General features: G+C 43.0%; 2 protein-coding genes across 2 annotated transcripts; one reads left to right on the top strand and one right to left on the bottom strand.

Annotated features, from left to right (window-relative positions):
• Nucleotides 1-3,572: 3,572 nt before the first annotated feature.
• Nucleotides 3,573-34,194, top strand: LOC124005850 (short transient receptor potential channel 5-like). The gene is made up of 12 exons (XM_046315477.1): nt 3,573-4,072; nt 17,237-17,671; nt 17,894-18,211; nt 18,642-18,845; nt 24,582-24,918; nt 25,256-25,395; nt 25,535-25,857; nt 26,452-26,647; nt 27,293-27,502; nt 28,806-28,847; nt 31,517-31,606; nt 31,758-34,194. The coding sequence occupies exons 2-12, from the start codon at nt 17,282-17,284 to the stop codon at nt 32,616-32,618; spliced, it is 3,111 nt and encodes a 1,036-aa protein (XP_046171433.1). The 5' UTR covers nt 3,573-4,072; nt 17,237-17,281; the 3' UTR covers nt 32,619-34,194.
• A 1,544-nt stretch (nt 34,195-35,738) lies between these two features.
• Nucleotides 35,739-43,454, bottom strand: alg13 (ALG13 UDP-N-acetylglucosaminyltransferase subunit). The gene is given in 25 exon segments (XM_046295685.1): nt 35,739-36,225; nt 36,227-36,309; nt 36,513-36,666; nt 37,269-37,309; nt 37,406-37,525; nt 37,609-37,786; nt 38,018-38,089; nt 38,305-38,360; nt 38,619-38,654; nt 38,752-38,896; nt 38,999-39,155; nt 39,243-39,332; nt 39,566-39,797; nt 39,929-40,044; nt 40,278-40,378; nt 40,490-40,554; nt 40,780-40,888; nt 41,023-41,101; nt 41,286-41,454; nt 41,627-41,708; nt 42,073-42,145; nt 42,303-42,349; nt 42,455-42,505; nt 42,745-42,828; nt 43,174-43,454. Coding segments are annotated over 25 exon segments (2,643 nt in total). The 5' UTR covers nt 43,294-43,454; the 3' UTR covers nt 35,739-36,042.
• Nucleotides 43,455-60,948: the final 17,494 nt, after the last annotated feature.

The raw sequence follows: 60,948 nt of genomic DNA, 5'->3' as shown, positions 1-60,948 counted from the left end.
TCGGTGGTTTAGGTAGTGCGTGTGCAGAGGGACCGTCAGAGTGAGACTGCTGCTGCTGTCCGATGGCTGCTGTCCACAGCTGAGTGTGTAATGGCTTTATTGATCTCTGGGGCCTGTGTCGCTGCCTTACCTCTGTCATTCCAGGCCCACATTGCCTGGGTATCTTTCCGTACTCCCAGGGTCCTATCTGATCAGTGCACACTCACGCATCTACCGAGTCTCTCTGTCTCTGTCTCTGTCTCTGTCTCTCGCTCGCTCACTCACTCACTCACTCACTCACTCACTCACTCACTCACTCACTCACTCACTCACTCACTCACTCACTCACTCACTCACACACACACACACACACACACACACACACACACACACACACACACACACACACACACACACACACACACACACACACACACACACACACACACACACACACACACACACACACACACACACACACACACACACACACACACACACCATATGCATCTCTTGTTTTTATTTGCACGGAAGTTGCAGCCATTTGGGTTGTATTTGCGTTGGAATTGTGTGTGAAACCTGGTGTGATAACCGGTGCACGTCCCAGGTCAAATGCCATTTCAAGACACTTCCCACAAAGTCTATTGGACTTTGACCTGAAGTAGAACTAGAAGCAGCACTATGGTATTTCATGTTGTTGCCGGGTCATTTACGTGGAGATATAATAGAGAGTACTAGTGACATCATGTTGAATAAATGATAGGACGTACTGTATCATGGCACTAAAAGTGCTACGACGGAGAGTAAGGTGTTACTGAATAGCACCATCGTTGTCCATTTGCTCTACACGTTATCGTGGCCGTTAGGTGGTGCAGAGCACAATTACGTTTACATCATTGCCACCGTTCGGTTTAGATTTATTCTCTCCATTACACTCACACTCTCCCCCAACACCCAAATGCTCCATCACTCCTCAATTTCCTTTGTAATATCAGCAGGCTCTCAAAGAGGCATGTAATCTGTTGATTATAAATCAACAAGATGGAGGGTTTGGTGGAATTTTCTCACATATATTGAGCCAGGGGCGGCGTTATGACCTAACTAGCAGGTTTATATACAGTGCCGTGCAAAAGTATTCATCCCCCTTGGTGATTTTCCTATTTTGTTGCATTACAACCTGTAATTGAAATAGATTTTTATTTGGATTTCATGTAATGGACATACACAAAATAGTCAAAATTGGTGAAGCTTATAGAGACATACCAAGAGACTTGCATCTGTATTTGCTGCAAAAGGTGGCTCTACAAAGTATTGACTTTAGGGGGGTGAGTAGTTATTCACGCTCAAATTTTCTGTGTTTTTGTCTGATTTCTTGTTTGTTTCACAATATAAAATATTTTGCATCTTCAAAGTGGTAGGCATGATGTGAAAATCAAATGACACAACCCCCCCCCAAAAAAAAATCAATTTTAACTCCAGGTTGTAAGGCAACAAAATAGGAAAAATGGCAAGGGGGGTGAATACTTTCGCAAGCCACTGTAGTTGCATCACACTGCTGATGTCATATATATGCTATTCTCTCTTGTGGTATAGTTCATTGTACGACGGTTTGGAATGGTTATCTAGAAGTCTGTCATTGCATGCTCACGCGTGGATACAGCACACAAACCTAATACTCTCTAATCAGACTTAGCCATGATAGCTCACAATCACCACACACATTTGTCCGGCATAAGAAGATAATTGATCAATCAAAATAGTGTCTGGGGAGGGAGGTTGGGATAGAGCTCTCATCTCATCCTCCTCAAATCCGTGTGTGTGTGCTTTGCTCTCTGCCAGAAGCTGCTTAACATTTTCAGATACTCGTGTACAAACCACTCTAAACCAGCGTAGACTAGAGAGAATGCAGGAAAGCTTCTGTGTACCCATGACAGCATAGCCATTTGTCGCAGTATGCCACACTGTGTTAGCATCTTGTGTCTCCACCCTCTTACAATTGAGAAGAGCTCGGTCTCTATTCCTTTTTCTCTCTTCACTCTTTTTGTCCTCCTCCCTAGATCCCTGTCTTTAAAAAAAAAAATAAACAACAGTCAAACTAATAATCTAATAATAAGTCGGAGTTGACAGCATTGAAGAAGCAAAAGATACAAGGGTTATTGACGTTAATGCGCCTGTTGTTTAAATCTCTTTGTTTACCGAAACAAGTCTTTCCTTGCGTCAGACAAACAACGAGAGCCATGGAAAAGCCACATCATGCGGGATTTATTTCTACGGGAATAAATTAGAGAACAGACCCATACATTATGAATGTCCAGACCCACAAGCCGTCGAGGCGCAGAGATATTAATGAGGAAACGGCACCATGGGGAAGACAACTTAGCCACAGGCCTGGCTGAATCTTGTTTTGAGGACTAACCCACATCTCCCATTTCTAATTACAGGATTGTCTAATTCATCAAGCAATTCAATGAATCACTCTTGACTGGGTGTGGTTGGCTGGATTGCAGATGAACCAGATATATATATTTATGCTACTGAATAATCCCCAAGTGTGATGGATATTCGATGATCAGTGTTAATATGGGTAATCAATCAGGGGTTTAGGATGGAGTCCTTCAATCTTTTCATGTTGAAGAATCCCCGCTGGCAGCACATTTGCATTCTTATTAAAGACAGAAAATGTATTTAAACAGCAGAAACTGATAATGGTATGTCAGTGAGATACTGAATCTAAATTGGCCTGTTATTGTTTCTAGTGTGTGTGTGTGTGTGTGTGTGTGTGTGTGTGTGTGTGTGTGTGTGTGTGTGTGTGTGTGTGTGTGTGTGTGTGTGTGTGTGTGTGTGTGTGTGTGTGTGTGTGTGTGTGCGTGCGTGCGTGCGTGCGTGCGTGCGTGCGTGCGTGCGTGCGTACGTGCCAAAGCATTTCTAGAGCCCCTTGTCTCCTGTGTGCTTCATCTGCAGTGCCACAAGCCAGCCTTCCCTGTACAGGTAACGTCATCTGACTGGGGAAAATGAACACCACAGTGAATCAATGCTAACCCCCTCTCCCCACACGTCACTCTTGTTTCCCATGAGGCTGAGCACATCGCTGGCACATATCATCTCTCCTGTTGTCACTCCAAGGGTGCTCCATTCTCCCCCGCAATGGGACTGGATCCATGTGGAGAGTCACCAGAACACGTGGGGCCTCCTTTCAATTAACATGATTCGGGTAGCAAAATGTGGTTAGTTGCAGCGCAAGGTACACTACAACTCCAGACAGGTTTGTGTATTGATTATGCATGAGAACAGGAGACTGCAGCAGTGTAACTCTGCAGGGTTGGTGATAACGGGTGGGGAGGGGTAGGCCATGTCAAATCCCTTGATCCTTGATTAGCCTCGGATGACAAAATTGCACCTGCAATCTGGGGAGCAGGGGAGGAAGGGCTGACATCAACAGCGACGAAACAGGTAGATACTTGAGAAGAATGGGTGCATGGGGAGAGAAGGCTGGTGCTGGAGATAAATGAGGGGAGATTGGGAGGAGGGTGGGAGGGAGAGCAGGAGGGAGGGTGCAGAAAGGAGAGAGAGAGAGAATGCAAAGAGCCAAAGAAGAGAGTGTGATGTGAAGAGCAGAGGAGCTGGCAGTGTTGACAACGCAGCGAGAGACAGAGAGGGGTTGGAGAAGGGCACCCGCCGCCGCCACCGTGACTACACTCCGTTCGACACCATGACAACCGTAGCAAATGCACGGCGAGCCCCCGGCCCTGCTGCCCCACCAATCAGAGGGGAGAGAGTGGCGCGCGGCAAGCTGTGAGGGGAGAGACGCAGCACAGGATAGCAGAGCAGAGGTAGAACACCCCAGACCCTCCTACTTACACAGAGAGAAGATAGCCAGTCATTTCGCTGCCTCTTACCTGAACACTGGATGCCAGAGAGAACCTCTTGGATAATCAGCTTTGCTCTTGTTCTTTCCCCCAGAGTGGGGAGGAGTGTAAGGATGGATATACTGATTCTAACAGGACCACCCAATCACTATTACAAGCTAGGAGTTACCAGACTGGTGGGTGGGGGGAAACGCAAAGAAAAAGACCATGTCAAAAATCTGCATCAGGTAAGTTTGCCATTATCTTTTCAACGTAAACATTGCATCTCCATAAGTCAAAACTAAGTAGGAGCCAGACTTCAGGGTGGACGGTGGGATTTGTGTGTGCCGTTCTCTCTCCGACACACTGGAGACGATGGCACAGTTGTACATATTTAGTCTGCAGGAGATAAGTCAGCTGTGTTTGAACTAAATGCACAATTCATGCGGAAAACACTCATCTGCAATTCTAGTTGAAATGGAGTGTGTATCTCTGTGGAAATCATCAGCCCCTGTTTTATTGGTACATCGCATAATTTCAGAGATATACAGTAAAGGGGCGTCATCTATACTCATTTAACAGTAAGCCTTTCCTACCACAGACAAGAATCCCACTCACTGTAAAAACAGCACAATGTGTTGAGGGGTTTTGAAGCAAAGCGTTCAGCCAGGCTTCGGCACATTGTGCTTATTTCAACAGGGACACGGTCCCTCCCAAGAACTTTAACATGGCTTGTCCTCCACCTTTTAAATGGACAGAAACGCAATTCAACAGAGTGCTGGCCTGTGACACAGCGATTGGACCTGCTTGTTATGATTTGTTCAAGGCCACCGAGACACCGCGTAGATTTATGGACAGATGGAAGATATACACAGAGGGGCAGACAGAAGAGCTGTGTTCCTAATTTCTAATGCACATAACCAAACTAGGAGGTGTGGTAGTGTGCCCTAAGCAAGCCCTAATCTAATATCGCTGCGCAGCACTGAAAAAACTACCAATCCCACATCATGTATTTTTCTTCCCCCTAATCTCTTCCTTCAGTGCAGGATATTCAAAGTTCTCAGAACAAATGTAGAATTGTGAATGTATGAATCATCGCTGTTTATTTTAGGGCGGCTAGTAGCCTAGCAATTAGAGTGTTGGGACGGTCACCGAATGGTTGCTGGTTTGAATACCCGAGGAGGAAACAAAGGGACAAATCTGCCGAAGGTGCTCTTGAGCAAGGCACTTAACCCGCATTTTCTCCAGGGGTGCGGTACTACTATGGCTGACCAGGTAAAACAACACATTTGACAGTACCTAGCTGATGTGACAATAAAACATAATTCATCACTATGTGTAAAATATAATATATGTATATATATCTATATCTTCATATGGTTTATTTTCTCAGATTTTTGTGTACCCAATTCCTTCCTGTGTATTGTTAGGAAGATGATTTAATGATCGCTTTAATGATCGCAATGCACGTTTGCCATGGTATCTTCTGGATGATTCCACAGGAAATGCAGTCATGCACGCACGCCCTCACACACAGCATGGAGAACAGGTCAGAAAGAGGAGCAGACTAAAAGTAAAATATCCACGCCTGTTACCCGTCAAGAGACATAACAGCAATGTGCTTCAGGGTCATATCACGCAAATTGTACGATCCAATGCTGCAGTCTTCCCTCCATCCATCTGTGTGCCTTGTGTGCGCTTTGAAGTCACACCTGTGGTTCCGCACCTGAGACCCACTTTGAATCCTACCCTCAAAACAAGATGCGTGTTAAAAACCAATGATTATGCCGCGTACTGTAATTAGTTCCTCATTGTGAATACGGTGGGTGGTGCGGGAGGAATCAAATGTTCAGGCTTTAGTGTTTCAAAGAAACAATCCTCTGTCGTAATTCGCTGTCGGGGTTGGATGCACCACACAGAGTTCTGGGTTTGTGGATGGCAAATGAACCCAACGGTGGGTGACGATTAGAGAAAGGAGTGTTTAGAATAACTCATGTCTGTCTGAGGAGGTGAATTAGCATTGTGGTAATAATCATTTGAGTCATTGTTGACAGCACAGAGGATATAATCTGGCTAAATAGCAGCTTTGTGTCTCTCACACAGTTGATGGGCTGGGAGACACAACATCCCAGGTGTAGGGAGTGTGGACGAGTCACATGTAGTCAAGTGGGAGATTACAATTTCTCACAGTGCTGCTGGTGGATTCCATCTCTCTCTCTCTCTCTCTCTCTCTCTCTCTCTCTCTCTCTCTCTCTCTCTCTCTCTCTCTCTCTCTCTCTCTCTCATCACGTCTGGGCTGTAGTAAACAATCACCTTCCCTCCAATTAGCATTTCCTCTAAGTGGATGTGTTTTCTGTGTCTGCTTGAGTATTAACAGCACAGTCAGTGTTGGTGCACATCTGCCTGCGAGACACAAACACACACAGAGAGAACTGATTGCTAGACTTCTGCACTGGCTCCCTATTGTGGAGGTTTACATGCTGTTGCCTAGTGTTGTTGCCTCTCTCAGACTCCGAGTCAAAGTACAAACACGCCTGTCTTTTGCTCAGCTTTCCAACTAATGGCCATTGAAGCTGCACATTCTGATGTATATGATAGGTCCCTATACCACTAGTGTTTCTTCTCATATTATTACTGATTTGATCATTTTATGAATGACATTAGGCTAACATCATGAGGATATTTTCATCGTATTGACTTGCTGAATTTAAAAGGAATGTCGCTTGGACAGTAGTTGTCAACCTCACTGCCACTCGGGGCACAGACATCGACAACAGATCTCCTTCACTCCCAGATGTGTAGTTCTCACCATGGCGATAGAGCCACAAGTCTCACTCTCCAACTGTCCAGTTGACCATCGATTGACAAACTTGAACACAATCAAAGGCAGTACCTGGAAAACAGGTTCACATTTTTTTTAAACTGTTGTGATGTTCACGTCTTTGATTGGCTCGGCTCCTGTGACACATCCTGAATTGTATTTATAGTACTGAGGTTAGTGTTGCCGCACCAGACCTGTCCACACTCCACCTGTGGACTTTTCTCACCAGCCTCTCCTCTTCGGGCGTAGGTCACCGTTTAAAATGACAGCTTGTGAAGAAATCCTTACATGCAAATAGAGTTGCAGGTGCATTCTTTGAACAGAAAACCAAACCTCCCTAATTCTGTCACACTCTGCTGGATTTCCAATCAGCCTGAGCCTCCCTACAGCTCTACCGTACTGGTGCAGTGGAGGATGCTCCAGCCTTCAGCAGCTCCAAGGCCTTTGCTCTACGGCAACAGGTTGATGAAGCGCCAGGTATCCAGACCCCCCCCCCCCCCCACGGAACGAGCTGAACCGAAGTATCTCTGCATTATTCATCTTGTGTGTGTGCATGGCCAGCGGGCTCCCTCCCTCCCTGCTCCCCCTCACCTTGCCTCGCAGAGGAAGACCAAGAGGAGACAGAGAAATAAAGAACTACCGCGGGGTCCAAGTGTTCATCTTAAGTATGGATGTTCGTTTGAATGTCAGGAGAAGGCTCTTATGTAAGCTAATCAATGAGCTCGATGCTGCTTTTATCACCGGGCATAGCAATGAAGCATCGGCACAAAATATCCATGTCCTCTCCATGGGTTCCCTTCACCCCCCCCCCCCTCCCCCACTCATAGCAGTGGAAGTTTCATCGCTCCTCCATCTTCAAATGACTCCATGTTCAGTTCTTATATCACACAACACGAGTGCACTACCCACATACAGAGCCCCGAGCCCGAGCCCGAGCAGTGAGTGTACGGGCAGGCAGGGCCACTCTAGCAGCTCACAGGACTTCAGAAGCGCACTGAATCCGTGGTGTTAACCATTACATTACAGAGCACCCACAGGTTTGGACACCCACAGCTTGTTCCATTACACTCCATCATCTCTTTCATCTCCCCCTGCTTCACACATCCTGCACAGCTAATATAATATCCTTTTGTTTTTTTAAACAATCAAGTCATTTTCATATGGAACTGCGGTGTATAGGTATATAGAGCTCTTAGTGATTAAATATATAGTTGTTTGAAGCAGCATTCCCCTCAGTCTTGTTGTTGGTTGAAAAGCACGAGAGAGTGAAAAAAACCAATACAAAACCAATACATTGTAGGCTATTTGTCTTGCAGTGAATATCATTTCTTGTGGTGCAGATGTGTGCAACAGTCAGCAGAGCAATGAGAAGCTGTGCAAATCGGTGACATGAGGTGAGGTCGTTGACTGGATAAGCACCGGCTATTATCAAAGCTCACAAATAAACGTTCACCAAATGTAAACACCAATGTAGCCAAGATAAACAAGTGATAACCTCTGATAGCGGCATATCTCATATCATCTGACAAAATGACACACTGCTAAACTCAGCTCAGTCATAGAACCAATGTAGCATCCATAGTTACGACTGATGTGGCACTAATTTAATCAAAATAATTCGCAATGCAAACGCCATAGCCTTTCACAACGGATTTACAATTCTTCCAATGGGTGGAGCGCAAACACACACACACACACACACACACACATAATATTATTACGTGAAATATTATTACACACACATATATAATAAGGTTCTAACAGAATGTTCACGTTACAGAATTTAGTCTTTTTTTTCATCCAACTTTCAACCTAAATCCAATGTCACGGTGACGTCTTTTGTTGATTTTCACGTTGCATTCGTGTTAGTTGACAACTCAACCAAATGTAAATCAAAAATAGACTTGTGCCCCAAGTCTGAGTAGAGAGTGTTGATTGGTGGTGACATTTTGGACGGGCGGACAGTCCAGTGCTGGCTGTTTGCCTGCCTGACGGCTGGCAGTGAGGGAGATGGTGGTTGCCTTGCCTGTCATGAATAAAGTCACATCTTGTATGCTGTGTGATGCCGCTGTCTGGTCTTGACTTTCATTGTGGTTGACCTTCCATTCTTCGAGCCTGACAAACAGCTCCTTGCATGATAGTTCCAACTTGGTGAGTTGTTTGGGTTGGAGTATAGTGGTGTCCAATTGTCGGGTTGTTTTTGCTGGCTAGCTGGCTTTGTTCAGTCCAAGGGATGCGAGCCCCAATTTAGGAGGATACGCCTTAATCATGTGGACCTTCCCCCAGACGGTAGCCACACAACATGTTTAGTCAATACGCTTGCACAAAATATGAAATCGGCTCAGGCTACTTCAAGACAGGCAAAGCAGCGACGCCTATACCGACCCTGCCGTTGACAGTGACTGGAGTCAGGAAAGGCTGCATGCGTCAAGGATTTTAATGCATTCGAATGGATGGAAAGAAAGGACTGAATACCTTTTATTTCATTTTTTGGGGGGGTTACAGGTCCAATATCAATTTCAATTCAAATATGCAGTTATATAACATGTACACATGGGCTGCACTTCAAAAAGGAAAATAAATATAAGAGATACATACAGAGAACTGATCATACTGATCAAAAATGGTTTTGTAAGAGTAAACTTGGTATGTAAAGAAAAATAAATACTTGTGTACCTGTTTTCTTCCTTCACAAGGTCCTTTGCTTTTGTTCTGAGATTGACTTGCACTTTTCGCTCCAAAGTTCTGCCCCTTGTTCCTTGACTAGCACCATTCATTCTCGCTGTCGATAATTCTAATGTTACAACTTCTAATAGTAACTGTATCCCCTGTCGAATTGGGAGAGAGTTGGGCCACCTAAGAGCCAAAGATTTCATCATAACATTTTTACTTTGTGTTAAATACAGTCTGTGAACAAACTTAAAATGGATCAATTGATTGCTCAGATTACAGGATGCCAAAGTAATGGCTAGCTCAGGATATGAGCTTTCCAAACGTTGTGTATATATTATAGAGCTCAGTCCTTTCCGGAGATAAAGCAGGGTCCAAGATGGCGTAGCAGTGAAGACGTGTTTGTTTTGTCCTCTCGTGTACTTTTGTATTTTTTCGTATTTTTTGTATATATATTTCTATTTACTTTCAATCTCTTCTCGATTGTTTTTATGCGATTATACCTTCTGGTAACCTGCCTCACCCAATGTGATACGGAATCGCTATTATCTTCAATTTTAGAACCCATTCAAGAATCTCCAGAAGCTAACCAGCTAATAAGCTACAAGCTATTTAGTCATTTTCAGCCACTGCTAGCAGCTCTTACCTTCTGCACAGATACCAGCCATGTTTTTAGCCTGGATAATACTCACCTGTCTACCAATATCGCTTGTCTACCAATATCGGACTGTCTCTCCACAACAACGCCGGATTCCTGCCATAATCCCTGGACCACTACTTCTGATCTTCACAGCTAGCTTGCAGCTAGCTAGCTAGCTCACAGCTAGCTTTCACTCACCATGGAACCTAGTACCGAAGCTATTCCCTGAGGCCCACCTTCCGGCCTACTCAGCTGTTCACCCAAACCCCACTCCTACACGGCTAGAGCCCAAAACTCCACTGGATCCTTGCAGTAAACGCTGGACCTTGGCACCGGATCACTGCTGCTACCGATTGGATATAGTGGCTAACGCCACGAAGCTAGCACCAGTTAGCCGTGAGCCAGGCACATCTCCCGGCTAGCAAACTAAATTCCACAATACCTCTTTCGCCATCTGGCTTGGATTCTCTGTTGACACGGCTCCCCGCCGCAACACCACGACTGGTCTGCCAACGAATACCATCCGCTGTGCCTTTATCCGGCCTCCGTCGGAGCAGACACTACTAACTTTAAATGCTCGGTCGCTAGCGTAGTGGGGCTCCCCTGTTCCATCTACTGCTGCCCCCTGGACACTATGATCACTTGGCTACATAACGGATGCCTAATGGACTGTCCGTTAATTAATCACGGTACTCCATTCTGTTTATTTTATATCTGTCGGCCCCAGCCGCGAACTCAGGCTCTGTATGTAGTTAATCCGACACTCTCTGGCTAGTCATCGACATTTTACCTGCTGTTGTTGTGTTAGCTGATTAGCTGTTGTTGTCTCATCTGTTGTTTTAGCTAGCTCTCCCAATCAACACATGTGATTACTTTATGCCTCGCTGTATGTCTCTCTCAAATGTCAATATGCTTTGCATACTGTTGTTCAGGTTAGTTATCATTGTTTTAGTTTACAATGGACTCCCTAGTTCCACTCTTCCTCTGATACCTCCTTTGTCCCACCTCCCACACATGCGGTGAGCTCACCCATTACAACCAGCATGTCCAGAGATACAACCTCTCTTATCATCACCCAGTGCTTGGGCTTACCTCCGCTGTACCCGCACCCCACCATACCCCTGTCTGTGCATTATGCCCTGAATATATTCTACCACGCCCAGAAATCTTTGTCCCCAACGCTCTAGGCGACCAGTTTTGATAGCCTTTAGCCGCACCCTCATTCTACTCCTCCTCTGTTCCGGGGGTGATGTGGAGGTAAACCCAGGCCCTGCATGTCCCCAGGCACCCTCATTTGTTGACGTCTGTGATCGAAAAAGCTTTGGTTTCATGCATGTCAACATCAGAAGCCTCCTCCCTAAGTTTGTTTTACTCACTGCTTTAGCACACTCTGCCAACCCTGATGTCCTTGCTGTGTCTGAATCCTGGCTTGGGAAGGCCACCAAAAATTCAGAGATTTCCATACCCAACTATAACATTTTCCGTCAAGATAGAACTGCGAAAGGGGGAGAAGTTGCAGTCTACTGCAGAGATAGCCTGCAAAGTAATGTCATACTTTCCAGGTCCATACACAAACAGTTCGAACTTCTAATTTTAAAAATTAATCTCTCCAGAAATAAGTCTCTCACTGTTGCCCCCTCAGCTCCCAGCTGTGCCCTGGACACCATTTGTGAATTGATCGCCCCCCATCTAGCTTCAGAGTTTGTTCTGTTAGGTGACCTAAATTGGGATATGCTTAACACCCCGGCAGTCCTACAATCTAAGCTAGATGCCCTCAATCTCACATAAATCATCAAGGAACCCAACAGGTACAACCCTAAATCTGTAAACAAGGGCACCCTCATAGACATTATCCTGACCAACTGGCCCTCCAAATACACCTCCGCTGTCTTCAATCAGGATCTCAGCGATCACTGCCTCATTGCCTGTATCCGCTACGGGTTAGCAGTCAAATGACCACCCCTAATCACTGTCAAACGCTCCCTAAAAAACTTCTGCGAGCAGGCCTTTCTAATCGACCTGGCCTGGGTATCCTGGAAGGATATTGACCTCATCCCGTCAGTTGAGGATGCCTGGTCATTCTTTAAAAGTAACTTCCTCACCATCTTAGATAGGCATGCTCCGTTCAAAAAAATGCAGAACTAAGAACAGATATAGCCCTTGGTTCACTCTAGACCTGACTGCCCTCGACCAGCACAAAAACATTCTGTGGCGTACTGCAATAGCATTGAATAGTCCCCGCTATATGTAACTGTTCAGGGAAGTCAGGAACCAATACTCTCAGTCAGTCAGGAAAGCAAAGGCCAGCTTTTTCAAGCAGAAATTTGCATCCTGTAGCTCTAACTCCAAAAAGTTCTGGGACACTGTAAAGTCCATGGAGAACAAGAGCATCTCCTCCCAGCTGCCCACTGCACTGAGGCTAGGTAACACGGTCACCACTGATAAATCCATGATAATCGAAAACTTCAACTAGCATTTCTCAACGGCTGGCCATGCCTTCCTCCTGGCTACTCCAACCCCGGCGGCCAACAGCTCCACCCCCCCCCCCCCGCAGCTACTCACCCAATTCTCCCCATCTTCTCCTTTACCCAAATCCAGATAGCAGATGTTCTGAAAGAGCTGCAAAACCTGGACCCGTACAAATCAGCTGGGCTTGACAATCCGGACCCTCTATTTCTGAAACTATCCGCCGCCATTGTCGCAACCCCTATTACCAGCCTGTTCAACCTCTCTTTCTGAGATCCCCAAGGACTGGAAAGCTGCCGCGGTCATCCCCCTCTTCAAAGGGGGGAGACACCCTGGACCCAAACTGTTACAGACCTATATCCATCCTGCCCTGCCTATCTAAGGTCTTCAAAAGCCAAGTCAACCAACAGATCACTGACCATCTCGAATCCCACCGTACCTTCTACGCTGTGCAATCTGATTTCAGAGCCGGTCACGGGTGCACCTCAGCCACGCTAAAGGTACTAAACGATATCATAACCGCCATCGATAAAAGACAGTACTGTGCAGCCATCTTCATCGACCTGGCCAAGGCTATCGACTCTGTCAATCACCATATTCTTATCGGCAGACTCAGTAGCCACGGTTTTTCTAATGACTGCCTTGCCTGGTTCTCCAACTACTTTGCAGACAGAGTTCAGTGTGTCAAATCGGAGGGCATGTTGTCTGGTCCTCTGGCAGTTTCTATGGGGATGCCACAGGGTTCACTTCTCGGGCCGCCTCTTTTCTCTGTATATATCAATGATGTTGCTCTTGCTGCGGGCGATTCTCTGATCCACCTCTACGCAGACGACACCATTCTGTATACTTCTGGCCCTTCCTTGGACATTGTGCTATCTAACCTCCAAACGAGCTTCAATGCCATACAACACTCCTTCTGTGGCCTCCAACTGCTCTTAAACGCTAGTAAAACCAAATGCATGCTTTTCAACAGTTCGCTGCCTGCACCCGGACGACCGACTAGCATCGCCACCCTGGATGGTTCCGAACTAGAATATGTGGACATCTATAAGTACCTAGGTGTCTGGCTCGACTGTAAACTCTCCTTCCAGACTCATATCAAAAATCTCCAATCCAAAATCAAATCTATTTTCTATTTCGCAACAAAGCCTCCTTCACTCACGCCGGCAAACTTATCCTAGTAAAACTGACTATAATACCGATCCTCGACTTCGGCGATGTCATCTACAAAATGGCTTCCAATACTCTACTCAGCAAACTGGATGCAGTTTATCACAGTGCCATCCGCTTATACCACCCACCACTGCGACCAGTATGCTCTAGTCGGCTGGCCCTCGCTACATATTCGTCGCCAGACCCACTGGCTCCAGGTCATCTGCGCTCCAGCAGGTGTATCTCACTGATCATCCCTAAAGCCAACACCTAATTTGGCCGCCTTTCCTTCCAGTTCTCTGCTGCCTGTGACTGGAACAAATTGCAAAAATTGTTGAAGTTGGAGACTTTTATCTCCCAACTTTAAACATCTGCTATCTGAGCAGCTAACCGATCGCTGCAGCTGTACATAGTCCATCGGTAAATAGCCCACCCAATTTGCCTACCTCATCCCCATACTGTTTTTATTTATTTACTTTTCTGCTCTTTTGCACACCAGTATCTCTACCTGCACATGACCATCTGATCATTTATCACTCCAGTGTTAATCTGCTAAATTGTAATTATTTGCCTACCTCCTCATGCCTTTTGCACACAATGTATATAGACTCTTTTTTTTCTTTTTTTCTACTGTGTTATTGACTTGTTTACTGTTTACTCCATGTGTAACTCTGTGTTGCTGTCTGTTCACACTGCTGTTATGTCAAGTTTAAATAAGATCAGGAGTAAAAAGGTTCTTAAATGTGCAGTCGATGTGCAATAATAGTGTTCAACATGATTGTCGAATGATTGCCTCATGTCTGTACCCCACACATACAATTATCTGTAAGGTCCCTCAGTCGATCAGTGAATTTCAAACATGGATCCAACCACAAAGCCCAGGGAGGTTGCCTCGAAAAGAAGTACACCTATTGGTAGGTGGGTACAAACAAATCAAGCAGCACTTGAATATCCCTTTGAGCATGGTGAAGTTATTAATTACACTTTGGATGGTGTTTGAATACACCCAGTCACTACAAATATATAGGTGTCCTTCCTAACTCAGCTGCCAGAGAGGAAGGAAACCACTCAGGGATTTCACGATAATGGCTGCGATAGGTAAAAGATGAGGATGGATCAACAGCATTGTAGTTACTCCACATTACTAACCTAAATGACAGAGTGGAAAGAATTAAGCATGAACAAAATAAAAATATTCCAAAACATGCATTCTGTTTGCAATAAGGCACGAAAGTAAAACTGCAAAACATGTGGCATGGTGGTGGCTGCATCAAGTTATCGGTATACTTGTCATCGGTAAGGACTAAGAAGTTTTTTAGGATAAAAATAAAAGGAATATAGCTAAGCACAGGCAAAATAGTAGAGGAAAACCTCTGACATTACAGAGTACTTTGTGTAGATCGGTCCGATTTTTTTTGTTAAGTAAACATTTTTTAATCCCACCTTGTAACACAACAAAATCTGGAAAAAGTCAAGGGTTGTGTATCTGTGTTTGAGGCACTGTATCTGTGTTTGAGGCACTATATCTGTGTTTGAGGCACTGTATCTGTGTTTGAGGCACTGCATCTGTGTTTGAGGCACTGTATCTGTGTTTGCGGCACTGTATCTGTGTTTGAGGCACTGTATCTGTGTTTGAGGCACTGTATCTGTGTTTGAGTGTGTGTATGTGTGTGTGTGTGTGTGTGTGTGTGTGTGTGATTGTGTATTCTCTCTCCGACTCCTTCACTCTCCATCACGGTAGTGGTGCGTGGGCAAAATCACTATGGAAGCCAAGCCTCCCCCCCCCCCAAAAGCCCTGTCTCATTCAAGCAAAGGAAAATGATGTTGGACACATCATGGACCTGGGAGGGGGAGGGGGAGGGGGGAGGGTGGGGGGGGCAATAGACATCATGGACTAAGCAGTTCATATTTTATATGGGATGTTAACTGACATTGTAAAGGGGGCGGTTGATGTAGTTGTTTCGAGAGGCTTCAGTCCTCTCCGTTGGGACAGATTGGGGATATGTGCTAAAGATGGACAGAAGGTTGTCTTTGGCTTGGTTTACTCGCATTTAATGCCAATTAGTACTCACATTGAAAAACTGTGCGGTCTGTGCACTGCAGCTGCCAGCTTGGTCCGATGAAGAGATGGAGACCAAGCATGGGCGTTTCAGCACAGTAAACAGCCATGCTGGAATGGGTGATATCAATTCTTATCATGAAAGAACAGTGCTTTAGCATTAGATTTGATAGCTGTGTTTTATTACAATCTCCAGTTTGTGTAAATGGAGGTTGATGTCTGTATTCGGCGGCTTGTCTTTGCTAGGTGATACTATACACGTCCCTCCTCATTGACCGGTGACACAGGAACGCATTTCCAAGGGGGCAATTTGTTCGCGAATGAGATCAAACTCTTGCGTGCCTCCTCAAGATGCCTTGAACCAAGAATGTCTCTGTCCATGTGGAGTGGTCCGGTCCAATATGCAGGGAATGTAATGCTGGCGTAACGAGGACAGAGAGTCAACACCAGCAGGTCAAACACAGTTGTATTGATTAAGTCAATGGTTGGTTCGATTACCACTTGAAGTGATCAGGGGGCTAAAACAAGCTTGGCTTCTGTGTGGACATATCCACCCTCCCTGGCTGACCAATCCCTTTGCTGCATTTGTCAAAATCTAAGTGATTTGAGAAGGTCCCCAGGTATCAGAGGTAGTGACCATCTTGCCAAGGCCATCCCCAGGAGATTAAGCTCCCACCAGCAGCACTTAAACCCAGCCATCCACACACTGCAGAAAATACAGTGGGAGAGTGTTTTATCACCCGTGACTCAGCTTGGAGTGGACCCATATCTCCTGCAGAGCCCCTGAAGCAGAGGGCTCACTCGTGCAAGACAGGCTGAGGGAAAAGCAAGCACAGTCCTCATGTGCTCTAACCTCCCTTCCATCCATGGTGTTTTTTATTTATTTATTTGAACCTTTATTTAACTAGGCAAGTCAGTTAAGAACAAATTCTTATTTTCAATGACGGCCTAGGAACAGTGGGTTAACTGCCTGTTCAGGGGCAGAACGACAGATTTGAGTGTGTACCTTGTCAGCTCGGGGGTTTGAACTTGCAACCTTCCGGTTACTAGTCCAACGCTCTAACCACTAGTCTACCCTGCCGCAGTGCCTCCATTCCCTCCCCATGGTGCCATGAATATGGATGTGTCTCAGAAATGGCAGGCCCTGCAGGGCCGTGTGGGACTACAGCAACGGCTCTGGCTGGGTGGGTGGTTAATGAGAACCAGGGTGATGAGGTTTGGCAGAGGGGCTAAACTAGATCTGCCACATATGGGCTTCTTCCCCTCGGCTGTCAGTTTCCTGAAGGGGAAAACAAAAACACTGCTTGCAATGATCAAACAGAGAACCCCGTACAATGTTTTATCCTACTAATACATTCAGCTGTGTGGAGTGACATCAAAGGAGGAGGCTGAAGAAATGACAGAATTACTATGGGTCCAATAGCCTGCTTGGAACAGGAGTGGAACCCTCTATTGTCATGTTAATAGAATAGAAGTTCAACACAGGAATAAAAACATTGCTCACTGTGCTGTTAATTTGGCAATTCAACACCATTAGGCTATCAACACTAGATTCAGGTGTAATTTGTGGAGAACAAAACTATGCTGTTTTTCTTTCGCCCCAGATTCCAATTCCCCAGTAGGCCGTGAGTGACGCCAACCGTGTGCACATGATGAATCCCATGGCCCAGCTGTACTACAAGAAGGCGAGCTACTCGCCGTACCGCGACCGCATCCCGTTGCAGATCGTGCGGGCGGAAGCGGAGCTGTCAGCGGAGGAGCGGGCGTACCTGACGGCGGTGGAGAAGGGTGACTATGCCGGGGTGAAGCTGGCCCTGCAGGAGGCGGAGATCTACTACAACATCAACGTGAACTGCCTGGACCCGCTGGGGCGCAGCGCGCTGCTCATCGCCATCGAGAACGAGAACCTGGAGGTGATGGAGCTGCTGCTCAACCACGGCGTGCACGTGGGCGACGCACTGCTCTACGCCATCCGCAAGGAGGTGGTGGGCGCCGTGGAGCTGCTGCTGTCCCATCGCAGGTCCAGCAGAGAGAAACAGGTATGTAAAGACATTAGGTATAGCACAGGCATATTTCAGCTAGTGGGCCTACACGGTCCTTATTGTAGCTCAATAAGCATGATTTGACAGACAGGCTATGTACATGTTATGTATAGGTTAGCACGGTTATGTACATGTGATGTAAAGTTGTACAGGTTATGCTCTTCTCTGGGCCCACTCAGTAATCCCTCTCCTCCCCAACCCCCCTGTTCTCTTCTCCAGGTGCCCAACCTGATGATGGATACCCAGTTCTCAGAGTTTACCCCTGACATCACACCCATCATGCTGGCAGCTCACACCAACAACTATGAGATCATCAAGCTGCTGGTCCAGCGCAAGGTGACCATCCCCCGGCCCCACCAGATCCGCTGCGACTGCGTGGCGTGTGTGTCCAGCTCCGAGGTGGACAGCCTGCGTCACTCACGCTCCCGCCTCAACGTCTACAAGACCCTGGCCAGCCCGTCCCTCATCGCCCTGTCCAGCGAAGACCCCATCCTGACTGCCTTCCGCCTGGGCTGGGAGCTGAAGGAGCTAAGCAAGGTGGAGAACGAGTTCCGTCAGGAGTACGAGGAGCTGTCCCAGCAGGGTTTATAAAGGGCTTATAACACGTTTATTGCTCTTCCAGGTGGAGAACGAGTTCCGTCAGGAGTACCAGGAGCTGTCCCAGCAGGGTTTATAAAGGGCTTATAACAAGTTTATTGCTCTTCCAGGTGGAGAACGAGTTCCGTCAGGAGTACCAGGAGCTGTCCCAGCAGTGTTTATAGAGGGCTTATAACAAGTTTATTGCTCTTCCAGGTGGAGAACGGAACGAGTTCCGTCAGGAGTACGAGGAGCTGTCCCAGCAGGGTTTATAAAGGGCTTATAACAAGTTTATTGCTCTTCCAGGTGGAGAACGAGTTCCGTCAGGAGTACCAGGAGCTGTCCCAGCAGGGTTTATAGAGGGCTTATAACAAGTTTATTGCTCTTCCAGGTGGAGAACGAGTTCCGTCAGGAGTACGAGGAGCTGTCCCAGCAGTGTAAGCTGTTTGCCAAGGACCTGCTGGACCAGGCCAGGAGCTCTAGAGAGCTGGAGACCATCCTCAACCACCGCGATGACCTCAGTGAGGAGCTAGACCCACAGGACTGCCGTGACTTGGCCAAGCTCAAACTAGCTATCAAGTACCACCAGAAAGAGGTGAGCTGAGAGGGCCGAGCAGAAGGGGTCTAGTATAGTGAACACTGGTAAACCCCCCAGCCCCCCCCCTAGGCAGGTGGGCCCATGGGTCTCCAAAAATGAAAAAGAATAACATTTTACAGTTAATAACCTGTCATTCCCCCCACTCCCCAGATAGCATATAAACACGGATGAAGCCATGGCTAAAGGTGACTTATAGTTTTATCTACAAAAGGTATTGCACAGCTAACTTAATTTGTTTTTATCACTTTACACGTTTATTTTTGGTTTCCCATCCCTGTAAACGTAATTTGCCTCTCCTCGCCGCCTCTTCTCGATTTCCTTTTAGTTTTTTCAAAAGGAGGCGAGAGAGGATGGAGGAGAGAGGTTGCAGGATTTGAGCAAACCAATTCAGAAAAGCCCCCCCCCGCCCCGTCTTTCCCTCAATTTTCCAGAGCAGGAAATGCACAGCTCTTTTAAACTCCAGGTAGAGGCACACCTGAAACCAATCAAAGCAATGGACAATTAGCAACAGAAATCACAGTTCAAACCAAAGATGGTGGATAAATGAAGATAGTTAATTCAGGCCCTTTTTCGATTGAAAAAAATGGTCAGTTCCGGTCTTCTTAACGGGGTGGGTCTGCCATAGACACCAATGAGATAGCAGCTTGGTCTGGTCTGCTTAGTTAAGTGACTTCCATTGAACCAGAAGAAATTAGGGATTAGAGTGCCTTGCTTCCTCTATCGTCTCTGGGTCAAACAAAACCAATAGAAACGTCACAAGCCATGACTCAAATGAACCCCTTGGTCTCCCAGTCCAGAACTGTGTCACAACTGGTCTTAGTGGTGTTGAGATTTTTTTTCTGAGAGGGTTAGAGGTGAACTGCATTTAGTGTCAATGAAGTGCGAGACACAGGCAGGTCAAAGGCTTGGATGATCAGGTGGTGTAACGGTCGTCGTAAGAAGGAGAAGAGGAGGACCAATGCGCAGCGTGGTAAGTGTCCATATTTAATAGAACAAACTGAACACGACAAAATACAAAAATAACAAAGTGAAATAACAAACCGAAACAGTTCCGTGTGGAACACACAGACACAGAAAATAATCACCCACAACTCAAAAGTGAAACCAGGCTACCTAAGTATGGTTCTCAATCAGGGACAACGATATAAAGCTGCCTCTGATTGAGAGCCATACCAGGCCAAACACTGAAATCCCAAATCATAGAAAAAAGAACATAGACAACCCACCCAATTCACGCCCTGACCATACTAAAACAAAGACATAACAAAAGAACTAAGGTCAGAACGTGACAGGTGGCTTGTGTTCTCTCTCATTGCCACCTAAAAGGGGTTAATTCACAGTCTACTGTCCTACTGAGAATTCTTCCATTCCATTGCTCCTTTTCGCTCATATAAAATACATGTTTCTTGCTGTTTTTCTTTATTCTCTCCTTGTTCTCCCTCTGGAGAGGTCTGACGCATGCATGCACACTCTCACAAACACATACTCTGTACGTGTGCTCATACACACACACACACACACACACACACACACACACACACACACACACACACACACACACACACACACACACACACACACACACACACACACACACACACACACACACACACACACACACACACACACACACACACACACACACACACACACACACACACACACACACACACCCCTTTCATCTTCGTCTTGATTTGAACACTGGCATTCTGCTGCTCCTTTGTTGTGAGCTGAAAACTCCATATTTTCCTGCACTGTAATTAACTCAGTCTTCTTGAGCTCTGCGGGGCTGTTCAGACAACCTAACCAACCGAACCTGGGAAAAGGCCAGGTAGAATACTCATGGCTCGTCATTAAGTACAGACCTTTCATCCTTCATCCTCAGACCACTACAGTCAACAATCAGTTCAGTCAGCCTTCTGACATTTTATGATTGGCTAAAGTTACCTTGTTCAAAACAGCAATCGTTCCAGAGACAGTAGGTTTGTAGAGATGCATAGAGATTCTGTGCAGAACAGGACAGCACAGTCACGTGGGAGTTGAGGGTCTGGTTGTCAGAGAGCGAGCGGGAGAGATGGCGGCCGGGGAAATGGCGGCCGGGGACATGGCGGCCGGGGACATGGCGGCCGGGGACACGGGGGAGAGGACAGTAGGTTTAAACTAGTCTAATTCAGCATATGCATCAAATATTCACACATCAGGAAGGAGGGGGAACTACTGTTTGGGCTTTTATAACCAGCTTTTCTGCTGGGACTGATTACCTAATTGCATGCTACAGTAGGTAAAGTAATTAAAAGCATGTACTTGGTCCCTCATCCGTATGCATCCACAATCGCACAGGCATTTATGCATAAAACCACCTTTAATTTATTTATTTTCCGGAAAGTAAGAATAGGGCTCATGTAATTTATTCATACCCTTTACCTTCAGAAATGGCAGGGGGGAAGCGGTCTTCACAAAGAGTTCCCGTGTTATCTTTTCAGTGGTCCCTCAGGATCCCCTCTCCAGGGATTTCAATGTCTATGTCAACCCTTTTTTTTTGTTGGTGGTCTGACAGGAGACTCCATGGTAATATTCGATTATTTCATCCCAAGTGACACTCAATAATACATCTAGATGGAAAGAGGAACACAGAACAATGGAACAATAGGAGGAGTTAAACAAAACATTCTTATTTTGTCAATATATATTTTCATACTTTCGAAGTAAGTTGAGGTTCTTCATCCTTAAATCTGACAGACAGAGGGGTTATAGGCCATAGATGGGTTATTAATGAGTTATATATGAGTTTATAGATGGTTTATGTAGATGGGTAATATTTTAGTTTATAGATGGGTTATAGATGAGTTAATGTAGATGGGTTATAGATGAGTTTATATATGGGTTATATATGAGTTTATATATGGTTTATAGATGGTTTATATGTGCATTTATAGATGGTTATAGATGGGTTATATGAGTTTATAGATGGGTTATATATGAGTTCATAGATGGTTATAGATGAGTTCATAGATGGTTATAGATGGTTATAGATTAGTTTATAGATGGGGTTATAGATGAGCCAATGTAGATGGGTTATAGATTAGTTATAGCTGGGTTATAGATGAGGTATAGATGGGTTATAGGTGAGTTTATATATGGGGTTATAGATTAGTTAATGTATATGGGTTATAGATTAGTTTATAGATGAGTTTATAGATGGGATATAGATGGGATATAGATGGGTTATGGATGAGTTATAGATTAATTATAGATGGGCTATAGATGAGGTATAGATGGGTTATAGATGAGTTATAGATTAATTATAGATGGGCTATAGATGAGGTATAGATGGGTTATAGATGAGTTTATAGATGGGGTTATAGATGAGCCAATGTAGATGGGTTATAGATGAGTTTATAGATGAGTTTATAGATGAGTTATAGATGGGTTATAGATGAGTATATAGACATTATAGGTGAATTTATGGATGGTTTATATATTAGTTTATAGAGGGGTTATAGATGAGTTTATAGATTAGTTTATAGAGGGGTTATTAATGAGTTTATAGACGTTATAGGTGAGTTTATGGATGGTTATAGAGGTGTTATAGATGAGTTTATAGAGGGGTTATAGATGAGTTTATAGATGGTTATAGATGAGTTTATAGATGGTTACAGATGGGTTAAAGATACGTTTGTAGATGGGTTATAGATGAGTTTATAGGTGGGTTATAATTGAGTTATAGATGGGGTTATAGATGCGTTTATAGATGGGGTTTGTTGGGGATAAATCAGAATTAGTTGGGTAACATAGATAAGATGTTTTATTTTCATTATATGCTTGTGATTTACTTCTCATCAGAATGTATCTTGTTGTACTATAGTGGTGGCCATTTGCAGTTATCTGTTCTCTGTCAGGGTTCAGTTACTTGGGCCGCAGAGAGGGGAGAGGTCAAGCTTGTCGTCATGTGTAAACGTATATATTAAACCATGTACCAAGAACGAGATAAGAGCTTTGTTTAGGAGACCAAACTGAACGATAATTTATAGCCAATGCTGTCTGGCTATGGGATACTCCTCTCTGAAGTAAAGTCTTTCTTTGTGTAAGTTCCTAAGACCTGTGGTTTGTCATGTTGACTAGGGGGGGGGGGGATCTTTGCTATAAAAGATCTCAGTTGCCATTATGTTGCCCACTCTCAACTTTTCATTAGAGATACTGAACTGTTGAAAGTCAAAATGCTATTGCAAAATCTTAATTATTATTAAAGGTGAAGATTAAGCATAACTCTGACTGGTGTGTAATTTGCTCTCTCATCATTTGGTAATTAAGGAAATTTCCACGACTGGTTATAGATTAGTTAATGTAGATGGGTTATATGAGTTTATAGATGGGTTATAGCTGAGTTTATATATGGGGTTATAGATGAGTTAATGTAGATGGGTTATAGATTAGTTTATAGATGGGTTATGGATACGTTTATAGATGGGCTATATATGAGTTTATAGATGGGATATAGATGGGTTATAGATGGGTTATAGATGAGTTCTAGCTGGGTTATAGATGAGGTATAGATGGGTTATAGATTAGTTTATAGATGGGGTTATAGATGAGTCATTGTAGATGGGTTATAGTTGAGGTATAGATGGGTTATAGATGAGTATATAGATGAGTTTATAGATGGTTATAGATTAGTTAATGTAGATGGTTATAGATGGGTTTATAGATGTTATAGATGGGTTATATATGAGTTTATAGATGGTTATAGATGAGTTAATGTAGATGGTTATATATGAGTTAATGTAGATGGGTTATAGATGAGTTTATAGATGGGCTACATATGAGTTTATATATGGTTATAGATAAGTTAATATAGATGGCTTATAAATGAGTTTATCAATGTTATATATGAGTTAAGGTAGATGGGTTATGGATGAGTTTATAGATGGGCTATATATGAGTTTATAGATGGGTTATAGATGGGTTATAGATGAGTCATAGATGAGTTTATAGATGGGGTTATAGAAGGTTTATGTAGATGGGTTATAGATGAGTTTATAGATGAGTTAATGTAGATGTGTTATATATGAGTTAATGTAGATGGGTTATAGATTCATCTTGTCCTGATGAATTTGTGATACAGTAAACTATCCGAAACAAGCCTGTTTCCAGTACTACTGAATGAGCAAGCCAATGCTGTTTATAACATATCAGATATCAGAAATACGAACTACAGCAAGTAGTTCTGCACACGGCTGCATTCCATGTGCAACTGGCAGGGCTGTTTGTTTGGGTATTGTTCATTTTTATTCTCTGTGCAGCTTGCAGGGATGTTTGTTTGGGTATTTTGGGGGATATAAGCTGCAGTGCCAACCTCAGGGGTCACCAGTGGGAGGATAGCGCCGGGGACTAACACTGGGAAGTTAGTTTTACTGCACGGAAGCTGGCAAGAGCCAGGAACTTTATGATCTGTAGCACACATCAACTTTATATCCGAAGCACTGGAATAAGCCTATTTGAGATGTGTACAAGATCCATCGTGGTATTCTTACCCCAGGCACGTCTATTCTATTTGTTGACCTAATAATTTGACCCATGTTGGCTGGCGTTTAACTGTTATCTATTACCAATGAAGGAGAGTTGTGGCATAGGTTGAGTCTCACCCTGTATAGCACTTGCCAAGGGTGATACTGCCGTTTCGATTTGCCTTACCGATGTTCTTCCCTCCATCTCTGATACTCTCTTCCTCTCCAGTTTGTGTCCCAGCCAAACTGTCAGCAGCTTCTGGCCACCCTGTGGTACGACGGTTTCCCCGGGTGGCGCAGACGCCACTGGGCGGTCAAGCTGATCACCTGCTTCACCATCGGCCTGCTCTTCCCCATCTTCTCCCTGGTCTACCTGCTGGCCCCTAGGAGTGCCCTGGGCCTCTTCATCAAGAAGCCCTTCATCAAGTTCATCTGCCACACAGCCTCCTACCTGACTTTTCTTTTCCTCCTCCTCCTGGCCTCCCAGCACATCGTGAGAACAGACCTGCACGTCCAGGGCCCGCCACCCACCGTGGTGGAGTGGATGATCCTTCCCTGGGTGCTGGGTGAGCAGGGGGTGGGGTGGCAGCCAGTGATGGGGGAGGTTTTATAGCGTCCAGCACTGTAAAGAGGAGTAGGGCTCGAGAGATATCCTTTAACGGTCGGTGTCGTACCTTTTTACATGATCACACACAGGCCTTATCATTATAATCCATCTCGAACAGGATCTAACTGGTAACTGGGTGGATATTGAGAAATAGGATGCTGCATTTGCTGCCACTAATCTGTTTCTGATTTGGACTAGTTGTGCTGATAGGGGAAATAAAATATCATGGCAGGTGACATTAATTGTAGTGTGCAGTGCCATGTGTCTTACTGACTTGACACCTGTCTGCCCTTCAGGCTTCATCTGGGCTGAGATAAAGGAGATGTGGGACGGCGGCTTCACTGAGTATGTCCATGACTGGTGGAACCTGATGGACTTTGCCATGAACTCTCTCTACTTGGCCACCATCTCACTCAAAATAGTTGCTTACTTCAAGGTAAGTCCCACGTTTAACTTTTCAAGATGAGGGCTACGGAATCCCTGTCTGTTTCTTTTTTGCCCGCTTTACACGTTGCAATATGGTAATCGTGGCCAACTGGCAGGTAGCTAACAGCCTCTCTCCGTTTCAACAACAGTACAACAGCTCTCGGCCGCGGGAGGAGTGGGAGATGTGGCACCCGACGCTGATCGCCGAGGGCCTGTTTGCTATCGCCAACATCTTCAGCTCCCTGCGCCTCATCTCCCTGTTCACAGCCAACTCCCACCTGGGGCCTCTGCAGATCTCCCTGGGACGCATGTTGCTGGACATCCTCAAGTTCCTCTTCATCTACTGCCTGGTCCTGCTGGCCTTCGCCAATGGGCTCAACCAGCTGTACTTCTACTACGAGACCAAGGCCTCGGACGAGCCCAACAACTGCAAGGGCATCCGCTGTGAGAAGCAGAACAACGCCTTCTCTACGTAAGTCGTCTGTGGGCCCTTGTCCTAGAAAGAGTGTGTCATGACAAAAGGAGGGGTTTGGATGGACAGAGAAAGAAGAGCAGATGGAGAAATGAACGAGACGAGCACTTTCTGAGACAAGGAGGGGAGTGAAGAGGTAGAGGGCAGGGTAAAGGAAGGAGCTTGAAAGATATTGGGAGGGGAGCAGAGACGGAACATGAGGAGATACGAATTGTTCGGGAAGAGGTGGCAGGTTTGGAATAGGTGTCAGGTTCCACACAGGGTCTGATACTCCAATGCCTATTTTAATTGAAAAGCTCTTTTTCATGTGTTCTCCGAGGTTTCACACAGAGACCAGCAGTATGCATATAATCCTCTCCCTGTCCCGTAATGAATAAAAGATACTGCTGTGTACTAAATCTCACCTGCTTCCTCCAGCCCCTGAGTCATTTTGGAGATAGTTTTGAGTAGTTTGCATCGCTTGCCTCCATCTGTTTTCTAGGTTTTAATATTACATTGAGTAACTGTAATGCAAAACATCTGTTTAGGATTCAAAGGCTTCTGCTGTTTGGCTTTAAAAAAATAAATACATCGGTTTATCTTGTTCTTTCCCAGGCTGTTTGAGACGTTACAGTCCCTGTTCTGGTCGATATTCGGCCTGCTCAACTTGTACGTGACCAACGTGAAGGCACGCCATGAGTTCACAGAGTTTGTGGGAGCCACCATGTTCGGTACCTACAACGTTATCTCCCTGGTGGTGCTGCTCAACATGCTCATCGCCATGATGAACAACTCCTATCAGCTCATCGCTGTGAGTCACGTGGCGTCGTTTCTCTCTGTCCAGCTCTCTCTCAGCTGTCTGCTAGCTCCTTTATCAGGGGAAGTCACATGGCCCTTCCATCTTTTACGTGGAGCTCTTGCTGGTGCTTAATGATCAGGCGGCGCTTGCAGTTGATCTCAAGAAGTTCTGCAAAGTGTCTCTCAATCTCAGCAGGAACAAGAACCGGAATGAGTCATTGCAATACAATGTATTGTAGATCATGAAAGGCAGGTCACACATCTCTGAGAGTTTGTAGTTATGGGGCTGCAGGCATCACACAGAGACATATTTATATCTGTTTATCTTCCTCCAACTAACCTTTGTAGAGGGACAAAACACACACACACCACACACACACACCACACACACACAGATCCTACAATCCACCAACCAAACCCCATCCCTCCCATCAGAGAACAGCGCATTGCCTAAGGCACATCTAGGGAAAGGGAAGACAGGATGTGACTACATGTTAAAGAAACCATTTATTTCAAGCAGATCAAATGTCAATTTAGCCCTGCTATTAAGTGGGTTTTTCATCACACTCAGTGATAGCAAATGTGATCGCATAGGATGCAAGAGAAATGTAATTCTGATGGTGCAGCCCTCCTTTAATATCTAAATACCCTTGCACAGGATCATGCGGACATTGAATGGAAGTTTGCCCGCACCAAGCTGTGGATGAGTTATTTTGACGAGGGAGGAACTCTCCCTCCGCCCTTCAACATCGTCCCCAGCCCCAAGTCAGTGTGGTACCTGTGTGTGTGGACGCACAACCGCCTGTGTGGACGGGACCATCCCAGTCCTGACAACCCGAGGAAACACGAGAACTTAAAGGAGTTCACGGTACAGCATTTACAAACCTGTACAGTCAGTATAGTATACAGTGTACACACACTCACTAAATTCTCACCTGGCAGTTTCCTTTTTGCTGTGTCAGATCAGTGAAAGACATGAGATTGCTTTACCTCAATCATCGCCTTGCTTCCTCTATTTCTACATAATAACACAACTGTATACGTTTTATGGGATCCTTGCCCTGTAAATGTTATGGAGAGCTTGAGAATAGTGTTAGGGCTATCAGTTTCCCCCAGCTGTGAAGTTACTGACAAGGGGCTGTAATTCCTGGTTGTCCAGCTGCAGTGGGCAGGCACATGTTGCCAAGCAACCCTTCCTTAGGCTCCAAATTCACTGGATGTCTCCCAGTCAGCTAAACTTCTCTCCTCTACCAGCTGCAATCGCCTGTTCTACTGCTCTACTCCACACTCCTGCTTTACACAGAGGCTTTTCGCGTTACCTTCACCCACTCACCAAACACAACAGACACATGTTTTGGAATATAACGTTGGTTAATAATGGGTATGCATACTTTTGAATCAGAAATTTGGTTTGAAGAGGAGAAAATATAGTGGAACAAAGTCTGAAATGATTGTTATGTCGGTGCGATATTTTTGCCTCTAACTTTCTCACTCATCATTATTCAAGATTCATACATGACTTTCTGTGATCATGGTAGCATCCACATTACTGTAGAAGTGTTTAGAGACATATTCTATTCTTATTTACAATAAAAGTGACTGCAGAATGGCGCAATACATTATTTATCATTCACTTCAATTGGTCACAAAATAATCTCAAACACGACCAAAACAAGCAGCCAATGCATCCAACAAGTTCGTAGAATCACAAACTTGATGTAGTCATTGCGCGCTAGGAATATGGAACCAAATAGTACACTTTTGACTACTTTAATACACATAAGTGAATTTGTCCAAATACTTTTGGTTCCCTAAAATGAGGGGGACTATATACAAAAAGTGCAGCAATGTCTAAATGAAAATATCCTCAAATTAAAGCTAACAGTCTGCACTTCAACCCCAGAGTTATTGTATCATTACAAATCCAAAGTACTGGAGGACAGATCCAAAACAAAAAAACATTACTGTCCAAATACTTCTGGACCTTAATAAATTCCTTAGCTCTTTAACCACTGTTTAGAACATGTGCGTTGCGTCACTCTAACAGTACAAATGCAACAGGCATCAGCAGAGACACCACAAGAGTGATACCAATACATTTGTGCGGCTAAGATGAATGCAGCGCGCGAACAAAAGTAGTTCCATTCTTCTGCTTTTTCATTTTGTTCTAGGAGCGGCATGCTGACAACCTGATTCAGAACCAGCATTATCAGGTAAAAAAGCTGCTATCATTAAAAACTATGGACAAGAGTGTATGCATGTCAACACACACACACACACACACACACACACACACACACACACACACACACACACACACACACACACACACACACACACACACACACACACACACACACACACACACACACACACACACACACACACACACACACACACACACACACAAACGCACCCTCTTGACGCCTCATTGTTGAGCTGCATGAAGGACATTTGCACAGCACACTGTGTATTAGAATCTATTACTACGCTGTTGACATTTCAGCAAAGTGGGGAACAGGTGTCAGTTACTGGATGTGTCGTCATTATGGTGGTGGTGAGCTTGGCGGTAGGTTTCATTTTGATCCCAGGCATGTCCCAATTGGAACACGCTAGTTGAATCAATGTTGTTTTAACATCATTTCTCGACCAATTGTGATGTGGAATCTAACATGGAAAAACACATTTGGATTTGAAAAAAAAAGTAATCAACCAGTACTGTTTTGATCTAATTTAAACATTGAAATTAGGGTCAAATTTCAACACAATAACTTCGCATGACTAACAGGTTGTGACAATCAAATTTAAACATAATCACAGAACTATGTACAGTATATGTTTAAATTTAAATTAAATTAAAATTCCACACAGATAGATCACATAGATCTTGTTTCAATGTTGACAGTAAATGGAATGTTTGAATCAACGTCATTGTTTCAATGGCATGGCCTTCAACCTAAATAAAGAGGTATCTTGAAATAAAATACAAAGCCACAGTCCAACGATTCCTGCCTGAACAGTGACTCCTGCAGGTTATAGAGGGGTAATGCACATAAGTGAGAACAAGCCTACCATCCAGATACCTACCTCTATGTACCCTGCTGAGCTACTACGTCAACACATTTAACCACTTATCAGCTTCCATACTCATTTGCGTAGACACCCAAAATAACAGAAGAGTTGAAAGTAAATCACTTTTTAAATGTTTTATTTTACACATGCTGTCGGTGAGTGTACATTTGGAGTGAGGTTGGGTTTATGTAAGCTACATTGACATCTGATTTGCCCAAAGGACACCATCAATTTCAACATGTATGTTATACAATATATGGTATTCAAACATGGTTAAATGAGATCTTTGGAAGTTTATAAGTATCATTAGGCCTATAAAAAGGATGCCAAATTCATTATATTAATAATACACTTTTACCTTTGGATATTGTCTTCTATATGAAGGATGATTGGTTGGTTTCAAATGTCTAAGTTAATAATTAATATGTTGGATTCACGTCTCCATCTCAGCCAAACATCTAAGTTGAAGAATAGGACTAAATCAAATCCAACTGTATTTGAAGTGAATTTAAAGTTTGATTCGATTTAGTGCTATTCTTTAACTTAGATTGTTGGGCGATTAGGCCTGGCTCGCAGTCGGTGTTCCAATTCATCCTAAATGTGTTTGATGGGGTTGAGGTCAGGGCTCTGTGCAGCCCAGTCAAGTTGTTCCACACCAATCTCGACAAACCATTTCTGTATGGATCTCGCTTTGTGCACAGAGGCTTTGTCACGCTGAAACAGGAAAGGGCCTTCCCCAATCTGTTGCCACAAAGTTGGAAGCACAGAATTGTCTACAATGTCATTGTATCCTGTAGCGTTAAGATTTCCCTTCACTGGAACTAAGGGGCCTAGCCCGAACCATGAACAATAGTCCCAGACCATTATTCCTCCTCCAAACTTTACAGTTGGCACTATGCATTGGGGCAGGTAGTGTTCTCCTGGCATCCGCCAAACCCAGATGATGAAGCATGATTCATCCCTCCAGAGAATGCGTTTCCACTGAGTCCAATGGTGGCAAACTTTACACCACTCCGGCCGACGTTTGGCATTGCACATGGTGATCTTAGGCTCAGCCATTGTTGCTCCTAGACGTTTCCACTTCACAATAACTTCACAATAACAGCACTTACAGTTGACCGGGGCAGCTCTAGCAAGGCAGAAATGTAACAAACTGACTTGTTGGAAAGCTGGCATCCTATGACGGTGCCACATTGAAAGTTACTGAGCTCTTCAGTAAGACCATTCTACTGCCTTTTTTGTCTACGGAGATTGCACTGGCTGTGTTCTCGATTTTATACACCCGTCAGCAATGGGTGTGGCCGCAGTAGCCGAACCCACTAATCTGAAGGGGTGTCCACATACAATAATAAAAGTATCTCTTACCCTTCCAGTGCAAACTATTAGATGCGATCTACAAACACCTCCACAATTCATTAAATTGTTATTTTTACACCAAATTATTGTTCTGTAAAAGAAAAAGTCTGGTTTGATTTCAACCATTGGTTCATTGTGTCCTAAACATGCAAATTAATGCAAAGTTATATACGTCCAGATTTTCAACTCCAGCAAATACAAATGTCAAGAATATGCCTAAACAGTTTTTCCTTATTAAACACAACATGCAAATGTGTGCATGCATGGAAGGAAGAGCCTTTTCCCCCAAATCTCAGATCATTTCCTACTTAAGGAGGTACAAGTATACAAAAATAGCGTACCAAGAAAAAATATGCTTGTTTCTAGAATGTGCCCAGGACTTCACCACTCATTTCATACTGTAGTGGTGTATCTCATGTGATTGTTTCTCTGTTGTGTGTGTCTTTGTGTATAGGAGGTGATCAGGAACCTGGTGAAGAGGTATGTAGCAGCCATGATCCGCAGTGCTAAGACAGACGAGGGTCTGACAGAGGAGAATTTTAAGGTAAGTATCTCAGAGGTTGTGCACTTAAGCTTTCATCCCCAAACTGTGCCTGTATGTATGTATGTATATATCATAGTCATTGAGCAATATCTAACTGTCCCTTGTTGTGGATATGTCCTTCGCCTCTATCCCCCTCTTAACTGATCCATAGGAGCTCAAGCAGGACATCTCCAGTTTCCGCTATGAGGTGTTAGACCTGTTGGGGGACAGGAAGCCTCCGCGGAGGACCTACTCATCCAGCAGTGAGGCTACCCAGCAGGACGAGGCCAATGAGGAAGAAGGGGCTGGACAGGCCCAGGGTCAATCTAGGGACCAAGGGGCTAAGGGGGTATCCTTCAGCACGTCTATCGCTGAGAGGAAGAACAAGGACTCTGGGTTCAGCGTCTCCACCCTCTTTAAATCCATGTCAGGGGCAGAGGGGGCAGTGGACAACAAACCAAAGTGCAACGGGCTCAGGTTCTCCTCCTCCCCCCCGCCCTCTGCTGCGTTAACCCGCAGTAGTGGCCGGCTGCAACGCTTCTCCAAGTCCAAAAGAGACTCCATCAGGCGGCTGGGCCTGCTCTTCTCCCGCATGAACGGACACGTCCCAGAGCCCAGGTCCCCTCCTCCCAGGATGCACCAGCCCACCTACAGCATCTCAGGCGGTCTGCTTCGGCAGCCCACAACCTGGCCGGACATCCAGATCCCCCCCAATCCCCCGGTTACACACAGCCTGTTCCACCTGGGGGTGAACCTGAACGAGCTACCACATGCCCCTCCCCAGGCCCTGCCATTGGGGTCACCCCAGCAGGCTAACGGAAGTGACAGTCTGCTCCTTCGACCCGCGGGCCACTCCTTACCACCGCCAGGCCACTCCCTGCACTGTGCTTCCAGCATCACGGCCTCCAGCTCCCGGGCTGTCCTCCTGGGCTCTAGTGAGGACATGTTTGAGGGCTGGATAGGACCTTGTGACGAGCTGGACTCCTCTGAGGGGGGGTCTGAGCAAGAGGAATCCATCACAACACAGCTTTAGAGACCCCCCCCCCCCTCCAGGAATAATGACAGAATACTACTATGTTCAGGTCACTCTGCTGAAAGGACAGAAAGAATAAGTGGCTGACCCAAGTATACAAAACCCAGGACTCATTTTCACAAAGATATCATAGCAAAGTAGGAAGATTCTAAACATATAATGAAAAAAAATAAGCTTTTATCTATTGCAATATAACTGTTTGCATACTGCCACCTACCTGTGATCCTTAGATCATTGGGTCTGTAAGCTCACCATCCTCTCTTAACACTTGTATTCATACAGTTCAGACCCAGTTATTTATATTTTACTCATCAAAATATCACTTGAGATTAAAATGGGTTCATATACACAGCCGAGGTATCACCGTTGTCCAAACTTCTACTCTCTTACACATATGTTTCATCTCGTTGCAAGTTTGTCTTTTACCAGACTGTTTTGCAGTGTTGATCCATATGCACATGTTTTCCTCATGTGCCAAATTTCCCCTACAGGGTGTTCTGTTTGGTATGTCATATAACCTAAACATGAACGGTTATTATCATGGTAGACAAGGTCATTTATTTCAGGCTTGCAGGTTGAATCTTTAGTTGTTTTTGGACAATTCACTACTAATACTGTTCTCTGTTTTTCTATGAAAGTTGTATTTTTCTATATTTTCTTGGAAATAAGACACTACCAGTTTTGGGCTATTGAGACAGGTAATGCACGATATTAGCAGAGTAACATTTATCCATGGTTTTATGTTTACTCTTAATCTAATTTATTTTTCAAGATGGCTGTGAATTATAATACTCAAGATCAAGTTATGACAGAACCTACGAAAACAATGTTTAATTGCTGTCAAAAACAAGCTTGTATACAAATACATTTATTTGATCATGCGAATGATCTAAAATACATTACATTTGACTGATTCTTAGAACTAGGATTCCAAGATTGGGCCATCTAATATGATGGCGTCTAACTGTTGTCACACAAAACGCCACTGAAATGTCCAAAAATAGCTATACTCTGGGCAATTGTGACAGCGCAATGCATTCGCTAGTTGCAGTATTCATGGTTTACCTTAATGTGCCGTCTCATCAATTAAAAATTAACACTTTTACGAGTTCGGATTCTCGTCATCTGAGGAAGTAGTAGTTGATAAAAGTTTGGTATTTTGGCGTGGACGGTGGTCGGGGAAGCCAGCCCCTGGTCATGGATCCGGACCTAATCAACTCTATGCGACGGAGATGTGTCCCACTGCATCAGGCAAATAGTGGTTACACCAGATACTGACTGGTTTTCTGATCCAAGCCCCTACTTTTTTAAAGGTATCCATCCGTGACCAACATATGCATATCTGTATTCCCAGTTATGTGGAATCCATAGATTAGGGTCTAATGAATTTCTTTCAACTGACTGATTTACTTATATGAACTCAGTAAAATATTTGAAATTGTTGAACGTTGAGTTTATATTTTTATTCCGTATATTTTCCAATCGGTTCGTTCTGACCAGCAAAATAAAGTCAAGAACAGCTTGGAACGGTTGTTGCGTTTTTTTCCTGGGACTGGAATAAAATGCCTGGAACGTAAAATAACGTTAACCTGTTCCCATGTTTTTATTAAATACTATGAGGGTGGATGAATAAGCCATGGAGTTCAGGTGGGTAACAGCGTAAATCTATATACGGCTCTAGTTCCTTGTTGATATGCCGCATTACGATATAGGTGTCTGGGCCCATACAGAGTTCCAGCTCCAATATGAAGTTCCTATTCCAAGGCTGCATTCCAATGCAGAAAAGACCATTCCTATACAGTACAATGAAGTTCATGCTGTGGATTAGTCCTTTGAAGCTTAAAAGATGACTGCCATTACAAAGTGTAAATAGGATAAAGTCAATCGTCCCAAAATTGAGATTTGTGAAATGATAGGAAAATATTGTATGTATCGGAATTAAATGTACCGTAACAGTGTTCCTTGGGTTGTGTTTTCACGCCTGCCCACAGCACCGAAATAACCATAAATTCGGAGCGCAGCTGCACAAGACCCAATCGTAATGCCCATGGTCAATTTGATTTGACATTGATATTCCTATGGGGCTAGTTAGGGACAATCAGTAAATTACACAAAGTACACAGGACAATATTTTAAAATGTCAATCGCTCCACAATTCGGCGTCTTAAGCCTCAAACTAAAAATTGTAGAAATACATAAAAGTAGTCCCATTTACATTGTGTAATATACTGACGGTCCCTAACTAGCACCACAGACTGGATAGCCTATGTCAAACCAAATCTGCCAGGGTTGCACACCAGCCAAGTGAAGCTAATTGGCGAAATAAATTGGCTAGCCTGGGCAACTTCAAGACCTGTTAAATTATCTAGGATACAGTAGGTGACACTATACTGCAGATGTCTAACTCAATCCACGGAAGTTCGACTGTCTGGAGGTTTTTAGTTTCTCTTCCAACTAAGAGCTAGACAACCAAGTGAGGGAAGTTAATTACTACTTCCTGAACATTATTCGATCAAATGCAAGGGTGGAGTGAACTCTTTCTTATTTGTCTATTAACTAATATCTGGTAATATCACCAGGCAGGCCAAAACTACATTCCACCAAAACAGGCTGAAATTTCATGCAGCCTTTTCCGACAGCTCTTGCACTAAATTATTATTACACTAGCACATTATAATGTTCACAGTATTCCAACCTTCGTGATTTTCCTATGTGTTATATTTTCACACTGACTGCGCTGGGCCTTTAATGACAAAGCTGAAAAACAAGGCACTCAGTTCAGCCCTGCCAGCTCTCCTCCCGAAACAGAGTTAAACTACACATTTTAACACTACCCAAGTACCAGTGAGTGCTTTCCATGGTGCTGATCATGACAAAGGGTAGCAACATCAGCCTTGTGCTGGCCAGGGTTCTGGAACCTCATACCATCATACCAAATGACTTCTCTAAAGCAGGGCTCTCCAACCCTAATCTAGCACACATGATTCTAATAACCAGCTCATAGATAAGATGAAATCAGGTTAGTTACAACAGGGGTTGGAGCAAAAACCTAGACTGAGTGTAGCTCTCTAGGAACAAATTGGAGAGCCCTGCACTAAAAAGGTGACAAATTGTTACAACTTCTGGGAAACATAGATTTTTTTTTAATTAAGCAACAAACAAAAAAATATTAACATAAACATCCCTGAACAATGTGGGGATGGAACCGTGGCTGTGTCTGAAATTACACCCCATTCCCAACGTAGTGCACTACTTTTTACCAGCCCTATGGATGCCATTTCAGACACAGCCACTGACTAGCAAAGTGCAACAGAGGAACAATGGAATAAACTTGACACAAATTAACATTTACAGGCATAGGGTGAATGTGAGTGGGTGAATAGTAGAGGGATCCTGCCTCCCTCCCCGCATCCCCAGTGCTTGGTTACATGCTGGGAGGGATAAAGTGCCCTTGGTGTGTGGGTGCAGTGACATAGTTGACTGGGTGATTGGAGGGGCAGTAGGATGCAAGCACACGGGGTTGGGCAGGGCCTGAGTTCCAGGGTGTGAGGTAGTGGTAGGTGGCAGAAAGCATCGGAACATAAGGCTCGTAGGTGTGGAGGGGGGGGTTGGCTGCACTGGTCCTGAACCAAGGGGTAGAACACTATGCCTGGGGCTCCTGCTGAGGGAGGGTCCATGACCAGGGGGTTGCCTGGTAGGGAGGAAAAGGTTGGGGGTGAGGACAAATGTGAGATTAAGAAAAAAATAAAAAATAATTTATGGATCACAGAGTCACGTTTGATACTTGAGGTCTTAACATCCTCGTGACAAAATCTGACACTGAAGTCAGATCTTATTCAATGCAGATGTGCCATTTCATAATGCAGAGGTTTGAGGCAGAGGGGTGGCACTGACCGTTGGCAGGAATGTCTCCCTGGCCATCAGGCCCAGTTCTCCCAGGCTCTGGGTAGGACTGGGAGACTGTGTGATCAGAGGGAGGGGAGGCAGTGGGCTGCTGATACACCTGCTGCATCTGCACCACGGATTGCCAGTAGCTCTGCTGGTACCACTGTTTCAACACAGAAATATAGGCACAATGTTTTCATTCAAAAGACATGTCTTGTCTCATGACTAGTTACCCATACTACACTGAAAAAATATAAAAATGCAACAGTGTTGGTACCATGTTTCATGACCAGAAATAAAAGATCCCAGAAGTTTTCCATAAGCACAAAAACGAGATCCTGAGGCCCATTTTATTTAAGGTATGTGTAACCAACATAAAAAAATATCAGTATTCCCAGTCATGGTGAAAATCATAGATTTGGGCATAATGAGTTTATTTCAATTGACCAATTTCCTCAAATGAGCTGTAACTCAATGAAAATCAATAAAATTGTTGCATGTTGAGTTTATATTTTTGTACAGTAAATGATACAGGGCCCTCCAACCCTGTTCCTGGAGAGCTACCCTGTAGGTTCACTCCAACCTGATACAGTTTACTAACCAGATAATTATTAGTCAGGTGTGCTAGATTAGGGTTGGAGAAAAAAAAATTATAGGACCAGGGTTGGACAACCCTGCTATCTATATTCGGCCGTCATTGTGAATAAGAATTTGTTAACCGACTTGCCTAGTTAAATAAATATTAATTTGATCCCCTTTACTTACTTGGACTCCTAAATTAAAGTAATATTGGATGACCTTGCAATCTATAAAAAGAAAAACATTTAGTTACAATTACTGTCACAAATTCAACCATTAGAAGTTTACAACTTGAACAAAAGTTATGGGGCAGCGTTTCTGACCTCGTGGAAGGTCATTGCCGTTGGGGTCATAGGAGTATGGTGGAGGGGGTGAGGCGCTGACTGCTTCCCCCATGTCATTCACAAACCAGGGAGAGGAAGGAGGAAACGGCATGGATAAAACTAAAAACAAGCCAAATAGATATCCGTTAGACAACTCATAACCAACTCATTATGTCCAACCATAACTTATATAGAGCGGGTACCTGGTCTGCCCATAGTGTGTGGGGGCATGGGAGCCCCCTCTGGATGGCTTGAGGGTGGAGCCATTGGTGCTGGGGGGATCTGAGAGCTGCTAGCGGAAGAGGAGTTGGTGGTGAAGATAGCTGCTGGAGCTGTGCTTACAGCCTGTGAAGAGGTGATAACTGCAGACTTCACCACCACCTGAGGAAACAAAACATTAAATAACCCGCAGACTACAACACAGACAATTCATGCTTAAATTCAATGTCATGTTTAAAAAATAATAATTTAAGAATAGTTTTGCCTAATCCAAAGACGTACATTCCACAGTTTATAAAAATGTTTTAAAGCAGCTGCGTATAAATTAAACACTTGTTCTCCCGCCAAAATGTGACAACAGTTCTGTAAAGCGGATGGTGAGGGATCCAGTACCTGCTGTGAGTAGCTGTAGGTAGCTACACCCTCTTGTGGCGAGCCGGCACGAGATCCTCCCTCTTCAATGGTCTAGAAAGGCAGGCAAAAAAACAAATACATGTAAAGACAGGAACGCAGTCAAAACAGATCAGCCCCAATAAGCACATTAATTGGAAATTACACAATACATATCATCCCACGTGTGAAATGAACTTTTATTAACCTTAGTTTCAACCCCCACAAAGTGAAGGGCAATTTGAGGAGATATATATGGGCATATTGAGTACAATGGATATTTTGAGTACCAGGTTGGCAGTGGACTCTGCCGCAGCATACATAGACGGGCTCTGGAACCCTGGGTCTGCAAGATGAAGAGACTTCAAAAGATAATTGTGCACTTTTATCCACATTGTACAAGGGGTCTCCATATCATGAGCCTTTACTGCTGCCAAATTGCATAAGTTGGGAAATGGAATAGCCTAATCTGTCTCTATATAACCAGTTAAAATAATGCATCTACAGATCATAATGAAAATGGTGAACAAGGACAGTCCTACCAATTCTTCCTACGGGCTCCAAGTACTTCATGGAAATCTCCACAGCAGGTGAAGTCACTCACCTTGAGCAGTATAGATGTACTCCTCCGAATATTCACCTGAGACAGATAAACAGATTTTCTCCATTCACATTCAAATCCGGTTTCAAGTTGAACAAATACATTTGATCAAGACAGCGTCACCGGACAGGCCTACCCTGGTCGCCACCATTGCTCCTCTCATCAGCGTCCTCCTCTGATGAGTTCATGGCCTGTTTGCCAGACATGGGAATGGGGCTCAGGCCCCGCTGCATCCAGTAGGTAGGGGGTGCTGGAACCATGGGGTTTGCTACAGCCTGTCCCTAAAGAGAAGGTTACAAAGCAGACAGCAGGTTGACTGTGGAATACGCATGCTCCCAACTATCGAAGTCCGAAACCTGAGGGCTTATGTGCTACTTCGTTACCGGCAAGGGAGGGAAAGGGGTCTCATCTCCCTCCTCAATCTCGTAGAAGGTGATTGTTCCTTCCATGTCCTGTGCCTCCTCGTCAGCCTCGGGGACATAGCTGAACTGGCACTCTTTGTTGACAGCATGCATCTGGCGCCTGCTTCGGCTGCAAGAGCTCAAGTGAATACACATACATTTATAACCACAAACACTCAGTCACTGTTCAGCATTGCTTAGGAGATGATTAAAAGAAGTCTATTACCGTGACCTGAATGAGTAGTTGTCGAAGCTCTGGTAGCAGCGTTTTCCTGGGTGAGGGTAGTATGCTGCCTCTGGCCCAATAAAGTGATGCCTGTTCAAGAAAGACTAAACGTTTGAACAGAACCCAGATTGGCAACATCATTCAGTAGATACCAAAATTAGATAAATCAATGGTAAGGAACATGGCCTTATTTCCCAAAAAGCGTATATAGAATCAAAATAAGTAATGGTGCACTACAGGAACTTTCAATTGTGTATAACAGCAGCCGTGTGAATGAGTTCTCAAACCTGCTGTTTTACTATTTAAGTAGCAAGCACACAGACCTGGGTGGGCCATATCCTCGCGGGGGCCTAGGTGGAGGATGTGGGTGATACTGTTCATAGGGCAGTGTCCCTGGGTGTGGTGCGGGGGCATACATGCCAGGGGCACGCCCAGGGGGTATGCTGCCAGGGCCTGGCCGAAAGCGGGGAGGCTGGGATCGATTGTAAGTCACCATCAGCATCTCCTTCCCTCTGGGCTTCTTAAAGAAGCGCCGCCGGCCTCTCACCTCGGAGTCTGGGGGAGGGGAGAAGAGATAACACACAAAGTTGTACAAGTCAACTTTAATGGTCTGAAGCCAATACATGTCACTGCTATTAGAAGTTCATTAGCTAAAACCATCTATAAAGGTTAAAGGGTATACAGACCCATCTCTCCAGGATACTGCTCAGGCCTGCTATATGATGGTCCCTTGCGGCTTGGGGTGATGTTCCAGGCTGGGACAGGGTTCACAGGCTTCAAGTTAGTCAGAGACACAAGATGTCTGAAAGTGGTGGGGTAGAGAGAAGTCTCAAATCAAATATTAAAAACAGCACTGTGACGAAGGTAATTCACCATATATACACTATACTGTATGACTGACAATAGGATGATGCAAGGCCATTGGCAATCATTCATGTACCAGAATACTAAAATAAGCACACATTGATGAGTGCTGTGCAGTAGTGCCTGTTTGTAAGTCAATTTGGGGTGTTTTAAAAGAGACAGGTATCTCACTTTTCTCCAAGCTCTTCGATGAACACTGTCACAGCGCTGGGGTGAGTGCCCACCTCCTGAATGAAGGCATTGTAATACTTCCCTTTGGGGTCGAGACGAACCTGCATAGGAGACATGGGCTAACCTTACGGTCATGGAGTATGTTCGGGGGAGTACGTTCTGCACAAAAAAAACTCACTAAGAATCTTAAATGAGTGGATAAATTAGATTACCTGACACTTATCTCCCAAGAAGTACTGTCTTCCAGCAAACACCATGTAATCAGTCTTCTGCATTTCTGTTTCAGAGACAATAAATTATATGCCATTCCAGAATGCCCAATTATACGTGAAAAAAAGTGGTATGAGCATATCAACCCCATGTGAATATTCAGCACAGATAAGTTCTGCACTGCATGGATCTTGAAACATGTTCTTTATAACTAAAGTTTGTCACCTTAACAGTTCCACTTTATCACAAGCATTCCAACTCAAGTTATCCCAAAAGGGGCAACATGGCATACCTTTGCGACTGTCATGCCATACATCGAACTCTACATTTCTGTACATCTCAGAATCCAGTGCTTTGAGCACCTTATACGGGAGAGAAAGTTTTGCTGGTCCATCTGGAGTCTTGGGAAGAGAAAGAGAGGAGAGACTGTATGTGCTCCTAGAATCTAGTCTGTCTATCTCAGTAATGTTATAAACTACAACACCTCAAGAGGTGGTAACCAGACCGCTTTCTAAAACATAGAAAACATTGTCACCTTTGCTTCCTCTGCTCCAGGCCTGGCTTTGTCCTCTGTGAGATTGTACCCATTGTACCCATTGAGCTCCCAATCGTCCCTACAAGAATAAACAATTATACTTGACAAAAATTGCAAGTAAAAATTAAAATTCACAATGACTATTCCAATATATAGATGCAGGGGCAATTTATACATACTGTAGGTAACTGGAAGACCATAAGGCAGGTTTAGTCAGGAGGACTTTCTGTAATTCAAAAGGATTGTGCAGAACAAGACTTCACCTCTGAGCCTGACCCCTGTCCTCAGGGGTGTCATAGCCTGCATCCTCACTGCACACTGATAGGCTGTTCCTATAGCGACGACCTCCTCCACGGAACCCCTCCAAAGCTCCCTGCAACTCCCCCTCCTCAACACCAAGGACTTGCGTGTACAGCAGTTCATACAACAGAGCTGGATTCAATTGAAAAAATGAAAAGAAAGTACACTTCCTTTAGACCACACATGGAACTATTGCTCATTACAATTTTGACTGACTACAATCAATGAGTAGCTAGTTATAAGACTTAAGAGTGAAGACATCCACTGGTTCCTCAGAATTCTGATGGACTGTGAGAGTACTGACCCTGACACAGCGCTGCATCGATTGGGTAGCTCCTGGGATACACAATGTCATAGTGGCCATTGTTGGAGCAACACAGCAAAATCTGTAATACAGTCAAGAGGAGTGTAATGCATTTTATCCCCATCACTCGTTTAACCATTCAATGGTGAAAATGATAGACGCAAATTGTCTACATAGAGATGGAAGCAAGAAAAGATAGAAGCTGGTAAACTGAAAATGTAGAAGTATTGGACTTTTTGAAATGACGGTATTCTTCAAAGGATCAAATGAGAGCAGCACCATCTAGCGGACAAACCGAAGTCTCACACGGCATCTCACCTTTCACACACCTGCTTTAATTAGCAATGTGATTCAGTTTTTCCTGGTAATTACTTCACTAGTAAGGCATTTGAGATGCTTCAGGGCCTGGGTTCAAGTGGGCTGTGCTGAACCACACACATTCTTACCTTCTCCACATACTCTTTCTCAGTTATCTCAGTTGGTGGCTTCCCAGGGTACCTGTATATGAGGAAGCACCGCCTTCCACACAGTGAAAATGTGAGAACATACTCATTTCAGGTTCCATAAAAAGCACCAAAAAAATGCAATTCACAAATCTCATTTTACAATGTCCTGTCAGCCAACAAAGGTAGTACAACCTGGGGGTGTATAACTCAATACATTGTGGAGCACGTACCTGTACAACAACGACAATGCCTTTATCTCAACTTGTCCAGCAGTTTCCTTTAGAAAAATATATTTAAAGGGTATGACCCTTTTCATACAGTCCATGGTCTGAATCTGAACCATGTATTGTGCAATGAACTTGTATAGTAGTTTTAAACATACCGTAGGGTCCTCCAGACGTTCCAGATACTTCTCAAATGACCCTTCAACAAACTGAGAGAAAGCATGTAATTTAGCAGAAGCCCTTATCCAGCGCGACTTAAGAGTATAGTGAGTGCATACATTTTCGTACTGGTCTCAACCCACAACCCTGGCTTTGCAAGTACTATGTGCTACCAACTAAGCCACAGCCCAGGCCTACTGATAAAGCATGTCACGATAATGTAATTAAATACTGATTTTTTTTAAATAGACTTGCTCTGTACTGTGATTACATTGTGTTTGCAACTTACAGGTTCAAAATCGCATCGGTTTGCCCTCATGAAGGTGACACAATCTTTCCTTATCTTTTGTTGAAAATTCTGTGAGTAATAAAGCTTGAGAAAAGGAAAGAAATGCCGGTACATTATTACCACATGTTTTTGTATTTGGTCACTTCGCGCCCTGTGAAGCATTATTGTGTGCATTCCATGTTTCAACTCTGGCCACTTCATCAGTATCAATAATTTAGCCGTCAACCTAATGAACCCATGAGTTCCCAAACGACACATTCCAACAAACAAAAAAATACAACTTTTCTATTTTCACACCATGAATTCAGTCGAAGTTAAGAACAGTAATATTTTCTCTTTATTTTCAAAACATTGGACGTGAAATGCAATGCAATTGTTGTTGTTTTTTAAAATTGTACAGTAACGTTTGCGAAATTGGCTTTAGCCTACCTGCTCAGAGACAGCTCGAAATAGACAGGACGCGTCTCTTGCCATCATTTTCCGGTAGAGACCGATGCTGGCTAGATACTCGTCCATGTTGACAAAATACTTCTTCAGAGCTTTCTGCATCTTTTTAAAGAGATTGAAAATAAAAAACGATAGCTATGCAAAGCTTCATAACTTCACGCGTAGACGATAAAGAACACGACGGTCGAAAGTTTCCTTTCGAATCGCAATAAGAAAACAGCTGCTACAAATGAGCCTGATTGCCGAGGTCATTTCGCCGTCACTCGGCCAAACCGTTGAAAAACGTATTTAACATTCTTGTATTTGATTGGTTACACTAATCTTTTTAATATATATATATATATATATATATATACTTTATCATCGAAATAGTACCCTACATTCAATTATGATTGCCCATTGTGTCTATATACTTGTAGTCTCCCATGAGTAAAAAAGAAAAGGCTACTCCACAGTAGGAAGAGAATTATGAACCTGATTTAGAGAAAACACAATTGTAAACTATTTGTACATGTTGTCAAACTGGCAACATGTGGCTGCGGTACAACAAAGTAAAGCAAAGTTTTCTTGATTTAATCACTAGTCAAGGTAAATTTGAAGAACAACAGTTTACAGTCTGAAAACAATATGATGTCACATTAGACAGTGTCTTGCCTCAAATGTATTTCCCTTCCTTCTCCCCCCCCCCCTCTCTAATTCATTTTTTCCCGCCTTGGATTGGAACCTACAGCACCCATCTGGAATGGAGACAGATTATAGGCTACATCAATATTGTGAGTTAAAAATGTTGTTGCCTACTGTTAATAATACAGTGCATTCGGAGAGTATTCAGACCCCTTGACTTTTTCCACATTTTGTTATGTTACAGCCTTAATCTAAAATGGATTGAATTGTTTTTCCCCTCATCAATCTACACACAATACCCCATAATGACAAAGCAAAATCAGGTGTTTAGACATTTGTTCAAATGTATACAACCCCCCCCCCCCCCTGAAATATCACATTAACATAAGTATTCAGACCCTATACTCAGTACTTTGTTGAAGCACCTTTGGCAGTGATTACATCCTTGAGTCTTCTTGGGTATCTCACACCTGTATTTGGGGAGTTTCACCCATTCTTCGCTGCAGATCCTTTCAAGCTCTGTCAGGTTGGATGGGGAGTGTCGCTTAACAGCTATTTCCAGGTCTCTCCAGGGACGTTCGATCGGGCTCAAGTCCGTGCTCTGGCTGGGCCACTCAAGGACATTCAGAGACGTGTCCCAAAGCCACTTCTGCGTGTTCTTGGCTGTGTGCTTAAGGGTCGTTGTCCTGTTGGAAGGTAATATCAGGAAGTGGTTTGGGACCGCTGTCGCTGGGAGACTAGAATTGTTGAAGACGCATTTGGTGCATAGATGCATATGGAGTGGCGTGGGTGTGAATAACTAGGTATAGTTATATAGGGAAAATAATGGATAACCCAACCAGTTCTTTGTGAGCTGAGTTTTCCCATCTATTACGTTACCTAGGATTCTGTCCGCCACAGCCCATCGGTCTACAGGTAGAGAGCACTGACAGAAAAAGACATTGAAAAGTTTCAAAGGGTAACAGCTGAGATGGATAAGGTCTGAGATGCCCCCGGACACTGAGACTTCCTTAAGAGCATGAAAATGTGTACCTCTCGGGCTGCTGCGATGTGATCGTTGCTGCGGTGTGGAGGTGAAAACCTAAAGGTGTATAATGTTATAAAGGGATTCTGTATGGAGATATGAAAAAAGAGAGTATTATTCCCGAATATGCTGTTAAATAGAACATTAGCGTGGATATTCAAACCCCTGTATGAATAAAACACTGGTGTAGGGGGAGGAATTTGTGATGTAACATAAGTGTATAATGGGTTACTAGAGATAAAGTACCATAATATCAAATCAAATCCAATTTTATTTGTCACATACACATGGTTAGCAGATGTTAGTGCGAGTGTAGCGAAATGCTTGTGCTTCTAGTTCCGACAATGCAGTAATAACCAACAAGTAATCTAGCTAACAAATCCAAAACTACTACCTTATAGACACAAGTGTAAGGGGATAAAGAATATGTACATAAAGATATATGAATGAGTGATGGGACAGAGCGGCATAGGCAAGATACAGTAGATGGTATTGAGTGCAGTATATACATATGAGATGAGTATGTAAACAAGTGGCATAGTTAAAGTGGCTAGTTATACATGTATTACATAAGGATGCAGTAGATGATATAGAGTACAGTATATACGTATACATATGAGATGAATAATGTAGGGAACATTATATTAGGTAGCATGGAGTATAATGTGTTATTATGGCGATCTGTGTTATTATGGCGATCTGATGAAGTAAGACGAGAAAAATAATAATAATATCACGAGTGGTGACAAAGTATTCTGAGGATTGTTCAGAGTGGTCCCTTTACGGATAATTTCTATGATAAGGTTAAAGCATTGTACGGGACTTGACTTACCCCTAACCAATAAAACTATAAATAGAACCAATGAATGTTGAACATGGTTGTCTGTTAACTAAACATAAGGCTACAATTTATTGTACTCCTGATGTAGTTTTTATTGATATCCCAAACGATGAGATATTAAACCAATGAGTAAGCAGGCAAATTGAACCACTCCCCCAGGAGGAGTGGGGGTCTGACACTGCCTCCCAGTTTATTTTGTCTCAGGCGCCAGAAATATTATTGATAGAACATTCCAATGACAGTGGACTGATAGGCAGTGCTAGCCCAGTTATAATAACTGTTTATCTCTCCCCTTCTGAATTGACCAATGAATTTGATAAATTTGGCACGTTACATATTAATCTTTTAATTATTTATTTTTTAAAACATTTAATAAGTGTGAAGCAGAAAGTGAATATCCAACAAAAATTTGAAATAAATATATTGAGTAACGGATCTCGTCCTCCTCTTCTGAGGAAGAGTAGCGTGAAGGATCGGAGGACCAAAACACAGCGTGGTAAGTGTTCATGATGAAATATTTAATGAATCACACTGAACACTGAAAATACAAAAACAATAAAGTGAACGAACTGAAACCGAAACAGTCCTGTCTGGCAGCGACATACACAAAGACAGAAAATAAACACCCACGAAACCCAGGTGGAAAAAGGCTACCTAAGTATGATTCTCAATCAGAGACAACTAACGACACCTGCCTCTGATTGAGAACCATACTAGGCAGAACACAAAAACCAACATAGACTGCCCACCCCAACTCACGCCCTGACCATACTAAAACAAAGACAAAACAAATGAACTAAGGTCAGAATCAGAACGTGACACATGTAATATTTGTGTTGTGGAGAAATGACCAGGCAGGAGATGGGACAGATAGTTTTAGTTTAGTCCAAACCCCTCGTGCTCTACAGTTCTCGGCACCCTAGTGCGAATGTGCATTTCCTATTAGGTGTAGTAACGTAGCACTGCCGTAATACATTACTGCTTAGTAACAGATTAGTAACTAATATAAACAGATGTAGATCCCAGATACTACAACACATTGTTAGAGTAGGCAAACATTTTAACAATGCCTTCCAATATGGAGCAAGTTATCATGTTTGTTTTGCTTTGTTTTAAACCTTGCAATAGGGGTAAAGCAGAACATTGTTTGAGAGTGATCCGTGTGTATTAGGAGTAGCGATTGAGAATTGTCACGCCTTGGTCAATGTATTTTGTGTTTTTGTTATATGTTTGGGTAGGCCAGGGTGTGACATGGGTTTATATGTTGTGTTTCGTATTGGGGTTTTATTAGCATTGGGATTGTGTATGATTAGGGGTGTGTCTAGTTAGGCTTGGCTGCCTGAGGCGGTTCTCAATTGGAGTCAGGCGATTCTCGTTGTCTCGGATTGGGAACCGTATTTAGGTAGCCTGAGTTCGCTTTGTATTTTGTGGGTGTTTGTACCTATCTCTGTGTTGTAGTCACCAGATAGGCTATAATTAGTTTCACGTTTCGTTTGTTGTTTTCGTATTTCAGTTATTTCATGTACCTCATATTTTTCATTAAAGTCCTGAGTAACCTACACGCTGCATTTCGGTCCGACTCTCTTCATTCAACAGACGAACCCTGTTACAAGAATGTTTTTTTCCTACTGGAAAGAGTAGAAGGGTCTTAGTTGAAGGAAACAGATTATGGAGACTAGTGAAAGTAACAAAGTGAATGGTTATTGGCTTTCAGATAGCATTCTAATAATGCAATATTTTAGTAATTTGAAGAAGATTGAGCATTCTACAGTTGAAGTCGGATGTTTACATGCACTTAGGTTGGAGTCATTAAAACTCTTTTTTTCAACCACTCCACAAATTTCTTGTTACCAACCGAATGTTTTGGCAAGTCAGTTCGGACATCTACTTTGTGCATGACACAAGTTATTTTTCCAACAATTGTTTACAGACAGATTATTTCACTTATAATTCACTGTTTCACAATTTCAGTGGGTCAAACGTTTACATACACTAAATTGACTGTGCCTTTACACAGCTTGGAAAATTCCAGAAAATTATGTCATGGCTTTATAAGCTTCTGATAGGCTAATTGACATAATTTGAGCCAATTGGAGGTGTACCTGTGAATCTATTTCAAGGCCTACCTTCAAACTCAGTGCCTCTTTGTTTGACATCATGGGAAAATCAAAAGAAATCAGCCAAGACCTCAGAAAATAATTGTAGATGTCCACAAGTCTGGTTCATCCTTGGGAGCAGGTACCACATTCATCTGTAAAAACAATAGTACGCAAATATAAACACCATGGACCATGCAGCTGTCATACCCCTCAGGAAGGAGACGCGTTCTGTCTCCTAGAGATGAACGTACTTTGGTGCAAAAAGTGCAAATCAATCTCAGAACAACAGCAAAGGACCTTGTGAAGATGCTGGAGGAAACTGGTACAAAAGTATCTATATCCACAGTAAAATGAGTCCTATATCGACATAACCGCTCAGCAAGGAAGAAGCCACTGCCATAAAAAAGCCAGACTACGGTTTGAAACTGCACATGGGGACAAAGATCGTACTTTTTGGAGAAATGTCCTCTGGTCTGCTGAAACAAAATAGAACTGTTTGGCCATAATGACCATCGTTATGTTTAGAGGAAAAAGGGGGAGTCTTGCAAGTCGAAGAACACCATCCCAACCGTGAAGCACGGGGGTGGCAGCATCATGTTGTGGGGATGCTTTGCTGCAGGAGGGCCTGGTGCATTTCACAAAATAAATGGCATGAGGAAGGAAAATGATGTGGATATATTGAAGCAACATCTCAAGACATCAGTCAGAAAGTTAAAGCTTGGTTGCAAATGGGTCTTCAAAATGGACAATGACCCCAAGCATACTTCCAAAGTTGTGGCAAAATAGCTTAAGGACAACAAAGTCAAGGTATTGGAGTGGCTATCACAAAGCCCTGACCTCAATCCCATAGAAAATATGTGGGCAGAACTGAAAAAGCATGTACGAGCAAGAAGGCCTACAAACCAGACTCAGTTACACCAACTCTGTCAGGAGGAATGGGCTAAAATTCACCCAACTTATTGTGGGAAGCTTGTGGAAGGCTACCTGAAACATTTGACCCAAGTTAAACAATTTAAAGGCAATTAATAAGGTATTTCTGTTCTGTCATTATGGGTTACTGTGTGTAGATTGATGAGGAAAATGTTTTATTTAATCAATTTTGGAACAAGGCTGTATCATAACAAAATGTGGAAAAAGTGAAGGGTTCTGAGTACTTTACGAATGCACTGTATGTATAAAATATTAATAGATCATTGTATCCTACCAGTGTTTAGGCCTTAGGCCTTAGATTGCGTGTTTAACTGGTGGTTAAAGCCACAATCCTGAGTTTGTGTGTCAACCCAATGGCAGCCCCACCACTTCATTTGGTAGCCTAATGCCGAGGGATGGGGCTGGGTATCACTTAGCCTAAACATCAGATTGTTAACATGGTTATTCCATGGATTTTCAGTCCGACCGAAGTCGCCCTAAAAAAAGATGGCTAAAATGATATTTACACTTACTTCACTGGTTGCACATGCTGTTGGTCCTTTTGCCGGTAGGAAGTGGAGATATGGTGTCTTCAGCAAGTATTCACACCCCTTGACTTTTCCCACATTTTGTTGTGTTACAGCCTGAATTTAAAATGGATTAAATTGAGATTTTGTGTCACTGATCTACAGACAATACCCATGATGTCAACATGGAATTATTTAAAAATGAAAAGTTGATAAGTATTCAACCTCTTTATTATGGCAAGCCTAAATCTGTTAAAGAGTAAAAATGTAGTTCCATGGACTCTGTGTGCAATAACATTGTTTAACATGATTTTTAAATGACTACCTCATCTCTGTACCCCACACATACAATTATCTCTGTAAGGTCCCTCAGTCCAGCAGTGAATGTCAAGTACAGATTCAACCACAAAGACCAGGGAGGTTTTACGATGGTTCGCAAAGAAGGGCACCCATTGGTAGATGGGTAAAGAAGCAGACATTGAATATTCCTTTGAGCATGGTGCAGTTATAATTTACATTTTGGATGGTGTATCAATACACACAGTCACGACAAAGATACAGGCACTGAAGGAAACCACTCAGGGATTTCACTGTGCAGTCACCACCATGCGTCATAATATGAAGAGTGGTACTCAGTTATGTGTTATGTTGGATTTGTCCCAAACATAACTCTTTTATTCAGGACAAAAAAGTTAATTTCTTTGCCACATTTGCTGCAAAGAACAAATGTGTCAAATTCACCATTGGCCTCATGCATAATGTTATTGGTATGCTTGTCATCAGCAAGGACTAAGGAGTATAAAAATGAACTAAATTGTGCTAAGCACAGGCACAACCATAGAGGAGAACCAGGTTCAGTCTTCTTTACAACAGACACTGGGAGACAAATTCACCTTTCAGCCGGACAATAATCTCAAACACAAGGACAAATCTACACTGGAGTTGCTTACCAAGATGACATTGAATATTCCTGGGTGGCCTAGTTACAGTTTTGATTTAAATTGTCTCGAAAATCTATGGCAAGACTTGAAAATGGCTTTCTAGCAATGATCAACAACCAACTTGACAGAGCTTGAAAATAAAATAAAAAAACAATAATGTGCAAATATTATACAATTCAGGTGTGCAAAGCTCCTAGAGACTTACCCAGAAAGACTCACAACTGTAACCAATTTGTAAGTCGCTCTGGATAAGAGCGTCTGCTAAATGACTTAAATGTAAATGTAATGTAAATGTAATCACCACCAAAGGTGTTTCTAACATATATTATCTCAAGGGAGTGAATACTTATCTAATCAAGATGTATTAGTGTATCATCTTTCAAATTTTCTTTTATAAATGTTAGATCCCCCCCCCCCCCCCATTTTTACATTCCAGAGTATTTTGTGTAGATTGTTGACAAAAATTACAATTACATCCATTTTAATACCACTTTGTAACACAACACAATTTGGAAAAACTCAAGGGGTGTGAATACTTTCTGAAGGCACTGTAGGTTATCCACAGGAAAGGGTTGTTTCCCTGAATTTTTGAGACTCCTGTAGGTTCTGTCGGCTGTATTTTCAATGCTGTGATGCATTGCATGTGATTCACAATATGTTAACTATAGCTGAATGCAGGTAACCAGGTAAGCAGCTGGAAGTAATAATAATAATAATATATGCCATTTAGTTCGGTCTGTGGTTTGATTGGGTTTGGCCATATTGTGCAAGTGTTTGTCACGTGCGAATTGTATCAGTATTGAAAATAAAAATGGAAATACCAACCGATGTACAAACCAGCATACTGAATGTCGGGTTGATAACACATCCATGTGGATATTTTGTATCGGATTACCTCCGACATAGGGACAAAAGCAGCGGCCGACAGGTAAAGTAAGTTGAAATTAAGTTTGTTCGACATGTAATTTGGAATGGGAATGTTCTGGAATGCTGAGCCTACATGTTAGAAACTAATGTGTAATTATTTCACTCTCAGATTCTAAAAGAGGCTAGGTGTCACTCAAATTCAAATCACTGGACAATCAAATTACTGAAATTCTTCACAGTGCTCTGGGTGCAAGGACAGACAGTACAGGTATTTTGAAGATATACATTGATTGTTTACAAAGACTGAAATTACAATAAAAACAAGCAATTGAGTAATACAACCTCATATTTTGGATTATTATAAAGATAAAACAAGTGTACTATGGTTACTAAACTCAGATTGTATGCCTTTTTCGTTTTCATGAATTTCCTTCACCTTAAGATGGAAGATCATTGATCATTGAAAAGAAAGCAGTGTCAATACAACACCGTCTTGAGACGATTAAGGCAAATTAAGGCCTACAAATTTAGCCAACAAACATTAACATGCATCTAAAAGGGACTTACTAAAAGTTTTTGGAATTAGCTTATAACATAGGCTTTTGTTTTTGTAAGGGGCTACCTTAGGGGACGGAAGCTGCATTAGATAAGAACAGAGAACGAATACAGGCAAAGAGAATGAGAGAGTAAGATGATCTGCAGAATATTTAGGTTGGTGCCTGTAGTTAAAAGCAGAGCCATTAATTAAACTTGTTTGTGTACCATATATCAAGTACTAATTTGTGTGCTTCATCATACTTAGCAATATTAAAAGGGAGCTGAGAAGGCTCATTAAAGATCAAACATTTTTATTTTAAAGGTTCTTACAAAATATAGTTTGTAATTATTGTGTTTATTATGGGACCTACATTGCAGACCAATTTACTGTGCTGCATGAATTTGTTTTACATGAGTTAAAGGGCTCAAAATATGGCTTATTAACAACTGCTAGCTAATTAAAGGCAACAAGCTGATGAGAATGAAAGGCAAAATATTGTGTTTTGTACAGTCCTTTGAACTGCAACTTCTGAATACCTCACAAACTTTATGTGGCCTCCATACACATTATTCAGCTTAAAAATGTTCAGGCCTAAATCCTGTTTTGCGCAAGTGATTTTTTTAGAACATGGCTCCCTTTTATCAAAACCAAAATACTTTGGATATACATTATGTTTGAACTTTCATAAAAAATAATCACTTTTTAAACAATGTTATAATGTCTGCCGTGGCCAGTCTGTGACAGTTTTGTTTTTGCTGGGTCATTGGGTCCATCCAAAGCATAGTGGATTGCTGTGTGAAGATTGTGTCGCCAGTAAATATAGTTTGATGTTCATTTAACAGAACATTAGAATCACTGTCAATATGTTTTATTTTGAGTTGAAGTAGCGCTTTTTGTAAGTTTGTGTTAAATAATATGTTATTAGAAAGAGACCGTGAAAATTAGAATAATAATAGGTGGTAGTTGCTTGAAATTTCCACACGGTGGCGGGAAAGCTCAAGACAACCTCGAAGTGCGTCTCGTGAGGAGTTCAGCATCCTTTTCGCGGGCTCGTCCGTTTTTTTTTTCTTAGGGAACGCCATACGGTTTTAAAAAACGGACATTTTGAGAAAGGTGCAACATTTTGCACTCGTAAAAATGTAACCCAGAAATCAATTGTTACTGAAATCCAGTGAAAACCTCATCTAAATGTACAACGTAAGTATGTTTTACATTTGTGTGTGTATTGCCCTAATTATACACAATGTAGGCCTATTGCCAGAGAACTGATTTGTTTGGCCTACTGCTGTAAAAACCGTTGAGGAAATTAATGTATAGCCTACATTTTTTTTGAAAAACGTTATTAGTGTTATACTTTATATTTAAATGTAGCAGTCATTGGTGACTATCCCCCCCACATAAAAAAACAACAAAAAAAACAACAACTGTGAGGACACTAATAACACAAATCTTGTAGCATAGCCTACTGGTCAAAGGAGCATGTGTTCCAAGAATTTGGATTAATGGTAGTTTTCTGTACTTCCACGACGTATTTCTTTCATAAACGTGGTCTCTTATTAAGCATTAGGTTAGGCATTGGGCTATGCATACATCCGTCTCTCGATTCCAAAAAAACAGGCCTTGTTGAGAGTGAATTGCCTAATCTTTTTTCTTCTTCTTCTGTGCCATGATAATGAACATCTGGCAACAAGGTGCTCAAATTGAAAGAGAAAAGAAAATGAGGGAGGGAAAAAAAGCTCAATAAAACTTATGCCCCTTATTTTTTATGACTTTAATATTGAGCCGTTCTATTTGAATATAGCCTATAGCGCTTCATATTCCTAAAAAAAAAGGATTTCATGATGAAGTACAGTTAAACTGTGGTATAGACCAGTGCATTTCCTTTTATCAAATAATTATTTTTGCTTAATTAAAACTCATGCTTTGATGTCGAGGTAAAAGGCTTAATCAGTCTGATTATGAGGTTAAATGGTTTGTTTGTGAATTCAATTGTACGAGTATCAAGATGGTTTGGTTCTCTTATGCACATAGTATGCATACTTGGTAAATATAATAAAGAGCAAAATAATTTTTGGAAAATATTTTACCATCTGAAAGAGGTTGATTAAAAACCATTCACAAATTAAAGCTTTTTCCAGCCCTTTATCTGGTACTGCAATGAGAGGTGCTTGTGACTGTATTTATTAAAACTACTTAAATGTAGACTATGTTAATGGGGCCGGCTGTTCTCTATTGAAGACGTTTCAAATCAAAGCTTTTCAGATGCAACTGTGTTTCTGATATACTTTAGGTGAACAGCAGCCTTCCAGTGCATTTCCATGTAAGACAATCATTCGGATAGCCACGCTAGCTTCACCCTCGTGAGTGCTAGCAAGCAGGCTAGGTAGGTAGTGCTTAGGTATCAACAGCCAATCCAGTAGGGGATGGAAGCTATAGTGAGCTTCCATTGGTCAATAGCATCGCAAATAGGGGATTTGAATAAAGTTCCGCTTTCCCCAACTTTGGTCCCACCCTGTTCTGCTCCCTCGTCCATGCTCTCATCGCCCAATGGTCTCTCCATCCACTTCACTTTCATCCATTGGAAATGAATGGGGCTCTGTTTCATTGCCCTCATTGAGTTGTGCACTGTTAGTTTTGGAGAAGTTGGGAGGGGTACGACCCAGTACATCACCGGGGCCATGCTTCCTGCCAACCAGGACGTCTATGCCAGGCGGTGTCAGAGGAAGGTCCTAAAAAGTGTCAAAGACTCCGGCCACCCTAGTCATCTACTGTTCTCTCTGTTACCGCACGGCAAGCGGTACCGGAGCGCCAAGTCTAGGTCCATGAGGCTTCTAAACAGCTACTGCCAAGCCATAAGACTCCTGAACATCTAATCAAATGGCTACCCAGACTATTTGCATTTCCCCCTCCCCCTTTCTGTTATTATCTCTTTATATCCCTCTCGCTGTTGTTATTTTACTGCTGCCCTTTAATTATTTGTAACTTTTATAACATTGTTTTTAAAGGTATTTGTCTTAAAACTGCATTGTTGGTTAAGTGCTTGTAAGTAAGCATTTCACTGTAAGGTGACACCTGTTGTATTCGGCGCATGTGACAAATACAATTTGATTTGATCTGCTACCTGTGCCCTTTGAAAAGTAGCTCACTTTGACAACAAAATAAAATCCAAATTGAGGTTGCAATATTCCCCAAATTGTATCCTGAACTGTAGCCTATATAAAAACTTAGCGTAGGATCTTCCATAAAATATGTCTACATTATACGGTTGTTTCTTTTTCCTGTGGCAAACTTACAGATTACATTAATCTTACTGTATTTGTGAACTCAAGTCAATTGTAGCATATTAGTTGGATAACTGAATTATTCTTTCGGCAGCTCCAACACTTTTCCCCAGATTCCCACATTGGTATGCAGCTTCACCATCCCCTCGGCGAGGGAAGTGTGATTGAATTGCACGGGGCCGCGGTGTGATGCTGTGTATTTGCCTAAAAGCCGTACCCGACACAAGCATCATGGTACTTTCTTGTGTTCCCCTACCCCCTTATCTAATGGATAGTGAAACACTCCAAGACTCAATTCTTTTAATGAAAATACTGCATTAATTTTATTTTGTGGCATTTCATTGTAATTCAAGAGATGTTTTTAATCTTCAGATTGCCTCCGTACAACAAGCCATCTAAAAAATGTTTGGCAACCGCCCATCTTTTTCTCTCAGTCAACTGCTCCCTTTATTGAATAGGCCTACAGTAAAGTACACTGTTTAAAATAGGAAGGAGAGTATTTGAAGATACATCATTAAGTTGTCTTTAGTCGCAATATAGTTTTTCTAGTTTATCTTTAATTATAGTATACATTTTAGGCTGGGAGGCCTACACTCCAACCTTGTTAAACATTATGATACACCGCCTGTAAAAGGAAAAAATAAATTGAGCACACTTGATTTGAAGGAATGAACATCTCTTGGCTAAATAGGCAGTGCATCTCCCACAGTGAAAAAGAAACACCTCAAAATCACTGCATCATTGGAGCCCCGTGTCTGATCATTGATCCCTGACAATGACAATATTTTAACTTATACTGTAGGCAGAGCATGGACGTTCATTAGTGCTCTTATTCTCAGTCCAGAGGTCTCGTATAGAAACTCAGAGTGAATTCTACAGGTGATATGTGAGATTGTTACACAAATTATTCTATTGGATATGATAGGCCTAATTGAACCACAGTGATGTATGCTGGTTGACTTGAGCCTAAAGGGTGCTGTGGAGAGAGCGCAGCCTGACCGGCAATCCAACACTCTCTCTGCTCAGAATCACTCTAGACAGTGGTCTTTCAAGCACTCTGCGTTTATTTCACCTTTTGACATCAGACACACTAGAACCACTCCATGCTCTCCAATGGAGGGGAATTAATAATTTAGAGAACAAACATCTCTTAGCCAAAGTGAAAACCTTTATTTCCACCTCAGAAGTAAATAAAATGACAGTGAGGGGTTGTATTGTATTTGAAATAGTTTTCATTGCATAAAAGAAAAGTAGAATATTGCTGAAAGAAAAAAAGTGTGGCATAAAAAGAACACTCGGTTTTTGATGGGCAGTTTTAATCAGCATGAAATATTCACATTCGCTGAAGTACGGCAGGAAGTTTTTTTAAAACTTTTACAAACAGGTTTTCCCACGCATGCATAGTTCTGGGGGTGGCACCGAGTGTGCCGGTTTGTTGGTTTTAGATGGTGTCACAAGGCAGTGAAGAGAATAAATTGTACATATATTAAAAATACATTCTTGACAAAACAAAAGGATGTTTTTAGCTAGCTTTTTTTGAATTATTTACATCCACAAGCACACACACACACACACACACACACACACACACACACACACACACACACACACACACACACACACACACACACACACACACACACACACACACACACACACACACACACACACACACACACACACACACACACACACACACACACACACACTATAATCCCAGGCACAGTTCGCCGAGCTGACATTCTCACAGCTATCCCCTCCCTCTCTCTGTCTTCTCACACACATACCCACTGAGTGTTCTGTATTTATATCACACTCAATGTGTTCATTCTTTTTTACAATAATAGCTACTGGAACTTGCAGTATCCATGTTTGTCCATTTCGGGAAATGCTGTTCGCTTGGCATTTTCTCACAGACTGTACAAACTTATTTTAGGCAAATTCATCATAGCCAACACAATTTAGCAGCCTTTCAATGTGCACTGGTGACATGTGTTCATATTGCTTTTATCCGGTCCCCAACTCTTTGCTGAACAGTCCCATTCCCTTTCTGGCTAGTGAATTTCTTAACAGATGCCAGTTGCGTTCTTCTTTACAAACGTGTGGTTTAACGGAATTGTATTGGCATTTACACAGCCACTCAATGACTTTTCACTTTAAATGTAAATGTATGTCGAACAACAACCAATGATTGCAAAGTTAAACAAGGACTACTTTTAACAATTTCCACAGAAAATGTTACTAAGATAAATGTACTTGAAGAACAGTGCAGTGCAAAGTTTGGTAACAGAATGATGGTTCATGCTGTTGCTGCCGTCGTTCTGTTACCAAACGTTGCATCCGCACTGTTCTTCAAGTAAATGTGTTTTTGTAAAATGTTCAATGGAAATTGTTAAAAGTTGTCCTTGTGCATAGAGTTGTATGGTGTGTTTGACTTCGCAATCATTGTTTTCCGTTTGACATATACATTTTAAAGTGAAAAATCTGAGTCTCAACATCATTCTATTTCCGTGGAATTGCCCATGTACAAAAGGAATGAGCTGAAGCACTAAGGCCAGAGAAATGAACAATTAAACTGAAGCCACTTTGATTTTAGAGAAAGAAGTGTGACATAGACAGACATAGAGATGCAAGCTTCAATAGTACCGTAAAAAGATACATTCACATTTGTTTTGAGATGAAAAGAAAACAAGGACTTCATCATGTGTTTCACACTGCATTCATTTTCATTTCAAGTACACGCTGCATTTGCCCTACATAAAATAACCATTGTACTATGCAAGCAGATGGTGTTGACAATGTTGAAAGACATTATTACACAGAAAATACATGTAATATACTGTACATATAATGAAAACACACATGTACGTGTTCTATATCCACTCAAGAGGAAGATCAGCATGGAGAGGATGTCAGCATTTCCAGAGCTAAGCCAGAGCCTGTGGAGTAGGCTGTGGAGAGCAGGGCATCGTGGGTAATTAGCAGAGATAACAAAGGAGCAGGTCAGTGAGACATGGTGTAATATATTGTTGGGCCTGGGACAGGCATGTGCCCCACAGTTCTATCCCATTATTAATGGATGACCTTTGCAGATATTTAGTGGTCGCCGAGCAAAATTAACATCTCCCTTTGTTGGTGTCATTTCCCCAAAAATGATTGAGCTGGTTGATAAAGTTGGAATATTCATTTTTTTCATGAGAGCCTTTATCGAAAGGAAAGAAAAGTAGAACAAAATGTGTTGTTTTACTTCCTGGATTTGCCACTTGTGCTGGCACTGTCCTATAGGACAATAGTGTAGCTTACAGGTGAAGGCAATGGCAAAATAAACTCCAGTTCGTTGGCCCTGCCTAGCGACTCCTCTGTTATTGTTGTTGTTGTGTTGTTTATGGAGAGTAAATGATTCTGGCTGTATAAACAAAATGTTCATAGCTACGGATTGTCTCCAGAACTGGCCAGACACCATTTGCTCATATCCACTTCAAAAGGCTGAAAAAAAAGCTCTCTCCACGTGGTTTACTACAGAGTCTTGTTAAGGGAATGTGTACAGTAAAATGGCACTTCAAAGGTGCACCACTGCTGACTGTCTTGAAAGCGGCAGGATTGTTTTGAGTTTTACTGCCCTGTTGTAGGTTATTAATCCTCAGCGCACCTCACTAAATCTTAATTAGTCTGATGATAAAAAAAGAAGAAAAAGCTAAACAAGATCACAAGGGGCACTCTCGTCAAGAAACCTGCCAAATTATTCCCTGTTAAACGCTCATGCAGTGTAGTTTAGCACTCCGTTCCTTTACTTACTGGCTGCACTTGGACTTCTGTGGTTCAGCTCTACTATAGAGGCTGCTGAGGGGAGGACGGGCTCATAATAATGGCTGGAATGGAGTCAATGGAATCAAATCCAAAAAATCTAATCAAATGTATTTATATAGCCCGTCGTACATCAGCTGATATCTCAAAGTGCTGTACAGAAACCCAGGCTAAAACCCCAAACCGCAAGCAATGCAGGTGTTGAAGCACGTTGGCTAGGAAAAACTCCCTAGAAAGGCCAAAACCTAGGAAGAAACCTAGAGAGGAACCAGGCTATGAGGGGTGGCCAGTCCTTTTCTGGCTGTGCCGGGTGGAGATTATAACAAAATATGGCTAAGATGTTCAAATGTTCATAAATGACCAGCATGGTCAAATAATAGTAATCACAGTGAACAGGTCAGGGTTTCATAGCCGCAGGCAGAACAGTTCAAACTGGAGCAGCAGCACGGCCAGGTGGACTGGGTACAAAAAGTAGTCATCATACCAGGTAGTCCTGAGGCATGGTCCTAGGGCTCAGGTCCTCCGAGAGAATGGTATCAAACACATGAAAACCAGATGTTTTATGAGTTCGATACCATTCCATTGATTCCATTCCAGCCATTACTATGAGCCTGTCCTCCCCAATTAAGGTGCCACCAACCTCCTGTGATGAAAATAGACTCACCTTGGTTCCCACTCTCCAACTGGGACAGAATATGTCAAATCCCTGCTTTTTGACTTATGATCATGTATAACGCTAAAACTTACATCTGAGACTTTTTTGTACTCCTGGCATGCCCTTTTAAATCCACTTCCTTCTTCTATTATCTAGAAGAAGGAAGTCATCTGAATAAACTAAGGACAATATTTTGTCATGGGTTTGGCACCGTGCTAAAAATAGGAGACAGAGGCACTTATTGGAGGCACAGCGTCTGCTCCTCGTTTTGTCATCAAACGCTTGTTTTGGAAAGCCCCACCCCATCCACTCCCATACTCCAGTCAAAGGGATGGTGTGGACGTAGTCAAAGCAGAAACTGAGCATCCAAGAACAATAGCCTGGAATATGTACACCTCCTCAAATGGCCCTAAAGATAACATGTCATTGCATTGGGTGCCCTGCACTGTTTTCTTGAGCACCGGTCACAAAGATGATGACTGAGTTGTAACATCTTCCAAGTTGTAATATCGCCCAAGAATCAGAAATAGAGGTGGATGTGCCATTCAATCATCATCATCCTTCCATGCTCATGGCCCATATGAGAAAGGTGAGAGTATGATGCGGATATTAGTAGTAGTGGCGTTACCTTGGACAGAACACAAACTGTCCCCTGCTACTTTGCTGCTGGTACTCTCAAGGGACAGCTGTCACATGTCCTTCTCTCAGACATCACGTTGTTGACTGAAGATTTTCCCCCCCTTCAAATAGCCTCCTCTCCAAATATATTTTTATATATTTGGAATGGCTGCACATGAAATCATCTCGTGTGCCTCCGGAGAGGAAGTGTTCTTGGGCCAAATCAGTGCGCTCAGCATCGTCCTCCTCCCCCGTCTCTGTAACGTGTATTTTTATACATCTCGTGAGAAAGCTGCTTGAGAGCTCTTAATGCATTTTCCATGATTAGTTTGAGGGCGGGAAAGTCTTTGGAAACAGTCCTGCGTTGGAGTCGACCGGGAAGGTGGAGTGGAGTTCATGGAAATGTGACGGTGGGCTAATGCGTTGTCTGTGTCATTAGCAAGCCAAATACATGGCTCCAGAACTATTATCAAGGAACCATATTGTTTCTTATCATCTTGTTGTTTCGTAAAACCCCAAATGTAGATGAACTGGGGTGAGAAAGCATCACCTTCCGGTCTGATAGACCTTACGGCAGATCAACGGTCCAAAGCAGCAGAGTATGGGAAATTATTTGGGAACATCTTTGTTCGTTTCTAAAGTCCCTTGGCTTTACACAAGTAATATTTGAACTGTACAGCTCATCATAGTTAGGGGACCTGGAGGCGTCCTCAGCCAAGTTGTGGTGGGGGCGACGGCCGGGCGGGGCAGACGCTGTCCACCGCTCCTCAGGGACAGATGGCAGATAGGCGTTAATGCGCTGCTGAAACACTGCCTGACAGCCCTGGCATATGCCACCCGCTAATTATGGGGGTTCCCACCCCCACATGCTGTTTACTCATCACTCATTGACTTCTGTATGTTCTGTGGACATGCCATTGCATGTTTTCATCTCCGAGATCACAGGACAGAGCAATGAGATCAGAACCTTGCTCATACCCGTCCTCCATTCATTCGACTCTGAGGGGACGGAGGAAGAGGGAGAGAGAG

The sequence above is a fragment of the Oncorhynchus gorbuscha genome, linkage group LG02, assembly GCF_021184085.1.
Source record: "Oncorhynchus gorbuscha isolate QuinsamMale2020 ecotype Even-year linkage group LG02, OgorEven_v1.0, whole genome shotgun sequence".
Lineage (NCBI taxonomy): Eukaryota > Metazoa > Chordata > Actinopteri > Salmoniformes > Salmonidae > Oncorhynchus > Oncorhynchus gorbuscha.
The sequence above is the reverse complement of the archived record's forward strand: the minus strand, read 5'-3'. Positions and strand labels throughout refer to the sequence as shown.

Coding starts and splice junctions, on each gene's coding strand:
- LOC124005850 (XM_046315477.1), top strand. CDS start 17,282: ATGATGAATCCCATGGCCCAGCTGTACTACAAGAAGGCGAGCTACTCG. Junction 18,846..24,581: donor TCAAGTACCACCAGAAAGAG/GTGAGCTGAGAG, acceptor CTTCCTCTCCAG/TTTGTGTCCCAGCCAAACTG. Junction 25,396..25,534: donor AAATAGTTGCTTACTTCAAG/GTAAGTCCCACG, acceptor TTTCAACAACAG/TACAACAGCTCTCGGCCGCG.